General features: G+C 37.8%; 2 protein-coding genes across 4 annotated transcripts in view; one reads left to right on the plus strand and one right to left on the minus strand.

The window, feature by feature from the left end:
- LOC144702876 (uncharacterized) overlaps window positions 1-7966 on the plus strand; it is a 13158-nt gene extending 5192 nt beyond the window's left edge. For 2 of the 3 annotated variants that reach the window (XM_078574877.1, XM_078574875.1), the window contains exons 3-5: window positions 3562-3612; window positions 4529-4621; window positions 5748-5938. In XM_078574877.1, coding sequence (XP_078431003.1) covers window positions 3562-3612; window positions 4529-4621; window positions 5748-5807 — 204 coding nt within the window. In that variant the 3' untranslated portion in view covers window positions 5808-5938. Of the gene's footprint in view, window positions 1-3561; window positions 3613-4528; window positions 4622-5747; window positions 5939-7753 lie in introns of those variants that run through there. The other variant, XM_078574876.1, reaches the window with a different exon arrangement.
- A 10862-nt stretch (window positions 7967-18828) lies between these two features.
- On the minus strand, window positions 18829-53903 carry LOC144702942 (vacuolar protein sorting-associated protein 35B-like). Its single transcript, XM_078574969.1, has 22 exons — window positions 53666-53903; window positions 52768-52864; window positions 52506-52629; window positions 49528-49713; window positions 46678-46765; window positions 46454-46510; window positions 46264-46353; window positions 46072-46194; window positions 45321-45395; window positions 45127-45186; window positions 44189-44305; window positions 37109-37348; window positions 36977-37042; window positions 33117-33206; window positions 27378-27467; window positions 26632-26721; window positions 24969-25037; window positions 24794-24874; window positions 24602-24709; window positions 23872-23975; window positions 19740-19853; window positions 18829-19516 (listed from the first exon to the last, which is right to left on the minus strand). The coding sequence occupies exons 1-22, from the start codon at window positions 53759-53761 to the stop codon at window positions 19306-19308; spliced, it is 2376 nt and encodes a 791-aa protein (XP_078431095.1). The 5' UTR covers window positions 53762-53903; the 3' UTR covers window positions 18829-19305.
- Between the last annotated feature and the right edge of the window lie 18186 nt (window positions 53904-72089).

Raw genomic sequence — 72089 nt, forward strand, 5'->3', positions numbered from 1 at the left:
TCCTCCCCCGAATCCTCGCCTCCTGCTTCCGCTCCCTCCCCGTCTGCTGAGTCCTCGCCTTCCTCTCTTCCGCCAGCCATTTCCGAGTCGTCTTCTTCTCCTGCTGACGATGACTCCCCTGACTTGCCTATCGCTTTGCGTAAAGGGGTCCGCCAGTGCACCCGCACTCCCCTTTACCCCCTCTCTCACTATCGCTCCTTCGCCAGGTTGAGTACTCCCTACCGCCTGTTTTTGACCACGTCGACTCTGTCTTCGTTCACGCCGCCTAACCGATGCTATCGCTTGTCCTCATTGGAAAGCGGCGATGGATGAGGAGATGCGCGCCTTGCTCAAAAACCACACGTGGGATGTGGTTCCTCTCCCACCCGGGAAGACGGCCGTCTCTTGCAAGTGGGTTCACACCCCCAAGCACAACGCCGATGGCTCCCTGGAACGCCGCAAATCGCGGCTCGTGGCTCGTGGCTTCACTCAGTCCTCTGGCGTCGACTACTTGAGGCGTTTTCTCCGGTCGCGAAGATGGACACCGTCCGCCTCCTCCTGGCGCTGGCCGCTCATCATGAGTGGTTGATTCGCCAGTTCGACGTTATGAACGCCTTCCTTCATGGTGATCTTACCGAGGAGGTCTACATGCATCATCCTCCGGGCTACCCTCTCGGGCCTCCGGGGACCGTCTGCCGACTGCGGAAGTCCTTGTATGGACTGAAGCAGTCACCGCGGATGTGGTTCGGCCGCTTCAGCTCCGTCATGCGCGCCGAAGGGTACACCCAGAGCAATGGGGAAGCCACTCTCTTCTTCCGTCACGGCCCGGCCGGGGTCGCTATCCTGGTCGTTTATGTGGACGACATCCTGATCACCGGGTCGAGATCAAGGCCCTTGGTCAGCTCCGGTACTTCTTGGGGCTCGAGGTGGCCTACTCGGCTCGTGGTATCTTCATCAGCCAGCAGAAATATATGGTGGACCTGCTGACTTTGACGGGTATGACCGACTGTGCTCCTGTGAAGACCCCCATCGACCCCAACGTCAAGTTGGGCGCGAAGTGACTCTCCGCCGGTCAGCACCCATCAATATCAGCAGTTGGTGGAAACTTCTCTATCTGACCCACGCGTCCCGACATCAGCTATGCAGTTAGCCTTCTCAGTCAGTTCATGCATGCTCCGCGAGATTCATCGTCAGGCCGCTCACCGGGTGCTCGCGTACCTGAAGGGCTGTCCGGGAAGGTTTACTCTTCCCGGAGCTCAGAGCCGACTGTAAAGGTATATACAGACGCTGACTATGCAGGCTCGACTGTGGACTACCGGTCTACCACCGGTCTTTGCATCTTTGCCTTCGGGGGCCTTGTGAGCTGGAAAAGCAGCAAGCAGGATCGTGTCTCCCGTTCGAGTGCAGAGGCGGAATACCGGGCACTTGCGGATGGGGCCTCTGAGGCTCAGTGGATTCACGGGGTGCTCCGCGAACTTCGCGTCGAGTACACCCGTCCGATCCACTTTTATTGTGACAACAAATCGGCTATTGCCTTGGCTCAAAATCCGGGCCAGACGGGTCGCATCAAGCACATGGAGATCAACCGCTACTTCTTCAAGGAGCGGATGGACGAGGGCTTGTTCGACTTGTCTTTCGTGCCGTCATCCGACCAGGCGGCCGATGTTCTCACGAAGGGATTATCAAATCCTCTCCTTGTTCGTGCTACCTCCAAGCTTGGCATGGATGACATCCATACCTCGCTTGCGGGGGGCTGTTAGTGAGAGGACTCTCCTATTGGGTCATGTTCTATAAACCCACTAGGCTCCCTCACTTATCACTAACTCATATTCTCTCCTCTCTCTCTCCTAGGGTATATATACCCCTCCTCATGTACATTCTAGTTAAGGATTTCATTTCCTCTCCTTCCTCCAAGCCCTAGCATGGAGTTCAACAGTTTTGGTGATGTTTTTATCAGAATTATAGGTTAACTATGTGATATGCCCCCAAGGAAGATATCTATGTGTCAATAACCAAAGTGCAAGTTGTAGCTCGAGTTTCGTAGAAGAATCACGAAATTCCCAAATGAGGTAAGGCTGTCCAAGAGCTGCAGACAAGGAGAATAGATCATTATAGAAGTAGAGATAGAATATGATAGAGAGAAAGAGAGAGAGAGAGAGAGAGAGAGAGAGAGAGAGAGAGAGAGAGAGAGAGAGAGAGAGAGAGAGAGAGAGAGAGAGAGAGAGAGAGAGAGAGAGAGAGAGAGAGAGAGAGAGTAGAAATGATAGAGAGACGAGGCGCATTGCCCTCATCTTCTGCTGAGGAGGATCTCCTGCTCAGCCTGAAATGAACTAATAATTATCTCTTCTGGTGGAAGTTAGTAAGAATAGTAGAAGTTACTGTTGCAATTACCTTCCAAGAAGAGCTCTGTTATGATGATGTATCGCCTCTTATTTATAGACAGGAATCTCTGCCTATTAGTTTCCTGACCTGGCACCCGTGAGACGGCTTCTCTTCTTTTTTTTCTTCGAGTAGTTTCCAAGGGAGACCCTTTTCATTATATTTTAAGCATCCAGGGGTTTAAATGAACATGACTAAATTTAGGTAGTGCCGTTGACTAGTTTTATCTCAAATGTTTTGCTGAGTATGTAGTAGATATTATGATGTTTATATCAAAATCATTGGGCAATTCTACATGATGATGTTGTTATCAAAATAATATGCCATGTTTAAGAAGGAAATGCACTTGTTTCATGTATAAGTATCCAGAAAATTGATTTTCTAAGTCTTCTGGGATGCTTCTTGGGTGATCTTACTGTTAGTTTATCCAGTCTATTGTTCCGTTTTCCCATTTATTTTTTCTCTTTTGGTCTAAGTTGGTCCCTTGTTATAAGTGGCCTGTGTCCTCCTTTCTTTCCGTTTATGACGTGGGTCACGCGTCGATAAATTTCAAAGAACCTTTCCAGGTCACTTATTTCTCACAGAAGGATTAAGTGGCCTAAGGTGTAAGGGCCCAGGCCATATCGTATCAGCCCGTGTTAATCTGGGTGTAACAGAGTGAAATGATCTGCCATTTTGTGTTTACGGTTTCTCGTTTAACTCGAACTGATTAAGTGGAGGCCGCGACTGGAGGAGGCTCTACAAATCTACATTTATACGATGCTCATCAAACTAATTTAATATTTACAGTGAAGCATATCTCACTCCATGGATCTCTAAAGTGTTCTTTTTTACATGAAGTCAGTTGAAGCATGACATTAGTGATTATTTTTCTTATTTTTAGTTGCCATGTTCAAAATAAATGTTAAATGGATCAATTCCGTAGAAACTTCTAAAGACATGAAAATGGAAGCTTCTTATCCGTTGGTAGATGGCACCCGTCCCAAAATAAAAATTAAATTTCAATGAAAATGGGAAAGCCTATACACAAGTATGTGGGTTATATTTTTGGTTAAAAAATATAAATTTAGTTCAATGGGATGTCATTGAAGTCCCTCCATTCTGCGAACATTTCATAAATTTTTGAAATTTGTGAGAATATTTTATGCCTTTGCATGCATTTTTAATATTTTTTTCCTCCCCTGAAACCTTTAATTTTTGCAGGTTATGTACGATGCATCAGGAATCAGGTTGCATGCAGGTCGACAAGCTGAGGTATTTGTTTATATTCAGCCTAAGGAATCAACTTTTTTTCTGAAGTGAAATTACGTATTTGTTTACCAATGGCCCTATATTTTATATTAATATTGAGCTGTGGTTCTTTTGACTTAACTCAAATTACTCAGGACTCTGACGAATTTTATTCTGATAATATTTTGGAAATAATTTTAGATTTTGTGAGTTTTTTTGGAAAGATTTTAATCTAAAAGAAAATAAGCATTTTAGATTTAGTGAGTTAAACTAAGCATATCATAGATAGCTCTCTACTGCCTTCTTGTTTCTTTAGTTTATTGGATTAAAAAGAAATAAATTAATCATGCCAATTGACACGACTTCTTATCCGTTAGGATTGGGGGAAGAAATTTGGATTAGATATGTGAAATTGGCTTTACAAAAGAGCATGAGCTAATGTCTTCTTAGCTTTAAAATATTTTTTTCTGTCGAGTTAACGATTTCTTATCTCTCAGATTTATGGAAAGAAAGTTATATTAAAAGGTTCAATTAATCAAGATTTTTAGTGAAAAGAATGAATAATATTTGTCATTTTGGAACGAACCATTTCATGATTATTTTGAATAAGAAAACCCAATCATGACAGAACTAGAAACGTTTTCATACAAATGATATTTTCTGGAAATATTAATCTCCTTTTCTTGAAAGTGTGAGATAAAACTCTTTTGGCAGTTTTCATTATTCTTTGTGAAAGATGGAATGCGGAAAACTTACTCTTAACGACTCTGAACAAATCCATAACGTATTTAATTACCAAAATACCCTTCCACCTCAAAGGCTTCAAATCAATACTCAAGTGAAGAATACTAGTCAATAGGGATTTATTCTTTATTTATAAATGGTAATGACAAAAAAGGAGAGCATTAATATGTAAGAATTGTTGGACTGGTGTGAACAGATTCTGAATCAGATCGTCTGTGAGTATCCTCCCGAACACCCGCTCTCCAATGTGAGGCCTTTGAGGGAACCACTAGGCCACACTCCATTTCAGGTAATATTGTCGAAACCTCACTTGAATTCTTTCCAACGAAATCAATATTTACTTAATTAGGCAAGCTTCCCAATTATGGACATATATTTTTTTATTCCTTTTTAAGATTTCACTTGTCAAATGTTAACAAAATGTTTTTTCAAGAAAGGTAGCTGATGAAAATATTTATCCTATGGGACTATTCAGTTTGACTTTTTTTGTTTCTTTTTTTATTCTGTTGACATCTTGCACCTGAAAGATCAATAAAACTGTGGAATCAACTCACAGCTCTCTATATTTCCCTCTAAATAAATATATCAATTCTTGGTATCTACGTGAATTATTATTTATGGTTCTTTGTGGTTTAGATTCAACTTTGCGAATTCTGGTGATATCCCACATTGAAATATCTGACGTCAGCTTCCCTATCTCTCTCTTCCTCACTCTCTATTTCTTTATATTTTGCTCTCCAGATCAAAATATCAAAATGGGTTAATTTAGTTTTAACCTTGATATTTCTGATTTTCTTTTTGGCAGCATCCCACCCTGAAATATTTACCATCAGTTTGATGTCTTTTCTCTCTCTTTCTCAATCTATAAATCCATCTAATCCATCCATCCATCTCTCTCTCTATTTCTCTAGATTACCAAGGTCATCCTTGGTAATCTATGGGCTAATTTTCGTCTTTGCCTTAGGCTTCTTGTTTATGGTGATATCTCACATGTGAAATATCTTCTAACTATGTGACATCAGCTTCTCTCTGTCTTTGTGTTTGTATATATTTCTCTTTAACTAACGAGATTAAGATAACTATTTCAGCAAAATGGTTATCCATGGTCATCTGTGGGGGTAATTTCGTTTCAATGCATTGGCAAAAAATTGACTAATATAATTGGAATCCTGCAATTCTGTCGACATCCCAAACTTGAAATATCAACAAATTAAGTAGAGACAGCCTATTTATATCCATCTCCCGCTCTATGCGTCTTTTCTCTGTTTTCCTCGCCAACCAGCAGCATAATTCATTCGGAAACATGGCGTTGTTTCAAAATATCAATTTTTTGAAACTCTCAGAATATAATCATCCCTGTATTTTTTCTTATTAAAAATTATTTTCGCAGTTCAATAAAACTTTGGCTTATGCAGGTCGGCGCTGGCGCAGTTCTTGGCTGCGTCGTCTCCTTTCTTCTAAGAAGCTCTGCTTGAATATTGAGTGTCCGGTACTTTTTCTCATTTTTTACCTTTGTGCCCATTGCTTCATCTCTCCTTTTCATATGCATGTGTACGGATAAATTTGTGTTAATGTAGGAGAGATATATATATAGTTTTGTTATCTATGATCCATTATTTTTTCATTTCACAAATCTAATAAATTATATGATCTCATAAAGACCTCAGTCATTTTCCTGACACTCAAAAGTTGCATTATGAAATACACAATTGTATCTGACAAACATTTGATATATTAAATTTAATAACTCGTAATTCTGTGTTGTAGAATTGTTATTTTCAATGTCATTTATAACTTAATGTTCATGTTATTACTGAATTCTATTATTTTATATATATGAATTTTCAATGCATAATGATTCAATTCCATTTATTAAGTTGTACTTTCAACTTACCCAAGAAAAATTGAAGAGGGAGTCCGCATTTCACATCAATGGACAACAAATGAAATTTTGTCCTTTCTCGTTGAGTCGGCAAATGCCATCCAGCATAAGTCCAATTTTTTTTGAATAACATATAAATAAAACTTTATCTCCTCTGTCATTGGAAATTGCTCGAAATAGTAGTATGGCAAACATTTTCTAAAAAATAATAATAAAGAAGATAACACAAAGTTGGATCAGTTTCTTTGGGGGTGGGGGCTTCTTCACAAGCTTATTTCTTCCCAGTTTCTTATCTCAAAGTTCCATTTCACATTATGCTGATTACTTTTCTATAAAAAAATAGGTTTTTTTTTTAATTAATAATTATGAAGATTATAACTCTAATTTTCATAAACTATCCATAACTATTATTTTTTCCTTCTGGTATCCTGAGCATTTGGTTAACTTCTTGCATCTCATCCCAGTGTAATCTCATTTACCTTCTTCTATCATGAGATGCCTCTGTTCCATTTCAATCATTGATAGTGAAAGATTGGGAAGAAGATCAGTAGGATCCTAATCATCGACAATAAGAGTTTAATTTTAAGAAATATGTTTTTTTTTTCTTTAACAAAATTTATTAATCTATTTCTTAGTGAATGTGCATAATGAGCCATCTGCCTGTCCCCCCCCTTAATCATCTCATATCATTTTAAATCTTGGACCCATGGATTGGACAAAAAATTCATCCAGTTCCAAGTTGGGTAATCCTGTATGAATCTGTTTAGTTTCGTTTTTTCCCGTCCTTCGGCTTGGACTTTCATGCATCAAAACATTTGGCCACGGAAAAATGTCATTCATTTATGTTGGGGAACCCTAATAAAAAATGAATTGGGAATAGAACGCGTCACAACTTGAGGTTAGAGAAAGATGATAGCGACAATGAAAATTTCCTTAGTGGTGGACATGGTTGTGTAAGTATGTCAATAATGTCTTGTAAGGCCAAAATTTATCATTATATGCCTTTTGCCAGCCTGTTGGGTGCATAAGAGCATGTTTCAAGTCTCTCATGAAACTTTTACCTTCATTAATCATAGTGCATGTTTAATCTGTCATTTGTGTTTGACTCCCAAATGACGTAGGGTGTCATTAACCATCAAACCCTAATCAATTCTGATACTATTACTAAGGAGCTCTGGAAATTATTGAATAATACCTTCTTTAATATTTCCTATCCTCAATACGGGATTCAACTTCATTTGATTCCTTGAGTCAATCTACTCTTAGTTAATCTATAAGGTAGTATCATTATTTAATAATATTTATAAGAAAATTTATTAGTCCATTGAACTTATTAACATGACTAATTCAAAGGCCTAAAGGGTACACAGTTTCTAAACATGGGTTGCTATACTCTTATGTTTGGGGACTTTAATGAAACTGTTGCAAGGAGTAGAAATGCAAGATGTCACTCTTTTTTGATACCCATGGTATTCATTCTTTTTTTTGCGCTTCTCTCTCTTATCTTTCTCTTTTGATTGCTGCTTTGGGGGAGACTAGGTGGCGAGGAAATTCACTCAGATTTCTAGCGACACGGTTTGGGGGAACAATGAGAAAATTCAGTTCGCATACAGTTGTGTGGAGACATCTAGAGGTTGAAAATCTGTACGGTGTGAACATACTCATATGAGGAACAGAGTGATCATAGAAATTGTTTCGTAGAATGGTATATAATCATCTGTGTTTTTTGGTTATGATGTTCATCTTTCATTCTGTCTTTTGTCGTGAAATGAAGTTTTGATCTTTGATTGAAACCATGAATTCCAACAGTAGTCAACTTAAATATCTTCATTTTGAGAATATATAGTTAGAAAAGATACGCATCCTGAAATCCAATCAAACATTTGATGCCCAGTGCAATATTGATTTGTACAATATGCTCATTATAATGCATCTGATGCTTATAATTAAAGTCCTTGAATCTATAAAATGACTAAATAAATTATTTTGAGATCATACTACAATTAATATTATTCTATACACATGTTCTTAATATCCCAATTTGAAAGATATTGGAGATGGGCATCAAAATATGTAAAAAGAATAGTGCTGATCCTGAAGTTATTAATGTGGAGGCATTGAAGTACAAATACAGGGTGCTCGTTGGGGAAAAAGTTCATTAAAATTCATCCTATAAATCTGTGAATAGTGTTATACCTTGAGCCAATCAAGTTGATTCATGTGATAGTTATGTAAGTAGTCTTTACACCTCAGACACCAAAGATGCATTATCAATGGACAATAGACTTTTGATTATGACCTATGAGTCTCTAATCATGAGATTCCAAATTGTCCTTTCTTAGATATATCAACAAGTCCAATATGGTGATTTTGTGGTCAAGATGAAAACATGCACTCTAGATATAGGAGGAAATTTTCTCAAGGAAGAAGATATAGTTAAATCACTAGCCATGGTAACATAAATACTAGGGAAGGTATTCTTTGATGATTTTTCCATGCATCACTACTAACTAGTATGAGCAGTACTGGTTTGAAGATTAAACATATCCAAAGTCATTTGGCAGTGTTTCAAAAAATGAAGGATTATAAATACACGATAAATGATGAAGGTGAAGGGTTTATTGGGGAGATAACAAACTCACATGTATATTTTAAGACATGAAGTATGGCTCGGCACCCACAGGTTGAAGACTTAACCATTCAATTGGGTTGATTAACTAAGTTATATCACATATATGTAATTAAAAAAGTCGGCCAATAAATGTTATTAGGTTTTTAAAGTTCTTTACTAGACTGACACATGGGCCTAGAGGCTCACACGCACAACTATAGGGAATGGTGTATATATTATATGCTCGGGGACTTTTCATAAGCTTTCCCAACAGTAGGGAATTTTCTCAAATTTTCAGAAAAGGGTTCTTATTAAAATTTTGTGGATAATATAACTAGATTGAGGTGTCCTCATGTGATACCCTTGCGAGATAATTCAAGTGTCTCCCTTTCTTCCCTCCTCTTCACAGGTTCTGCTTTTAGTAAGATTTGATTGAGAGGAAATTGAATTATTGTCAAAAAGTTTGAGAAAAAGAAGGGGATACCCAGGGCTTTACAGATTGCATAGATACATCAAAATGTTTTATATCTGAAAGGCTCGAAGATACACACTCAAGAAATTGAGAAATCATGGTTTCAATCCATGCAAGGATGAATGTTTTGGTTTTTCTATATTTTTGGTTTGTCAGATCCATTTTCAATGTGATATTCATCTATACAATTAAGTTTGGATAATGGTAATTAAGGCCTCAAAACCCAACACACACACACACACCTATATATGTAGATATGAAAATTGAAATAAATGGTCAAAAATATTTATATACTAACTTCGTAACTGTCTTTATAATGGAAAAAAAAATGAGAAGTTTTTTTTTCTCCTAATCGTCATAGAAAAGTTTTCACTTTTATCATTAGTGTAATAAGATAGCACCTTTTAATAACAACATTCCTTTTATGAATTAAATATCTTTGATTATATTGTAGATAATTCAGTTGTTTCAATAGTATAACTTTAATATATGTATCATGTTTTAAGCTTATAAATGAATAGCAGTAAAATTAACCATTCTATATTACTATGAGAAGTAAATCATTATAATATGCATTAAATGAAGTAAATAATTGAATGGCCAAAAAATGTGAGTCGACCACATGTCACACTCACAACACCGCCACATAAACAGATGCTGCACACAATCTGACACCTATCTATAGACACTCAATTGATGGAACATGTAAACATAGTACTCACTGATGTGATGCCAAGTCACACACTCTTATCAATTAAGGATTTATTTTGCTTTTGTCTTTTTCTGTGCAGGGCTATTACGTGAGCCATCACTTGAAGAGCAACGGAAAAATCTCCATGAATTATTGGCATAATTTTGGAAATGCTAAGGACGAAACCCAAGATGCGATGCAATGATGATGACGAGGACGAGGATAGAGAAATTTTTAGATTCAATCAATGACAATGAATTGTCCAAATTTAGGCCTCAATATAATATGATTCAGAAGATTGATAGAGCTAAAACATTAAGGGTTGCTTCATCATTCTTTCCTCTATCCATAGGTATAGTTCAATCTATAAAATGAGCCTCTTATCTTTGTTGAAAACATCTTTAACTCTCTTCTTCTTTCAGAGGGGTATTGAAAATGGGTGAGGTTTTGAATATCCATCAAGTGTTATTGGCGTCTTGAATTCTTGGAGAATATTAGTAGAGAATAGGACAGGCTTTCCTACATCAAAAAATCACAGTGGGCTTGGCAAAACACAGGGACCTATGGTAGGTTCTCATGACCTACAATAGTTCATCTCCATCACATTTATTAGGTTATATTCATATCATTCCCTCTCCTCATTCCATTTCACTATCATAATGAATTCCAATTCAATCGCCTTCATCTCAGATTGTATCCTGAGATCTTAAACCCTAATTCATACGTTCATCACATTTTATTTGTTTCATCGATTAGAATCCCCATCCTAAATTGCTAGATTCACATCCTCTTATTCATTACTCTTATTGACAGACAGCTTTTTCTTTTTAAATAGTTATTATCACCTTCTCACCTCACCATTACCCTCTCATCTCTTTTGAATCTCAATTTATAAATTATTAACTTAATAATCACCATTCCTTGTGAATAAAATAGCTAAATTATTTACATGATTAATAAAATGCCAATGACATAATATAACCCTAACTTTACGAGTTTATCAAGCACCTATTTATTATTTCAGACATAACTTGTTGCTTTGTAAATAATGAAGCAATTAAAAGAAAATGAGAGTCAATATGTCTCGAATCATTCTCACTTGAAATTTTTATTCTTTAAATTGAATTGTACACTACTCCGAGAAAAATCTTACCTACTTTATCTATTAGTTTATTGAACATTACGGATATGTCCCCTGGAAAATGAGAAATACGAGGTTCCTATGACAGATGATAATATTTTCAAAGTCTAAATAACTGATCAAGTAAATTGATGGAAAAAGATTTCTAAAACATGTTTTAATTATCACTCCACCTTAAAAATATATAAGAAAGGAGACATGCCCTTGCAACCAATTCTTGAAGTTGGATTTAATATGTGCAAACTTAGGGTCTGATGCTGTCGATTTATTTTAGACTTAGGCAAAAGCATTATATATTGATTTTATACTCAAGACTCTAAACAATAGAGTAAGAAACAAGTTGATCTACAGGCAAGCCATAATTAACCTTTAGAAATTTCCTAAGCCTTAAAATGAAAAAAGTAAGCTCAAAAGTATTTTTTTGAAGTTTTACTGAATTTTCGCAAAAAGGTAAGAAATACATTAACATATTTTAAATAATTCATCCTAAAATTATTTAAATTTATCAGCTAAAATTATTTAGTTTTATAATTTTTTAGAATTAAATTAAAAATAAAAAAACTAGTAATGATGAACAGTATTATAAATTTTTTTTTCTATAAGTTATTTGAAGACTGAAATAAATATAAATAAGAATTATATTTTTGTATTAAAATTTTAGTCTAATAAATTAAAAATATAGTATTCACATCTTAGGAATGGGGCCAGGGTCAAAAGGATCCCTTAGAGAAACCTAGACTTTGCCAAAATTTGTCTAAGTCGCAAAAAGGGAACGACTTAAATTTGAATGGGATTGAACAGAGATAAAATATGATGCAAATTTGGAAAGTTGAACAGATAAATTTTCATATTAAAATTTACTTTAAGGAACTAGATATATTATTTATGCTTTAGATTAAGTTTTGTTTTTGATTTTGGAGGGATAAAATGAAGGTAAATGGGGAGATACAGGGAGAAAGTAATGTAAAATGAAGGAATAGTAGGGGAAATAAATGGGGATGATGGTGAAACATAAGATATAGGTCCATCATGTCCTGATCGCTCAATGCCTTTTCAGAAAGTTAGATCATCATATGTCACCAGTATTAGACCTTTTCCTATGCAAGAAAAGGGTGAGATAATGAAGAACACTTATAAACACTTACTTCAACTAGTTTGAACAACTAGGATCCTAGAGAGCCACTTTTTTCATGCTAGCGATTGATATAGCACGTCTAGAACCAGGTAAAGAGAGAAAAAAGAGACTATTGGTACATAGGGATTGATCTGAAGTTCTGTGTTTTCTATTTTGGTTCATTACCCTTTCTTTCTCCTTTCCCATTTGTTGAATTTGAATTTTTGGAACTCCATTCAAAATTTGTGCTCCTCATTAAAAGAGATTTGTAAAAAAACCTCTTTTAATTATATAATCTCTCTGACTGCTCCTTTGAAGCCCATAACCTAAATGGCTATAATTGAGTCCAATAGAAATAGTTCTAAAAATCACATGGTATCTTCTTGCCCATTTATCGAGATACAATTAATGACTTACACACATAGGACTTGAAATTATTTACCAGTAGTAGAATGGTTTGACATGGGAGTCCATTAAGGTTAGTTAAAAATGTCCAAAATGTTCATTAAGTGATGTCAACGCTGAAATTTAAAAATAGTGAGATAATCTAGTTAATAAAATTATATAATCTAGTTAATAAAATGATACATTCAATATTTAAATGCTTAAATTTATATATTTATGCATGAAATTTAACATGGTACGAGTGAGTCATCTAGTTTATGGGTATATTTTCCTCATTAAAGGAATATGATTTCACACTAATGATTGTTTATAAGATATCAAAGTGACTAGATATTATTCATATTAGTAAAATCACCATCAATTTGTGATTAAATTTATCGAGGTCTATATTTTCCGAGTGTAGCTACCCATATAATAGAACTATTGATGGATAAATTCAAGTAAAAAACACCCATTTTGAGGTACTGTTGAATAAATATAGGGTTCATCATCAGATGACCATGCTCTATCAGTCAAAAGTAAATGACTAACTTGCATTAAATAATTAATTTATCAATAATAGGATAATAAGAGTTATTAATTTTGATCCAAAGGATCATCAGATGACCATGTCCAGTAGCCCAAAGACATCAATAGGCATGTCTCCATATAAACTAGTCCAGAATAAATTTACCAGTTGACTTTAAGGATATTTCCGCATAAAAGTATGGAATTAATAATTTATCCCATTGAATGATATCCTATAATTCATAAAGATGATTTTTGAAAGATGTCGTTCGTGAAAAGGAATAAGGAGATAAAAAAGTTTTGAATTAAAAAATATTGGGTTATTAATAAACTCAAAAAATTAGGGTTTAATCATGACATTGAACTTTTCAGTTAAGTTGATGAATTTATATGAAACTCAGAGTCACACAAGTAAATTCAGATAGTTAGCGATGTTTACAAGTTTTCCCCACTGGGAACAATGATTAGGGATTTGTTACTTCTTTAATGGTGGTTGAATGAGATGGTGAATACATATAAAATATGAGGTAGTGATGAAATGGAAGAGATGAAGTGAGAGGGTGATAGTAACTGTTTAATAAGAATCTGATGAGTCTTATAACGAGGAGAAAATAGGAGGACATGAATATACTAAATGAAGATAAGACTATGACAGATGAAGATACGAAGGGGTGATGATGGATAAATGGAAAATATGATGAAATGGTGAATTAGGGTTTACGTCAACATGAAGATGAGATCTGAGTCTCGGATAGAAATGACAGGATAGGATATAGTAATGATAGTAAAATAGTATGAAAGAAGAAGATGGATGAGGATATAATGAAATAGAAGTGATGGAGATTAATCATTGCAAAGAAGTACATCTTATCATAGGTCCTTATTGTACCCTAGGACCACATTGATTTTTTATTAGAGGTAAGTGTCTATTATTGTCTTTTAATCTTCTCCAAGCACTCAGGACGCCAAGGGACACTTGGTGGATTTTCAAAAAGTTATTCTTCTTCAATCAGTCTCATAAAAGGAGGAAGCAAATCAAAAAGAATTTTAACAAAGATTGGGGGCTCCTTTTAAAAAATTAACTATATGGATGTATAGAGGATAGAAAGGTAAAGTTGACCTTAGACTTTCAGCTCGATCAGCCTGATCAGCCTTTTGGATCATCAAATGTGAAGCCCTAACATTGGATTCTCAACCATTGATTTAGTCTAAAGATTTCTCTCTCCTTGACATCATTCCTTCCACCACATCGCATTTAGGGTTTTGCATCCTTAAACCCTCCAAAATTCTTTTAAATGATATGCACCAATTTTTACACCTCAGTATCAATCTATGGCTCATGCCATGCCATGTGTTCCTGCCCCATATGAGACAAAAAATAATAAAAAATGGTTAAATAGATTTGCAGACCAACTGAGGTTTCAGCACGCACCAGATACTCAAACTTTTAATCATGTGTCAATCATATTTAATCACGAGCTCACCACGTATACAAGTACGCCCATGTGTATACGGGTAGCATTATCTCATAACATAATGGTGGGTGCGGCAATTGTTTACTGTTCAACATGTGAAAAAAAAATCATTAGTTGTTTGGTTAGTAATGACTGGTTGTTGTGGCATCGCAATTTGCGATGCTACAAAGGAGCTTTTGCAATAATTACCAAATGTAATCATTACGTAAAGCAGTGATTGGTTGCCATTTCATGAATTAAATGGAAAAACATGGCATAATGATTATATTAAACCAAAATACATTATAAAAGTCAAAAAAATCTTATATCATCCAATAAATAAATAAAATACATTTTGGACAACGAAAAATAATATCCTTAAAACTTTAATGCTGGAAATTTGAGAAATTCATATTCTGACTCAATCTTAATCTAAAAATTGTTCTTATAATTTGAGGCTTGATAAACATATTTCTAATCATTTAAATGTAATTAAAATTTTAAATATGGTAATATTAAACCAGTATTTGGTGACATAGATTTTCTTGGAAAGTTGAAGTTGCATTTTGATGGATGTTAGATTATGTTGAAACTCTATGGGAATGGGTATATCTTTATTTAAATACCACAAGTGAGAAGTTATAAAAAGCTCACAAATAGGTCCATGTGTACTTTGAGTGCATCTGAAAATTAAGAATCATACGAAAACATGAAGCTCATCTAAAAAGAAAAACTTTGACTGAACAGTTCAATGTTAATTTTTCTATATGGAGGATTGCTTTAGTCAAATGGTTCTTTATGGACTATTTTTAGTGGGTGAGATAATAACACTATGTTGATATAAGCAGATATTGATGAAAATTTATGAGGCTAGAAAGTCAACCACATGTTCTGCATGTCATTCAACATTCATTGATACACTCTATTGATTATTATGCACGTATGATGATTATATCAAATTCTTTGAATAGATTAATGAGTAACTGAATTATGATGAGATCTTAATTCGGAGATCATTAATCTTAAAAAAATGTATTCTAGATGTTCCTATTCAAATAGTACTCTAGAAGGATATTAAACTACTGCATAGAATAGCATGATCTAGTCTCACTCATATGATGAGTATGACCAATCCCCTCGTTATTAGTTTGAAAACATTAATGCCAGATAGTTTTTGCCCTTTAGGACAATAATTAATTGAGTTTGATTCATATGAATACCTGAATGGTCTGAGATACCAAAGACATCTTGTAAATGGACAGTTGTACTTTGAGTATGACCTATGAACTCCTATTGAGTGTTCAAGTAGGTTTCGTCTGCCCTTGGTCTTAGAGAAGACAGCTCAAAAAAGATGATACAAGAAAGTCCTGTGCCAAGGCAGTAGAATATCAGAGAAGAATTTGTCTAATAATTTCCCAAACACATCAGTAATAACTAGAAATACTAATTGACAATACCCTAAGTCATCTTAAGATTATCAAGTAGACAAGGGATACAATACCAGATGATGGTAAAGCTACATGACAGAGTCAATACAGTCCTCATTATCTTCTAGAGCATGAAGTGTAGCGTGGCACCCATGTGCTTAAAACTCAACCTATCGAATTGGTTAAATCAACCTCTGATTAATTAATCTATATGGTGGTATAGATTATTAGTTATGCTGTCTGATAAAGGTTATTCGGCCACTAGAGTTGTTAACTAGACTGATACATGGGTCTAGAAGATCACACATATATGGTCTTTTAGATATCAAGGGATCTATTAAAAGTTTAGGGTTTAATGGAAAAAATCAAACCACAAACAATATTCACCCAGGTCATAGTTCTTCAAGTTCATTACCTTCTTCCCTCTAGTCCATTTGGAACACATCCTTTTGCGATGCAATTAGAAGAGATAATTGATGACAATGGATTTGTGATGGGAATCGTCATTGTGTCTAACGGTTAAGAATCTTAATATGTTTAGAGGCTGGATATAAGAACATCTGAACATGTCTCTCGTGAAGAATCAAGAAATGGTGGATCTGATAAATGCAAAGGTAATTTGTTTATCATTTTAAAGTGTTATTACGTTTACATATCGTCCAAGTCGGCAATAATATTCTCTTGAACTTAACAGGTGTTTCCTTTATTGAACTTATTGATTCATCTTGTTATGAGATAATGTAAATAAACGCCATAGAGAAAATATATATTTTTTGAAATTTTAGAGGCTGTGCATCCCTTGATCCAATATTATTACTAAAATAGGGAGTCTCATTCAAATCCTCAAGGGATACAAAAAAATTCATGACCTAATAAGAGGCATATATCCAAAGGCAATGCATGCCTCATATTAGTTATTTTCTTCTGCCCATGTATTCTAAAAAAATCTAATCACATTTCCCATTTGAAAAAAATAAAAAATGAAAAACTAACATTAAAAGCTCACTCTCAAGATCTGCATATTAAATTTTTTGTTCTTCAAATAGATAATATTATTTCTAGTCTACTTAAGCAAGAACCTGCTTTTTGACGAGATCATATGGCCTATAAATAGAGAATGATTATGTGACTCATGAGGGGAAATATAAACATATAACATTGTAAATGATAAATGATGAAAATATATTTGATTAAATAATAAATATAATTTAGTCTATTGGGACAAAAATATTAAATTTCAATTTGGTGTCATGTTATCAAAATATCATGTTCACATTTTCTAACTCTATATTTTTTCATAAGACCATACATTAATGATGATCTTCACGAATGGTATTATTTAAAACTGATAAAAGACATAAAATATGGTGTAACTAACCCATAAATAAAATTTATCATGTTTTCATGAAGTATGAATTACATATCATTACCAATGTGGGAAATAATTACTATTACTTGATTTTTGTTCCAACATTTTTATGTAGTTTGAACACTGAAATTAAACTACATTCTTTAATTATTGATCATGCTAATTATGTGAAATGTTGCTATCTAATCAGGTTATAAAATGCAATATTTTAATTTGGTCTCACTCAAACATTTAGTGGTACTCTTTTTTGCGTCCACTGACGAGGGCATCATTTAAAATGCATTATGTTTGATGTTGGCATGATATTTAAGGACATCATGTCTCATTCATCTTATTTTTAGAAGTACAGTATGCTTTTACCCAGGAATTCTGCTAATAGAATGAAGGGACGGGGAGATAACAGACAGCTTTGTCTAAGTATGTGGGAGGCTTGGGATAATGTAGTAGAATTCTCATCAAAGTTTAGGGTGCCATTATCTAGCTCTATTAATACATCCGCATCTAAGTTTAGGGTGCCATGTTTTAATTATAATTAATTCAATGAGACGAGCACATGCCAGTCGGTCCCACACATTTGCTACATTCTAATTCAATGATCCCTGCAAATCCAATGAGTTGGATTTCATGTCTTGGAACTCCATCTTGATTCATTTAGCTAATGATTTTATGAATTTATTATTTAATGCACTCTCCACATAACTGATAGTCTAGGAATTAAAATTTGGGATTTATCCTGCCATCACTGTAATCCTAATATGATGTAACTAAACAGTACTGTCAACATAGTTTAACTACAATATATTGCAAGCAAAGGTAAAACCACGTGCGGTGAGCAGATCGACTAAGAAGTTGATTCAGCTCAAAGAAAGGGAGAGAAGGAAGAAAAGTGATGATTAGTCAGATTGAAATACATCTAATATTAAGACTTGTCTATTTGAGGGAGGGATACTTGCATAAATGGAAGATATTCAATGTACTGTTTACATAATTGGTTCTCAAACAGTTAAAAAATATGAATTTATATTGTTATCGTTGGGCCCTGAACTAAACTATTCAGATGTTTCACCGTAGATGCTATATCTACAATACAGAACAAGCAAGGGTCGAACCTCAGGGAGCGAGAAGATCGAAAGGTCAAAGAAAGGAAGATGACGTCAGGAGATGATCATGGAAAGGCGACAAAAGGTCAATCTGAAATGCATACGATATTGAGGAGTAACCGTGGCGAGCGAGATAGATGCAGAGATAATCAAGGGAAGATATGAAGGATTAATTGAAAGATATGATTGCAGTGACTTTGGAAAATTAATGTTTAGCACATCTTTATGGGCCATGGAAACTTCTATCTTAAATATTAGTATCTAATCAAATATTTACTTTGCGTATTGAGTGATGTAAATAACACAAGTGCCAGAAGGTGATAGAACCTGTGAAAATAGGTCTATGTAGTTTTCCGAAATCGATTCGAGGACTATTTGAGTTCATTCTAAAATCAAGAATCATATGAAACATGAAGCTCATGTAGAAAGAACAGCTTCGACTGAAGAGACTGGATGAAGAAATTCAATGTCCTCCCCTATTTTACACACTTCAATCAAAGCGAGATAAAGAGAGAGGGATAGAGAGAGAAAGGGAGGATAGATACATGAAAGAGAGAAAGAACAGCAGAGAAGAGAGAGAGAGGAAAGATAAATAGAAGAGAGCGAAAGAGAAAAGTAACGACAGACGGCTGAGAATTTAGAAGAGAATAGAGATTAAGCAATGGACAAATAGAAAAGAGACAAGAGGGAACAAAAATAGTGAAAGAGAAGACGAGATAGAGAAAAAGACGGAAGACATTTAAAGAGAGATAAAGAGATAGCAGAGAAAACCGATAATACGAAATAGAGAAAGAGAGTTACTAGACTTTGATGGGCTCATACTTATCTCCAAGTGGGCCGCCTTTCTGCTTCTGGAACCGAATATATCTCAAAGTGCTGTTGAAGAAGGCTGTGGCCGACGGGTCAACTGCTGCCGACTCGCTCTGGGTCTCGGTCAAGATCAGCTCAATGAGGCCTTGAATGGCTGAACTCGTAATCTGAGAATTCCCCTTCTCGTAGAAATAAAGATACCTACAAATTGCCCGAAATGTCAGAATATAAGTTTCGGTTAGTCATTGAACTGAGTTTTTTAAGGAAAATTGTCAATGCTCGAGGAACTTGTTATTTTGGGGCATGATTTTGTGCACACTTCCTAGATTTATTAATCAGGGTTTAATGGGAGAAATAAATAAGTTTCCATAAATTGAATATACAGATCAAGAAATTGAATTAGAACTATTTGTGGAAAACATACTTGTTAAGGATCTCAATGAAGAGGGTGAGGGGCCCGCTCGTGCCACGAGAGGCATTTGACATTTGTTGGGCTGCGTTCGCTATTCTGAGGGAGCGTTTGAGGCAGAGGAGAACCCTGGAATTATCCCATCAAAATAATTTCAAAAATTGGAGGAAAATAAGAGTAAACACAATTTTTACATGTAATGTGGCAGAAGAGACCACAGATTATGGATCTGACGAAAAAAGCATCCCAAGAGCTGGACTAGATTTTTTTTTGAAGAAAATAGGGAAGATAATTGATGATCAGTGACAGATTTTATACGTAATGCGGCAGAATAGACCAAGGATCATGGAACAGAAGAAAAATGAATCTCAAAAACTAGATTAGTTTTTTTTTAAAAAGAAAATAGAGGAGATCACACAAAATCCGTGACCCTCCCGGCGACAAGCCACACCATTGGCCCCCGTCTCATCCCACACAAACCAGTTTTTCCTTCTATACCCGACGAATTCGCCAAAGATATTGATAGGATCCAATGGGTAATTTCATCATGTTAGCCCATAGGGGCGTTTTAGTCATTTGCTATTATGTATTTCCCTTTAAATAGGGATGACCTCCCTTTAGGAGGGCAGCCAAGAAGTTAGAAGAAGTGTTATTGTCTTCCCTCTCCAAGTCTAAGTCTGTCCTCCCTCTCTCCCTCTACAATCCCTGTCCTCGAGATCGTCTCTACCTCACCGCATCTTCAGGCGGCTCGACCTTGGCCTCCTCTCTGATCCTTCCCGTCTCACCCTCTCTACCCCGGGAATTTCTACCTCGTCTCGTCCTCTACCGTCCTTTGGAAACGAGCTCAGATCCAGGATCCTTCATGACCGGTCTCACCATGTGCAACAGTCTAGGCGATTCAGGCTTGAGAGGCCCCTCCGTTCTAGCTCCCACACATTCGGTCAGCCCAGCGGGATGTTTGCTGTCCAAGACGACAATCTCATTCTGTACACCTGTGACCTTTCCTGTCTGTCAGACACTTGAGAAGCGAGGGTTCTGTTGAGGTCCTCTTTGTTAAGGTGACAAAGGTAAATCAAGAATCTGTTGCCAAGAAACAGTTGAATTTGGAAACTACCATGAAACAGTCAGTTGCTATAACTGAATCACAATTATTAGCAGTAAAATGGTCTGATTATGAGACTATAAATAACCCTGTAATGGTCTTTTTTCAATGAGGCTTTTCTTACTAAAATGTGTCTCCCAGGGCGGCGACTCCGCCCGTCGTCCTGTCCATCCTCTTATCCCTGTCTACCTCTTTTGCTCTCTATTGTTTCAGACTAAATGGCTTGATGATTGAAGATCATGAGATGCCCCTTTGTCTTCTTCTCCGGTTTTTCTTCTTGATTGCATCTTGGCATCTCACGTTTCTTAACACTCTTCACGTTTCTTAACACTATTTGGGTCCCCAAGTCCAACCTGTCAATATAATATTGTCCGCAGACGTCCACTTTCCTCATTTAGTTTTTTCTCTCTTCTCTAAAACTTTATAATTCTTGTTATTGTATAGTTACCCTTATGATATCGGATCCATTGTATTGGGTCTGCAAGACCCAATGAGTGTAAACCCGGTATAAATACTGGGCTCTCTCTTTGAATCAGATTAACTCTTCGTTTTGGTTGAATCCGTTTCTCCCTCTCTCTCTCTCTCTTTTCTGCGGCTAGGGTTTGAACAGGTGGAGAAGAAGCCAAGGGGAGCAAGAATCTCCCCTACTGCTTTCCTCCAAGATCAGCTAGAAGCTGACAAATATAGTGTAGTCATTCTAAGGACATAATTAGGGCTGCTCACACCATATAGAACCAGGATCCTATCGGTAGGCCACAAGCTTCAAGGGTTCACTATATGATGACCAATAAGCGGGAAGACCCTGAAACCATCTTATTATTCTGTTCCCCGCCAATCAGTTGTGGCCTCCATGGACACCCCAAATTAAGAACAGATCTCTGGAGTCCAGTCTCTAAAGTTCTGGGGGCCTCCCAATGTCGAGAATTACCTCCATAGCCTGCTCTAGACCTCTTCCAAGTTCCAGGATCCGCCCACCATCTTGCAGACTAATTGCCTGCCTTCTGTAACAGTCTCCTCCAGAGGTGTACTTTTGTTAGGCCCTTGCACTTAAACCCTGGGAGTCTCCTTTCCTGTGACATGTCGGTCAGCTCTCGTGCACTAACTGTTGGAGCCCAACTCCTCTGCAACTCCAACACGTTGGTGGATATCTGCAGCCCCAAGTGTAGTACCCCTTGGTAAGGCAGCAGAAACACTTTGTGTTACCATCTTTTGACATTCCACTGATGGGGTCCCCTGGTCTGGCCTTAGTGATGTTTTCTTGCAGGACTCTACCGTCCACCAGCCTGCTGCATTTCAGTCTTTTGCTACCCTTCCTATGTCACGGGAAGATGAGTTGATGTTGTCTCTCTCCCAATTCCATGCGATTCTTTCTCCTCTTCGCCGCGCAACATCTACCCGATTGTTCCGCATGGTCCCATTAGAGAGGGCCAAACCCAACCCCTCTCATTATGATGACCACCAGATCTGCTTCATTTGCCTCTGCCTCGTCCCTGCCCCTGCCGTGTGGCTGCTCATTTGATTGATATTGCTTAGGCTTTGCTTGTACCATGGGGGATCCCACCTCATCCGGAAGTATGATTTCCTTGTCTTCTTGGGGAACTGGTGTCAATGTTGCCATTCGCCTCGTCGAGTTCTCTTTCTCTGCCCTGATTTATAGTGATTTGGGGTGCCCTTTGTCTGTCCCTCCCCTGTAATGGGTTGTGCCCGTTTGGAAATTCCCCGAGGATTCCATGATTATTGTTTGACCATAGATCGTGGACGTGGGCCAACTCCTAAGTATTCTCCTGTTCCATCCCCACTGCTCCATACTCCTTCCATGTCTCAAAGATTGCATGCAATCAATTCGGTGTGCTCCATCGGGAGGCCGAAAGATTTTGTCCCAGCCACATAAGTGCACCTCCTGCAGTGGCCGCTGAGAGTCCTACGCATTACCCTTGCCGTTTACACCTGCCCGAGTGCTTGTTCATAGTGGAACATGGTCACACCAACAGCTAGGGGTTTTTCTTCCTTCCCAAGTTTCCTTTAAATAGCAAAGCCCTCCCTTTCGAAAGGAAGACATAAAGTAATGCCATAAGGGCCATCTACGTCCAAGTCCCATCTCTTCCCCTATGATCCTCATCCTGCTGATCGTCTTTTCTTCACAGCGTCTTCAGGCGGCTAATCTCTGGTCAACTCCTACATCCTCTGTTCGGCCTCCTCCCTGGCCTATCCCATTCTCTCCATCCCAGGAACTCTCTCGCTGGTCTCCCCTCTTGATCCGTCCATCTCTATCCAATCAAGGTTTTAAGTCATCTGAATTACAACAAAGATGCCTGGGAAATAAACTAAGGCACCTTTAGACACATCAAATTTGAAATCGATACCAAGTTTTACAAGCAACCTTGGAAATATCCAAACATAAATAATTCAAACATTGGAAGAAAGAGGGATTAAGAAAAATATTTGAACTGTGGGAAGAAATATACCAAGTATGATGAAACTCAGGAGAAAAAAAAGAATTTCGAGGGGCGGATTAATCAGGTTTTTCTTAGAGAAGATTTCATGGCCAACCAGGAGAACATTAGGTGCTAAAAAAAAAACAAATAATAGCCATATTTTAGACCAAAAAGCATGTTGAAAGCATAGAGTTTTTTAATCATTGACATGACAAATATCCTAGCATCAAACATGGATATAAATCTACCTTTGAAAAGAGGAGAGACAAGGAAAAGAAGAAATCTGATTCCACTTGTTACTTGCCTGATTTTTTTTTTGAACTAACTTGTTAATTGCCTGATATGAATTTAATGGGAGAAGATAAAGCAAATTCTAGAGATTATCAAACCCAAAAATAAAAGATTGATAAAAACTAGAAAAAACAACTTCATTGGAAAAGAGAAACCCAAAATTTTTACAGCTTACAATGGCTACAAAACCAATTTTAATTTTAATTAATAATCACCCAAATTCAGAGAGACATAAGCAAATCTTATTAGGTCATAACCATAGACATGTTTCATTTGAAGGGCAAAAACAAACACCGAAAGATTTGAGAAATGACGTTACCTCTCCCCATCTTTCTCACCATCTTGATCATCCACTGAGAACAGATGTGAGCAAGCATAGACTGCTCTACTCTGGTCTGGCTTCTTCAAAAGCTTCGCAGAATACTGAAAACGGAAGTAGAGAGGAACTGTTACATTCTGAACTGGAAATAAGATTGTAATTTTAATTCTGATTAAAACTATGAAGAAATCTAGAAAGGCATTTTTTTCAAAATTTAGAACCGTATCGTTACTTTGATTCTGATTGAAATTTGGTCTCATTTTTTATTGAAACGATAGTAATGTGGTCTAAACTTTGAAGTACCGAAAGAATTGAAACAATTTTTTCTTCGTAGAAAAAATTCATTGTTATTTTGATTTAAATAAATAGTTTCCTGTATTTTAAGAAAATATAAACTGATGTAGCCTCACTTAAAGCACTAAAATTAGTGAAAAAATACAGTTTTTTCACACAAAATGGGAATCACGTCATTTTGATTTTGATTCAAAATCTGTTCTTAGGTTTTAATTGAAACTACATTGCGTTGGTCTCAGTGGATCAAGTTGACAATTAACATTCCTAGTAGACTTCATCTGAGCTTAAAAAATAAAAGAGAGCCACAAACTGAGAACATTTTGAGTTATCATTTTTACGAATTTCTTTTTGTTCAAAAAACACATTCATGCGAATTTCTTTTCCTTAAAAAAACATTTTTGCGAATTAAGAATGAAAGGAACAGACAATGGCTTACCCCTGTAGCCTTGTGAGTCAGTGTGTCTCTATTTTCAACTCCGAAAACACTCATTCTCTGGAGCGTTCCTATTATCAAGTGTATGGCCGTGATCTGAGCCTTGGAGTCCTAGAGCGAGAAAATGGGTCCGTCATAAGGTTAACAAAGAGAAAATGCAAATCATCTGGGATAAACTTGAGTTCCCCAACTTACAGAGATTTCCTCCTCATATATAACAAATGCCTGGGTAAAAAACTCATACGCAATGGGTTCAACATCACAGTCATTTGCAGCCTGAGAAGAAATTTCCATATAAATAACCAGAGAAGCTTAAAGAAAATAATTTTGAAAATGAATATTTCAGAGGAGTGAAGAGTTGGCTGCCTACCTCTGCACATTGCAAGTATAATCTTAAAGCTAGATCCGGGCAAGGAACTGCTGATAAGGCTTCTATAGTCTGAGACAGAATGATGTTTTATGAATTATTTGGAAATAGAAAAACATGAATCCACTCCAAATTAATGCTTTTTAATAATGAGAGAGTCTGTACGTCCTCACCCATGATATTGGAGGGAAATCTAGTTTTTACGAATCATTTTAAAAGAGAAGCAGTAATTTCCAGACCAGGAGAAATCCATAAAAGAAGAAATTTGCAGTTGCGCCATATCTTTATTTTATGTTCGAATTTATTTTTCTTATTTCCTGCCAGAAAAATCCAACAAACAAGGATGATCAAGGAGAGTATAAACGCCATATTAGGCACATAGAATCACCATTTATGTCCATTCTGGACCGACACCTGGTCCAATCAAGGAGTCCTGAAGTTGAAATATCCAAGACTTTTTGCTCTAGCAGGGAATCCAAACGCCACGGTCGATGAATGCTGTTCGGAGCTTGGGTCCCTATCAGAGTCACGGTTTGAGGAACTGATGGAGATGCAAGAGAACCTCTAGCATATCAGACCGTCTAATGTATATTGAGATGGCTGGGTATGGCAAGGGCCATCTTTCTCGGTGAAGGATGCATATTTGAAGATCCGAGGGGAAGCGGGGGGAGACTTGACAACCATCAATTCATGCTCCACGCTGATGATGAAAAAAGTTCCTCTAAAGGTGCGGTTCTTCGGCTGGTTATTGAGACTTCGAAGATTGGTCACGTGGGTCTTTCGGAGGAGGTTGATAGGATCCTAGGGGTAATTCCGTCATGTTAGCCCACATGGCGTTTTGTCATTTGCTATTCTGTATTTCCCTTTAAATAGGGATGCCCTCCCTTTAGGAGGGCAGCCAATAAGAAGTTGATTGAAGTATGGTGTTCTTGTCTCCCCTCCCCTCATCTAGGTCTGTCCTCCCTCTCTCCCTCTACGATCCCCGTCCTTGTGATCGTCTCTACCTCACCGCATCTCCAGGCGGCTCGTCCCCGGCCGATCCCTACCCCCTCTGTTCAGCCTCCTCTCCAATCCTTCCCGTTTCTCCTCTCTACCCCCGGAACTTCTACCTCTCCTCGTCCTCTACCGTCCTTCCCGATACGAGCCTAGATCAAGGTTTGTATCAGAGGTGGGATCCGACTGCTTCAATCGAGTGTCTCCTGTGTGCCCAGGGCAACAAAGACTGCTCCCACCTATTCTTCATGTGTCAGTTCGCCTAAGAAGTATGGGCAGCGCAACAGATACCAGGGGAGATTATTTCCTCCAACGAGGTACCAGAGCAGACTGGAATGGAGGAGGCTACTTGCGGTGCTATGGGCATTATGGCTGCACCGGAATGAGATGGTGTTCAAGGGGAGGCGGGCGTCAGTGGAGAGCATCATTCACAACATTGAGACACTTGTGTCTTTTTGGGTTGGAGGGAAATGATTGGTGGACCATTTCAGTCATATATGTGTTTTGAATGTACATATTTTCTATTGTTAATGGTAGCAGGTTGACTACCAATTAAGGGTGGTCTTCCTTATTTTCTTCCAAAAAAAAAAGAATCACCATTTAAAACTCAGTTCAAAATGCAACAGGAACATCCTCACTCGCTGTATTAGAATCAAAAGAAAATTTGTTTCACCTGGTTTAGAATCTGAAATATTTTCTTTGGTGCTGTAGGAACATCCTCACTCACTGTATCTCCATTCTGATTTTGGAGCCGTCGGACCAACTGTTCACCACAATCATCATTCAAACGATTAGAAAGGAATAATATCAATGCATAAAAAAAAATCTTGACTACAAAAATTAGAAAACTACTATGATGATATCATAGTTCAGAAAGAGAGTTCATTATTGTGAGCCTTGGCTTGAATAACTTGAAGATACCCCAATGAAACTCTTGCATTAAGACTAAAGTGAACGATTTGAAAAATGGAGATGTTGAAAAAAATGTGAGGAAGGCCATGGTGCATGGTGATAGATTCCCCCCCCCCCCACGTGGCGGTTCCCTCCGCCGTGCGAACCCGACCACACACACACACCCCACACGATGGGCCACTTGTGAATAGAAACATAATTAAGAAAAAGAAAGTTGGATGCACACAAAAGGATGAGAGACAAAAGATACTTGCATATGGTAACAAGATAATGTGAACAAATACATAGTTAGTCACGTTTGGAAGAGTTTACACTTGTGAGATTTACTCCAAGAGATGTAACTATGACTATTAAAAGACATACTCAGAGCATCAAATCCAGCATAAGACAACAGCTAGAAATTGCAAATACATTAAAGAAATACATCAAATAAGGGCTTAACCTTAGTAGCTTATTTTCATGTATCAGTATACTAATCCAACTCAAGATTAATATTAAAAACCAAACCTTCAGTGCTGAGAATATTAATGGGGGCACGGTGAATGGAAGTCGTTTGGACCCACCAAGAAGAATATGTTTCCTTACTGTACATATAATCTGAAAATTCAGAAAGAGTGAACATATAAGATGGGGGGGGGCTCTAGAAATATAGAGCATAGTAAAAAAATGAAGAGACGAAGAAAGTAGATATTAAATGGATAATCATCATTCTAGAAATTGAACTCTGCAACAGTTTACATGATGAATTTTGTAACTTTGGAAAATAAGAAACATCAAACAAATTAAGAAGATAAGGAAAAAAGATGATCAAACAGAAGAAGAAATAACTCAAACGAGCGGGGAAGCTGAAAGTTTTGATGATAATAAATGTGGCAAGACGAAAAAGAGAGGGATGGCTGACACCAAACATGCATAGCAGGACCTTTGAACCTTACTTCTATGCTTCCCCATCCTTGGCCGCCAACTTTGTCAGTTAAACCTCGAACAACATTCTTAAAAGAATTCACTGAATATTGTGAGGAAGTAGTTGGGATTGCCCGCTTATTCTGTGCTCCGTTGTGCCACAATTCAAGTGGATTCCAAGTACTGAACGAAGGGATTATTTGTGTTCTATTCAACTCTTATTGTGCTCTCAAGTTTACGGTCCTACAGGAGTATGGCACTAGCAAGTGAGGCCAGATGCTGACCATCTCCTCTAATTTCCTTTTGTCTTGTTATGGGAGGAGATAGGGTTTGCCAACAATGATGAGGCCTCTGCCAGTCTCCTTGTGTGCAGCCAGGATGACAAGGACGAAGTCACCATCATCCTAGCCCCCAAAAATGACGAGGATGATGGAGAGTGGACGTATGAAAGCGTAACAAGAGAGAAAGTGAAGAGAGGACGATGATAAGTCACCATCACCATCCATAAACAATTTGCGGACAAATGACAATGCAAATGATGAACTTGTCACCGTCCTCCTCCACAGTGATGGCAAACCCAAGGAAAAAATGTCATAAAAATAAAACAGTTAGTAATAAAAATTAAATACCGAGTGGAATTGAGAACGAAGAACTTCCAAATCAGATCAAGAGACGAAATGATTTTAACATTCTTTATGCTCACTCGCAATAAAAGAAATCTCATTGGTTTACTAACACTAGAGGTCCCTCTCTCTGTAAGTATAAACACATTCTTTGATGAATCCTGGATCAAGGCTATCGACAAAGCGATGGGAGAAGACAGTCTAAACCTAGCCAACAGGTGGAGAGGTGGTGACACAGACTCAAAAAAAACAACGGTACACCTTCTTACTGTTCTGTTCCCTCGTCTAATGGGATATGGAACAGGGCTAGACATCACAGGCACCAAAAAAGGCCGGCCATATACAAGGAAAATAACAAACCTGAAGAATCTGTGGGACTTCTTGTCTGTGGTATTCTCATCGACTCCTATCTTCTGAAATATGACGTCCAGTACTTCAAGTACATCTTCAGCTATCCCTCTGGTGACTCCTACTGCTCCATCCAGTCTTGACCTCAGCAGTTGGATTTCTCTGCTGCCTCGTATCCCACCAGAATTCCGTTTCAATGGCTTCAATCTCCTCCAGTGGTGCCAATATGGTCAAGTGGCCTTGAAAGGAAAGCTCATGAGACACCTGTTGGAAGAGGCACCATCATTGACTGCACCAGGATATGATCATTGGTTGGATGTAGAAGGCGTTATCCACCGTTGGCTACTTGATAGTATCAGTCCTTCTATTGCTCCAGTCTTCCTGCCTCTTGCATCTGCCAAAGATATATGGGAGACAGCCCAAGAGGCTGATTCAAAGAAAAACAATCTTGCTATTATCTATGACCTCGTTAGTCGATCAACTAACTTGGTTCAGGGACCTAGAAGTGTTCTTGAGTATAGCACTGAACTCGCTGCATTATGGGCCGAATTGGATCATTACATGCCACCTGATCCAAAGTCTGTTGACCGTATTTATGTACTCCAACTTCGAGTATTCAAATTCCTCATGGGTCTTAACCCCGAGCATGAGCCTCTTCGCAGTCAACTTATTCATCAGGAGAATGTACCTACTTATAAGGAGGCCCTTAACAGTATTCAGACAGAGGAGTCACGCCTCCGCATTCTTCACTCTGAACCTATTTCTGCTATGGCCACTTATCGTAAAGGTACTTCCCGATCAGCTGCAAGTCTTCAAGGGTCACCACCTTTATCTCCTTCTCTCGTTATGAAACCAGCATCCTCTTCTCAAGGATCCAAGGGTGACCCATCTCTCTTCTGCAATTACTGCAAGAAGCGGGGCCACAGTAAAGAGATGTGCTACAAATTACAACGCAAGACACACCAAAGCCATCTTGTTACGTCTCAATCCAGCCTATTTCTTCCAAGTGGCTCTTCTCCGGTGATGAGACCACCTGTTCCCTCCGTTTCAGCTCCACCACCACCAACCTTGTCTCCTATGGGTGATCTTCGGCAAGATGAAATTGCCCAACTCCGTCGTCTTATTCAGACAACCGTGGTTGGCTCCACGTCCTTGGCTAACAGTGGTATGCCTTCTCCTTTTCCATCATTGTCTTCATCATCATCATGGATTATTGATTTTGGAGCTACAGCTCACATGACACCGAATGCCTATACTCCTTCGCCCAGTAATCATAAGGTTCTCACCGTTGCCGGTGTGGGCTGTCTTCACTTGTCCTCTCTTCTTACTCTCGCTAATGTCCTCCATGTCCCACACCTCACTGTTCATCTTCTTTCTCTTCGTCATCTTGTTATGGATCTTGGGCAGGATCTCCTCTTCACTCCTAATAAATGTCTTTATTATGATAAGGTGATGAGGCAGATGATTTCACTTGCTGAGGACCATGGGGGTCTCTACCTCCTTCGTTGACCATCTTCCACTCCTGTTGCGGCCTCTGCTCTCTACTCAATGTCACATGACCAACTTTGGCTTCTTCATCGCCGCTTGGGACATCCGTCCTTCTCTACCCTTAAAAATCTTATTTCCTCGTCTTTTTCATAGACGTCCAGTGGAAAACTTTGTATGTGACTCTTGTCGTTTAGCTAAGCATATGCGTGCTACCTATTCCTCTGATTTATCTTCACGCCCCTTTGTTCCCTTCTCTCTCATCCATATGATATCTGGGGACCGGCTCCAGTCACCAGTCTCTCAGGTGCACGGTGGTTGGTTACTTTTATTGATGATTGTACTCATGTTACATGGGCCTTTCTCCTCAAGCATAAGTCAGACCTTCCTCAAGTCCTCATCTCTTTTCATGCCCTCATTCACACTCAATTTGGGACATCTTTTCAACGCTTCCGCTCAGACAATGCACGTGATTATCTCAACACCTCCATTTCTTCTTTTTTTGATTCCCACGGCATTGTTCATGAAACCTCTTGTGCCTACACACCCCAACAGAATGGTCTGGCTGAACGGAAATTCCGTCATATCTTTGATACTGCCCGAAGTCTTCTTCACGTGAACATGCCAAAACACTTCTGGGGTGAAGTTGCTCTCACTGCCATTCACTTGATTAATCGTCGTCCTTCTCGGGTTCTTTCTCAAAGTACCCCGTTGGCATCCTGTTGAGACCCACTGATACTCGTAATGAAAACTCCAAAACGCTGTCCTCAACAAAGTTCGAACACAGAACAATTGGGAAAAGGTGGAAAGGATAGAGGGAAAACAGAAAGGAACGGAGTGGAGCACGCTCACTCCCCTTGTCGGCAGGAGGCTCGGTTGCTGGGTTTAAGGTCGCTGTAGGAACAAGAAGGAGAGGAGTTAGGGTCAGGGTAAAAGGGTGAGAGAGAGAGAGAGGAGGGGACTCACGATAGGATTTTCTCTATCTCTCCCAGCTCCATGGTCTCCTTTCTTAAATAGAGGGTCGGTTGGGAGCCAAAACGTCCCCCGGGGAAGTCGAAGCGTCCCCCGGGGAAGTTGAAACATTAGAGGGCCTTTTTGACTTCTGTCTCTGGTAAAACCCCGGGGAAGTCAAAGCATCCCCCCGGGGAAGTTGAAAGGTCAGGGGGCCTTTTCAACTTCCGTCTCTGGTAAACCCTTAGCGGGGTCTTAACACATCCCTTCAGCATTTCTTTCCTTCGGTTAAATTACACACGCACCTCAAACCTCAAATATTTGGATGTGTCTGTTATGTCTCTCTTCATCCTCCTCATCGTGATAAACTTGAAGCCAAAGCCATCAGCTGTGTCTTCGTGGGGTATTCATCCCGTCAAAAGGGGTACAAGTGTTACCATCCGTCTACTCATCGGTTCTATGTGAGTAAGGATGTTACATTTGACGAGCCTACTCCCTTCGACACAATGTTTCCCGCATCTTCTCCTCCCATCGACCCTTTGGACATGTCTCTTGACTTCCTTGTTCCGCTGTCCCCTTCCGTTTGTGTCTCTCCTCCTTCCATACCACTGGCCCCTCCTCTATCTCCTCTCCCCTCTTCGCCAGATCCTCTTCTTCCTGCTCCGGATCCTTCTCTTCCGTCTTCCCTTGCCTCTCGACGGTTTACCAGTCCCACTTACGTTCGACGTGCCCGTCTCCTCTCTAATGCACCGCCTTCCAGTGAACCCAACCCTTCTCTTCTTCCTGCCCAACTGGCTTCCTCTTCACCCTCTCCTTACCCCTTAGCCAATTACCTCTCTTCTCATCGTCTTTCACCTTCTTATCATGCCTTCCTCACTAGCCTTGACTCCATTGCTCTCCCAAAAACCGTCGCCGAAGCTCTTTCACATCCTCAGTGGCATCATGCCATGGAAGATGAACTTTCCGCTCTGGCTAAGAACCACACTTGGGATCTTGTTCCCTTACCTCTGGTAAACGTGTGGTTGGTTGTCGTTGGGTGTATACCGTCAAATACAAATCAGATGGCTCTCTAGAACCCTATAAAGCTTGTCTGGTCGCCAAAGGATACACCCAGCAATTTGGTGTTGACTATCAAGACACATTTGCTCCTGTTGCTAAGATGAACACTGTTCGTATTCTCATCAGTCTAAGATGAACCCATTACAGGCCATATAAAAGAAAGACATCTATGATGAGGAAAAATCTTTGGGACCTGAGGGCTGTGGATTGAATATCGATCCCAGCCAGGTAAAGTCTTTACAAGCAATTTTTTAGCAAAAAAAAACATAAATCAAAAACAATGATGCTCCCTGGCAAATAGTTACAAACTCATAAAAACATTCCAAAAAATGATATTAACAGACCACATCAGTCAAAATGATGTGAACTAATTTGAACCCCTCGACCTCTAAAATACTTTATTTAGTGAGGCAAATCATGTCACGTCAAATAAGAGTAGAAGATAAAAGCTTTTACTGACATTGAACTAGGGCTCTTCAAGATCAATTGTCACAGTTGATAGGAGAAACCATTTATTGGTGAGATGATATAACAGCCAAAATAAAGTGATTTAATTGTTAACAATATTGTTTCAATGGAAAAAGCATTACCCAATTTTTATGTCATATCGTAGCAAGGCCAAATTATTACGTCTAAATTTCACAAACCATCAAAATATTATCATTTTCCTAGGGCTCGGGTAGATCACCGATTTTGGGTGATCTTCCCTCCTTTTCTTCGAGAAAACCATTTTCCTGACGCTAAATTTTCAGACAGGAGGGCCCTGTAAATTCCACACACAAAAGATTACGAACAAGTGTATCTACATGAATACATGTCCGCCCAAGGCTTCTCACTTAGGTGCTAAAAAGTACAAAACAAAAGTAGAGACTTCTACCTGTAACATCTCGTCTGTGTCATCACTGTGTAGCATATGAATTAGACGAGCAACAGAGTTTTGTTCCTCCTTGAAGTCCTCCTCGTCAAGCTACAAATAAAAATTCAGGGAAGATTCAAGACTAGCATACACCCATCTGTTTAAGAATAATCTATTAGGAAAATTTTTAAGTTCTTTGTAGATTATTCTTACTGAACAACGAAATTCAAAAACCAATGCTACATATGGAATGGAAGAACTTGTTAAACCCTCATTAGATCCAGGGGAAGTAAAAAGATTTAAAACTGATATCACTTATAGCTGTAATCGGAGGCCACACATTGTTCAAGACAAATGTAGCTGTTGAACATAAATATAGTAGTTTTTTTTATATGTTCATCACAAGATATGTAATACAAACTATTCTGTTTTTATGTTGTAGAAACAAAAACAACTATACATCTATCTGTTTTAGAAAGACCCACATAGAAATTCTAATAATTTTCACTGAGCCAGGGAGGTTTCATAGGGAATTGTTAAGAGTCATAGGTTTTGTTTCCTTGTAGCTGATTTTGTCTTTTTTAAAAAATGATTTAAGGCGGACACCCGACAAAGTGGTAACCACCCATCTTTGTAGCTGACTGTATTTTTTCAACTTGATGTATTCAGGGTTATATCCTTTTCAATGTTATTGTTAAATTTATCCATGAATACTGAAGAGAGAATACCATCCAAAAAATGTGATGAGCCCGAATGTTTAATAACATATATGGACGTGAAATACATGACAGGCCAGAGTGCTTCTCTTTCTATCTTTCACTCTCCCCAAAACGATTATGAAATAAAACCCTCCACTTCATGTAAGATAGTGTCCATCACAAAAGCCCCCCCCCTCCCCCCCTTTAAAGAGAACCTTGTTGCTCTGCAACCATATCGCCCATAACTCCACGAGGAGCCCATCCACCCGGGAGAGAGTCTTTGAGGTCAATATCATCCAAGAGACCAAACAATGAAGAACAAATGAGAGCTAGCTTCCTTGCCCTGGCACACATGGGTCACTCTGCCAATGTGTCTAAAAGAAAGAGTTTCAGGAGGACTCTTGCCATAACTCACCTCCTGAAGAGAAGCCATCCAAAAATCCACACTTTTTATGGAATCTTCAATTTCATAAAAGCCTCCATGTAAGAATGACTGACTCATCTTCCACTGGCCCTCTCAGATATTCTTGTTACTTCCCTAACTGAAAAAGATAGGACTCTCCGCAACCAACCGTCTCATATCTTGTTTACATGCTTCAAGTGTAATATACACAGCAACATGCTCAGCAATTTATCCACCCTCTGGTCACAACCATCCATACACCAAGCCTGGGATCCTTTGACCACCTACCCTATCAAGCATCCCTTAAGCAGAGTGTTGCCTGGCTCTGCCTCCCCAACACTGCTGGCCTCCCCAACCATTCTTCCAAGGATCCCAGATTTGCCGTCTCCTGCTCATGATCCTTGCTTTCCTTTACCATTCTTTCTTCTTGTCAATGCTCCTGTCATCTACATCTCTGGCAAATCATTTCATGTTTGATGTCTCCGATCATTTTGTGTGTAATGTCTTCTCAATAAACATCTGAAACATCTGCTCTCCCCCTCTGTAGTCAACTGTCTCTTCCCCATGGGCATTTTGTGCTGCCCTGGCTCGACGAGGTCCCCCCATCACCCAGCCCTCATCATTACCCACAGCCTCACGCCAATGTGTTTCACCTCTAGGCCACTAGCCCCCTCTGATGGCCCCTTGGTGACGATGGCCTATGGCTGCTTCATGCCCCTGCCTAACTTCTCATTGTCCAATGTCGGTTCACGTACTCATTGGGAACAGGTGAGTTAGTCCAATACCTGTATGATACTCCTATCATCTATTGGCTTTGCCTGCCTGCTGCCTCCCACCGGCAGTGTTATGCGTACTAACCCTCCAGCTACTGTACCCTCCTGTGTTTCGTCTTTTGTGTGTGCATACATCTCATCTCCATTGAGGTGCTCATTGTTTTTCCAATGCGTCCGACCTCCACTGCTCTCTGTTGTCGCCTCTTGGCTCAACCCCCAGAACCCAGGTGGGGCCCCAAGGCTTTTCGCTGCTCACCTCTGCAGATAATGGCCAGAGGCAACCTCCCAGACCTATCATTTCAAGATGGCCTCCTCTCCTACCTATTTCTCTCCTGTTATAATCAAATTGGCTTCTGTCACCAAAATATTACCTACCGCCTCTAAACCTGTCTTGCTGAACCTGGATGTGTCGTTGCTCTTGCTCTGCCGAAGGACCACCTTGACTTCCCTCTTCCTCTGCACTGTCTAGCTGTATGTCTCTGAATTGGATGCCGGCTCGAGTTTTCCATCAACTCCAGCTGTATTTCTGACCTACACAGTCAACCTCTGTCGCCTCTGACTGTCCCCTTCAACCACCTCCTTGCGGACCCCTGCTGTTGACTGTCCCCTTCTCCCCTTCGCTGTGTGGACCACTGGGATCGCTGTTGACGTTACTAACTCTTGCCTCAACCTCCACCGCCGGCGGTCCCTACCGCCACTGCTTCCGACTGCCGCAGCTTCGACTCTTCCCCTGTTGCCTCTTCACCACCACCAACTGTGGGGAGCTATTAGATCTATTATGGTCAATCTTCTCCGCTACCACTCTGCTGTTGACTCTTCTGCGGGCAGCCTTGCAGCTCCACATCTGCTCATCCCCACTGTCTCGATCCAATGTCTTTCCTCTTTGCAGTCAATGTCTCTTAACTCCATTATCAATAAGGTTAATGAATGATAATAAATCTCCTTTGCAGATCACACGGAATCGAGTACACCATGGTAGAGGCAAACATGTTGAAATAGACTGACATTTAATCAAAGAAATATTGGAATGTTCAATACTTAACATGACCAATGTAAGGAATGAAGCCCTGAGAGGACAGTTTGCTCCTCCGGAATGTGCAACACTCACAAAATGAGTTCATAGCTTAAAGCTTCACAGGCTTGTAGGCAAACTGGTAATGAAGAACATCCATTCCCAGAGTAATATGTTTGAAGAGTCAAAGGTTTTGTTTCATTGTAACAGATTTATGGTTAAGTCCTTTTTCTTGTAACAGTTCAAATTTAAGACCGTTATACTACATATCGGTCAGGATCTAGAACTTGTTTTACGACACAATAATATAGCTTAAATCAGGGAACCGGTGCTCCCAATTCAAGGCATCGGATTTTACTTCATCTTCTCCTCTTCTCAAATCATCTATGAGAATATTATGCATTCAACCAGGCCTCTGTTGTTGCTGTGTCTTTGCTGGCCTTTGCAGAGTCTTGGTTGCTCAAGGTGCTGTTCACAATCTCTCAACTTGCAAATAGAATAGGAAGAGAACTTGATAAAACCTTGGTAGATCAGGTAATAAGGGTCCGAGGAGGAAAAGAGATTCAAAACAAGGATACACCTAAATGATTTAGAATGATCTACAAGTGTTGGATATATGGACTAAATAAGGATATGAAGACAAGTATTAACAGGCCAAAAAGCAATCAGGAGGATATCGGGCCTTTAAGCCCATTATCCGATCTGGTTAGGTACCAGATCGGACCAGTAACAGCTAGTCAAACTAGCCGTTACAAAACTAGCCGTCAGGAGACTAGCCATTAGAAGGCTATTATAAATGTACCTGATGGACTTGTGTATTTTTTGATTTTTTTAAGAAGTTCAATAGTTTTTCTCTTGCTCTCCTCTGGTCCATTCTTCTCAAAGATCATCAGTCTAAATCGACATGGTAGGAAAATGCGAACTTCTTTTAATGAAGCAGGAAAGTAAAAAAGAAGTGATTTCTAGGGAATAGAACGAGTAGAACTGGGTAAAACCTCATCAGATATACTCCCATCTGTGTCCCGTATAAGCCCCTTTATCAACTCGAACAATGCTTCAACCTAAAGAAAGGCAGTTTATTAAAATTGACAAAAATATCAAAAAAGCTGATAAAGAGAATTTTCTACTTTGTCAGATGTCGATATACAGGTGTTGTTCTTCATGATACTTTGAATAACAACGACTGCCATGATCTTGTTTGTTTCATTATCAAGGTGATCCATCATGCGGGGATAGTTTGGAAGTTTCAGGGCTGTAACAATGTCATTATATTTCTCCAGAGGAGCGCTTAAGAGAGCAACAATTTGCTTCGTAGCTTTGCTGTCCTCCAGTTTTGCTTTACCAGAAAGTTTTTTGACACATGCACCCTTCAAATACAGAGATGAAAATCATCAGTTCAACAAAGGACCAAACCTTTTTTCTCTATATGTGATATGAAATAATTTGACATAAACCATTGATGAGTAGATATTGATATGTTCCTTAATCGACAGCATATCAAATCTAAATGACAGATATAACCCATCGATCTGATCTATTAATAAAATTAGATCAGGCTGAGTCTATATAGGATGTGATTTACTCTTACATAGATAGTTAATTTAATTTTTTATGAATAATAAAGAGACGAATCAACATGCATTGTAACTTTTGTAGCTGGATTTGCAGGAATTGAAAAATAGGGAAGAGAATCATTAAATAAAATATCAGACTGTTTCCACCATCGACCCGTAACAGGCGTCCCAGTTCCAACCCTCTATTTTAATCACTCAAATCAGACCATAATATTGTGTAGCAAAAGATATTCAGTGAATAGGATTTTCTCATTTTCTGAGTAATAAGGCAACTATCGCATAACATTCTAGGTTATAATGCGTAGGGATTTCCCTACATGTTGTAGGGATTTAAGTGCTAATGTTTTTTGTGCTTATGGGATTCAGGCTTTTAAAAGTTTACCGTTTATGGATCTCAAATTTCTGTTTCTTAGGCTGAAAACAAGAAAAACACAATACTTAATGATAAAACAAAGAGACTACAAGTGTTCTTATAGTTAGCCCTAATGGGCTAATTAGAAATAGGGCCCTTAATGGGCTAAGAAGGGAAGGAATAGAAAAGAAGAGTAAATAATGTCAACACTCCCCCTCAAGCTGGAGCGTGGATGTTTTCCACACCCAGCTTGACACAGAGCTCCTCAAACCTAGGGGCATGAAGCCCTTTGGTGAAGATGTCTGCAAGCTGATCAGCTGACGGAACATATGGCGTACAGAAATTTCCCGACTCAAGCTTCTCTTTAATAAAATGGCGATCAATCTCAATGTGCTTCGTGCGATCATGCTGGACGGGATCATGAGCAATAATGATAGCCGATTTGTTGTCACAGAACAGTTGAACAGGGGAAGGAACCGGACACTGCAGCTCACGAAGGAGCTTGGTAATCCAAAGTGCTTCACAAAGACCATGCGCAAGGGCACGAAACTTAGCTTCAGCACTGGATCAGGATACCACCTTCTGTTTCTTACTCCTCCAAGTAATAAGGTTACCTCCCAAGAAGGTACAATACCCGGAGGTAGACCGGTGATCAACCACAGACCCTGCATAATCTGCATCGGTGTAGACTTCTAGGCGAAGACCACTGTGACGACGGAACAACAGTCCATGGCCGATCGTGCCCTTCAGAAAACGAAGAAGGCGATGGGCAGCATGAAGATGGCTCATTCGAGGATTTTGCATAAACTGACTAAGAACACCCACAGAATATGCAATGTCGGGACGTGTGTGGGTGAGATAAATCAATTTTCCCACAAGTCTTCGATACTGCCCAGGCTCAGCAAGATCTTCATTCTCATCAGCACCAAGTCGATGATTTGCATCAATCGGCGTCGAAATGGGCTTGGAGTCCTCCTTTCCAAGCTCACAAAGAAGGTCCACCGTATATTTCCGCTGACAGATGAAAATCCCACTCGAAGAATAAGCCACCTCAATACCAAGAAAATACCGTAACGGGCCAAGATGACGAATAGCAAACTCCGAAGATAGATAAGTAGCCAGCTGAGCAATGGTCTCCGTATCATCACCCGTGATAATAATGTCACCCACGTATACAAGGAGAATGGCAACTCCCCCTGACGTGGAATGACGGTAGAAGAGGGTGTGATCTCCATTACACTGGCGATATCTGCGGTGCTTCATGGCCATGGTGAAACGGCCAAACCAAGCACGAGGAGATTGCTTCAAGCCATACAACACTTTCTTCAGGCGACACACAACGGAACTCGGTGTAGACGGGACTAAGGAGGCATACCCAGGAGGTAAGGCCATATAGATCTCCTCAGTCAAGTCACCATGAAGAAAAGCGTTCTTGACGTCATACTGCTGCAATGTCCAGCCACGGTCTGCAGCCAACGCCAAGAGGATCCGGACAGTATTCATTTTGGCTACAGGAGCAAACGTTTCCTGATAATCAATGCCATACTGCTGTGTGAACCCCTGCGCCACAACACGTGCCTTGTGCTGTTCAATAGAGCCATCGGAATTTTGCTTTACAGCATAAACCCAACGGCTGCCAACTAAGTGCTTGCCCGGTGGTAGAGGAACCAGATCCCATGTATCATTCAGAGCAAGTGCTTGGAGCTCCTCCTCCATAGCCCAACGCCAATGAGAGAGCGATAGGGCAACGTCCACCGTCTTCGGAAGTGAGATAGAGTCAAGGGAGGTAAGAAGAGCATGGTAGGATGTGGAGAGGCGATGAGATGATATAGAAGCTGCTAATGGATATAATGGTGACCGGTGAGGACAGGACACCAGGGCTAATGAAGAATTGTCTGGAGGATTGTTTGAGGAGGATGAGGGGACTGTGGAAGTGGAAGTAACACGAGGTTTTCGACGAGCGAGGGTGAGACCATACCGTTTTTCTGGAGGACAGCGGCGGATAGGTAAAGGAACACCAGAGGGAGGAATAGATGAATCCGATGGAGTAGCTTCGGGATGAGTCAATGGAGCAAGAGATGAATCCTCGGTAAGGACAGGTGGAGAATCCAAGGAAGGAACAGGAGGATCTGAGACTGGTGTTGGCAGAGGAACGGAGGATGAGATATCCTTGGGGAGAGGACGTGATGACGCTTCGGGGAAAGCCGGCGGAGAAGGAATAGACGCTGGTGGAGACGTAGATGATGGAGGGAGAATAAGGAATTCAAGAGGATCTGGTTGCGGAGGTAAAGAGGATGAGATTGGAGAAGAGGAAGGATAATAAGGGGTGGATTCATCAAAGGTGGCATCCTTTGTAACGATAAATCGACGAGAGGACGATGATAACACCGATAGCCCTTTTGGGTGGGAGAATAGCCGACGAATATGCATTGAAGAGCACGAGGGTCAAGCTTGTCACGGCCAAGATGATGGTTAGGTACAAAGCAAACACACCCAAAAACACGCGGAGAAGATTGGTTCGGAGAGAAAGGTTTGGGAAGAAATGCTGGAGACGATCAATAGGAGTAGAAAAATCAAGGACACGAGATGGAAGGCGGTTGAGGAGATGAATGGCGGTAAGAACGGCTTCGCCCCAAAAATACTTCGGCACATGCATGTGAAACAAGAGGCTCCGAGTCGTATCAAAAATGTGACGAAACTTTCTTTCAGCAACACCATTCTGCTGGGGTGTGTATGGACAAGTGGTTTCATGGATAATGCCTTTTTGTTGAAAGAAATTGGTTAACGTGGAGTTGACATAATCTCTGGCATTGTCGGAGCGGAAGCGACGAATGGAGGTAGAGAATTGGGTTTGAATGAGATAATAGAACTGGGGAATAACGAGAGATATATCTGATTTACTCTTTAACAGATAGGCCCACGTGAAACGAGTAGCGTCATCAATGAAAATACATAACCACCGAGCGCCGGAAGTGCTATGAACAGGGGCTGGGCCCCACACGTCGGTGTGAATAAGGGAAAAAGGGTTCGTCGAATGAGAAGAGCAAATAGGATACGCAGTACGATGATGTTTAGAAACTCGACATGCGTCACACACAAAGCGGTCAACAGCATGACCTTGAAATAGTTTTCGAAATAAATGATAAAGGGTATCAAAAGACGGGTGGCCGAGACGTCGATGGAGAAGCCACAAACGCTCATGAGATGCCGACAAGGAAACAGCAGCCGCAGCAACAGCAAGAGAGGACGAAGAAAATCAAACAAGGTAGAGGCCATCATGCTCCTCAGCAATGGAAATCTTCTTCCCCGATACCTTATCACGATAAAAACAGGTAGTAGGAGTGAAGGTAAGATCCTGGTTTAGATCACGGACAAGGCTGGATAAAGAAAGAAGATGATGAGCAAGACGAGGAACATGGAGAACTTTTGAAAGATGTATAGAAGAGGAAAGAGCAACATGACCAATGCCGGCAACAGTAAGAAGATCACCGGAGGCAGTTTTCACTTTGGAAGAGCCAGAAACTGGTTTATAGGTCACAAAAGCTCGTGGATTAGGTGTCATGTGAGCAGTGGCACCGGAATCAAGAAGCCAAGTGGAGGATGAAGTAGGATTCCCAGAATTGGATGGAGGTGTAGGAAGAACGGTGGACATACCTGCGTGGGCTAAGGAGCAAGAGCCCACGACTGGGGGGTCAAGCAATCGCCGGAGACGTTCCATTTCCTCAGGAGTGAAGCTGGCAGGCGAAGCATTTGTTGGAAGAAGACCATGCGGCATAGGCACTTGACCGACAGACGGTGCGACAGTAGCAAGATTACTTTGTTGCATGCGTTTCTGTTGAAGCTTAAAGCAAGTCTCCTTGGAGTGACCGCGCTTCTTGCAGTAGTTGCAGAAAAGCGAAGGATCAACCTTAGGAGAATCCTCTGTCCGAGTGGAGGCCCCACGAGGCAAAGCACCAGTCGACGTAGTCATCATCGGAGGACGAGTGGAGGCTGACGACTGTACGACCAAAGCCGAAGCCGGCATCTGAGTCTGCTGGAAACGAGCTTCTTCAATCCGAGCACTATGAAGCGAGTCCTTGAACGTAAGTTCCTTCTCCCGGTGAATAAGTTGAGCCTGTAGAGATTCATACTCCGGGTTAAGCCCCATAAGGAACTGAAAAACCCGAAGTTGAAGAGTGTACTTTCGATCCACCGAGTGAGGGTCTGGAGGCATGTAGTGATCGATCTCATTCCAGAGAGAAATGAGTTCCGTGCTGTACTCCATGACAGATCTGTCCCCTTGACGCAAATTGACGGCCCGATGTACTAGCTAATTTAGTGTGGCAATATTATGCTTCTTGGAGTGACTGTCAAGGGCCGCTTCCCACACAGCCCGGGCAGACTCGAGAGACAGAAATTCACCCTTGATGTTGGGTGAAATGCTGTCTAAGAGCCAGCGGTGAACCACCCCTTCAACATCAAGCCAGTCGTAATACTTGGGATCTGTTCTAGGCGGTCCGTCTTCCAGCAAATGGCGCATCAGGCGACCCTTAAGGGTGATCTGAACATACTGGCGCCATTGGAGCAAGTTGAAGCCAGTGAACATTCCATCCGGAGGCATCTTAGGCAAGGAGAAAGGTCCAGGCAAAGTGGACCAATTTCCTGGCTCAAGAGAAGACTCTGGTGTCGGAGGCGATCGATCAAGACTGGATGGAGAAGATCCCGGCGTCACCTCAGGGGCCTGGGTTTCTGGACGAACACCAGCCTCAGGATTCTCCATAGACATCGTGAATTCACTCAAATAGAGAATCCAAAGACGGCCTTCACAACGACGACTTCTGCACACAGACAGGATAATCGCACAGACAGGAAAACTGTCTGCAGAGGATCTGCCTCACGAAGAAGAAACACCCGGCGCACAGAGTTCTTCGCACACAGGGTCTGCCGCACGAAGGAGATACACCAAGCGCACAGAGTTCTTCGCACACAGAGACAGCCACGCGAAGAGATTGCCGCGCGAAGAAGTTGCCGCGTGAAGAATCTGCCGCGTGAAGGATCTGTCGCATGAAGGTGAATGTCCGCGCAGAAGGAGGCTCTGCGAAGAAGTCTCGGACGGCAGAATCGGCCGCGCGTGCAGAAGACTCTGCACACAGAAGTGCAGTGCGAAGAAGAGCCTTCGTGTGACGCAGGAGGCTGGAGAAACACCGCCGTGAAGAGCCACGACCAATCCGAGATTAGGGATAGGGATTAGGGTTATGCTCTGATACCATGAAAACAAGAAAAACACAATACTTAATGATAAAACAAAGAGACTACAAGAGTTCTTATAGTTAGCCCTAATGGGCTAATTAGAGATAGGGCCCTTAATGGGCTAAGAAGGGAAGGAATAGAAAAGAAGAGTAAATAATGTCAACATAGGCTTTTCGGGTTCATTGGATAGGATTTAGAGTTTCTAGTTTAGTGTTTAGGTATTTCAGGATTTTAGGATATAGGGTTTTAGGGATTTAGGTCAAACTAGAAGAAGTGCAAAAAGTGATAGGGGCTCAAATTCTCAACAGCGCTACCGATCATTCATTACATTCTTTAATAATTTCAAAACAAAGAATGTGATACGAGTCTTCCGCGCACTTGTATGGATCCGCGCACGAGAAACAATTAGCAACGATGGTCGACATTATAAATAAGAAGAGGGATGAAGCAGAGAAAAAGGGACTGATAACAGACTTTCTTGGAGAGGAGCTCCAGGACATTCCTATGCTTCTGTTTGGCTGGCTTAGGATATCTGGTCCCTCGTATCAATCTTTTCAGCACTGTATTCTTCATTCAAGAACTCTATTCCAGAGTACATTGATTCGAGTTGTTACCATTTGGAGTAATATCTTGAAGTCATAGTTCAAGATTCATTCCATCTCTTCTCACATCCTTCAGGAGCGTATCAGAATGCTAGAATAAGTTGTTTCAAAACAACATAGAATAAGTACTTCAACAATGTATATGGGATCATGTTCAAATCTCCCAACTTTATTCATCTCAGAATCGCTAATAAACCTTAATAATGGAACAACGTAGCCTTAATCCAGTTCTTTAGATAAAAGACGTGGCATAATCTATGGCAATCCATAAGTATCAACGAGTTTAGGTCATAAATTGCTAAAATAAAGTATAAAGCATTTAATATCCTCTAAACGTGCATGAAATGAACTACAACCTTCAGCACAACACACCAAATGTCTTTAGTGGCATTAATATTTACCACAGTTGCAGAATAAATACAAAACTTCATGATACCAAATTCCCCTTACCAACACTTGATCCACATAGTCGAGCCTATCGGAGTGAACACGGAGAGTAAATGTGAGGAGAGAGACATATAAAGTTATGGCCCCAACAGCAGGCATGTCTGCTTGCGCCTCAATGACCTGTAAGATGTCAGAGGCAAATATTGGCGTCATGACTTAAAAATATCCAGACTCATCTGCCTACTTAGGCTGATTAAACCATCAATAGTCAATCACAAGTGTGGTTAGCTTTAAATACAGATCGGAGAAAATGAATCTTCAGAATGGAAAACCACTCAATCTATTCACCAAAACTCCACAAAAATAAGGGAATCATTAAACTTGAAATTCTGGGAATCAGGTAAATATTTTGGCATCATTAAACTTGAAATTCTTTTACTCTGACAGGAATGTAAAGAAATGTTTGACGGATAAGTCAAAAAATTAAAAGGATCTTTAAGGAAGTATGAGTATATTGATTACAGGATAGGATACCCATTACCCAAAAATCTTGTGGATATTGAAAAGATTATCCAACAGAATTCCTGATCACTAAAATGAGAAAAGGGAAAAATTTTAAGGCTCACTGATACCCATAGACAATCTTTTCATTGTATAAAATTGTTCAAGAATCAGTTATTTTTCCCACCCAAGGTTCAGTAATTGACCGACCCCTGTTGACTGGGTCTTCTGTCATCGGTCCTTCCCAGGAGTCTATCATCTTATCACTATTTTTAAACATAACTTCATACTTACCTGAAAGGCTTGGCATTCTGCCTCATCGAGAGCAGAAACCGGTTCATAGTTCATAAAGTTTGTTTATTGTCTATAACTTTAAAAAGTGAATAAAAGAAAATATGAGAGGTTTGAAATTTAGTAACAACAGTGCGAACGAAAGATGAACTTGTCACTTTATGTCTATATATCAGACAAAGTCATTAAGATAAAACTAAAATAACTACCTTCCCTATTGTGGTGCTCAACTTGGAAAAAGCTTCTACTTGCAAGAATTCTGGCAAAACCTGTAATTTCCACAGTTAAAAAACCCACCATTAATTATGTTTTCAGATCTTAATTTTCTATGACAACATTAGAAAAAGAGAATGAACTACAATCTCCATCAAATTTGATTGCTAGATATTAGAAAAAGACTTACTTCAGCACTTGAGGCAGCATAATTCGAAAGCCTATCCATAAGGCAAGAAAGGACTGTCTTGATGTCAACTGTTGGCTATTAAGAGAAAAGAAGCAAAATTAAATACTGTGCATGGTCAAACAGGCAAGCGCAGACACCCCCTTTCACACCACCGGTATTTCTAGAATAATAAGGTTAATGAACCAACACATAGGACTAGATTAAGAAATCACCCATGATATCTCGAGTTTCTTCTCGTAGTTTAAACACATAAAAAACACATAGATGATTCTGGCACTGCTATACAGGGCGCCATTGAGTCCAGCAGCTCTTGGCACTGCTATACAGGGTGACAGAAATATTGAGAGGATAGTAATATCCTGGACATGGAGATTTCTTTTCAACCAAATGATATCCCCATCAGGAAAAGATCTTGAAAGGTAGAAAAAGAGAGAGAAAGAAGGAAGTTACGGGCCTCAATCAGAGCCTGACCCCATCCCTTCTGGGAGGATCTACCGGTCAGTGCCACCACAACAACTTGTTGGCCCTCCTTAGAGGGGGGCGGTACCCATTTAATAGCAAAAGACTTAAAACACCCTTGATAGGGTTTGGGAATTCTTTCCTGTAAATTTTTTGAGAATTGACCAACTATCTGGATTGTAATACATAGTGTCCCACAATGCCCTTTTTTATTACATCACTATACATATCAATAATGAAAGAAATAAAAAAAGCATCCCCAACATACACTTAGACAGAACCAAATGGCTACCTGCAGTTGGGGGCAAGCAGACAACAATGTTTCAAGCGTCTGTAGATGGTACTCATCGGGGAATACTTGGATTATACAATCCATTAAATAATATTGGGCTAAATCATCTTTACAGTTGACAACCTGTTGAACAAGCTCAATCCATTAATTCATCCGGCCGTTCATAATAATCCAGAAGAAGAAAATCCCTACCTGCTCCAAGATCCTAGGTAGAACAGTTTCTTTGTACAAACCCAAATCCACAGATTCTAACTGACTAAGAACATGTAGATTCTTGCCAACCTGAGACAGAAATTTTTAAAAAAAGTCCTCAGAAAAATGTGGAATTCCTGTAAGTTTTATTAAGCAAAGAGAGATGATTTTCGTAATGCGAAGAGAGTACCAGATCTCGGAGTTCATTCCTTTCCTTTTCCCTTTTTTCTTTATCCCGGGGATGTCCCTGTGGATGGCAAAGCCGTAATGGATAAAAATCAAACCATTACATAATTCAACAAATAAATCAAGTATCTTTCAGGAAAACCAGTGGTAATCATAATCAACATAATTCTCTTAACTTTCTAAATACAATCATAATCAAGAATAATAATCTGGATGCAAATAATAAACCTGATATTGCATCCTAACCCATAACTTGTTCATTTCTGTGAAGTTTTGGAGAACGAAATCCACAGCATCAAGCACACTGTCTGCATCCCTACAACATTGAATATGTTTTGGAATTAATAATGTGATAAATAGAACATGCAGTCACTTCATGAAATATCAATATCTCAAATAAAAAAACTCGTGGAATATAATGTTGCAAGAAAAGAGGTGAATGATGCTGTGCAGCCCCTAGCATTGGCACCAGGTAATCACATAAAGAACTCCAATAATCTCATTTTTTTAACTTTTGTCACAGCAAGATTGAGACCCTATTATTCCTATCTGTCAGCTGAAGAAGACTTTTCACCTTTCATCTCTGTTTTTTACTGTACATCTTGTACTAGTCTTTTTTCTATAATGAACCATGTGTAGGAGCCATATTATAGGGCACAATAAGAGCAACATATATCGCGGCCCAAATAGTACACCTACAAAATTATTGTAGGGTACTTTTTCAAAATGGTACATTTTGTTAGTCTTGCTTCGCCAAGTAGGTTTTGCAGGTGGTGCCGTCATAAGTACACCTGATTTTTCTTTTGAAGAAAGATACAAGAGATTGCACAAAATCGGTGACCTTCCAATTGTATATATAAATATGAATGTTAAGTAAATAAATCGCCAAGATAATCCCCGATATTTTCAACACTTCCACCCAGATCACGCCGAGATTACTTCAATTCTACCCTTTCCTACTTTGACTCTCACAACATTGTTCATGAAACATCTTCCGCCTACATTAATCAGCAGAACAGCGAAGCTGAATGCAAATGCTGGCGTGTCTTTCATTCTGCGCGGAGCTCTCTTCTTCACTGCAGTTCATTTGATTAACAATTTCCCCTCTCACGTCCTTTCTCCTCGTACTCTCTTGGCAGTCCTCAATCATTCCTACCCCTCACTTATTTGGGTCTGTCTGCTATGTCACCCTCTATCTTCATCATGATAAACTTGACGCTAAAGTGGTCTGTATAATGAGGCATTGCAATTCTGGCAAGGGCTTAGATAGACCTTTTCATGAGTACGAGGATTCTTTTCTGCCAAGCTAGGCAATTGGGCGACGTTTCAATACTGGAGGGATGCATGGTCGGCACGAGGCAGCTTGAATGAAACTTTTCCTCGTCTGTATGCGCTCGCACAAAATCAAAATTCCCATGTTCCGGACTGTGAGGTTGGAGCGTGGATCCTGATCATACAGGGTGCCTTATCCGACCAACGGGTGCCTCAACTCATGGTCATGCAACAATCCCTAATCCACTCAAGACCGAATGATGGAGAGCGGGATGATTGGTTATGGGCAAATGGCCCCGTCTCGGTCCAAAAGGCCTACGCAAGGATCCGGGAAAGGCAAGAGGAAGACAGGTCACTTATCTGGGCATGCAGATTCATATGACGACAAAGAGTCCCACTGAAAGTGAGGATCTTTGGTTGGCTGCTAGCACAAAGAAGACTAATGACAAGAGTCTTTCACAAAAGGCTATATCCAAACACATTGTCACAATATGCTCTTATGGGGAACAAGACTGCAATCATCTCTTCTTTGAGTGCTCATTTGCTCACACAATTTGGACCAGCACAAGAGACTTTCTAAGACTCAATCCAAAACTGCAGAGGCAGAAGAAATGAAGGAGGTGACCGTGTGGGCCATCTAGTTGCATCGAAACAAGGTGCTGTTCAGGGGAAGAACGTCTTCTACAGATGGAGCCATACACGAAGCCGAGGGATTAAAGGCGAAATGGCTTCAACGGGCGACAGGCGGAGAGGGGAGGTTTGAATATGATTGGAATTATGGTGAAGGGACTCTAAGGTCCTAATGGGGGGGGGTTCACTGATTCATCGGGTGTTCAACCCTTTTATATTTAAAAAAAAAATCATTTTTCCTTGACATGCATGCCCTTTGAAATAAATTTAGCCCTCAATGTTGGAGGGCAGTCAAGAAGTAATTGAAAATTTGAAGCCTGGTTTCTTGTCTTCTCCCCCTCCTTCAGTTGTATCTTCTTCCCTTGTCCATGGCAGACGCTTGTCTTTCTTTTAGATTGAAAATTCTCTGTTATTCCTTCCTCTCTCTCTATCTCTGCAGGAACCACTACACCCCCGTCGTAAGATTCATACACACAAGGATTGTACCTTCATCACGTGCAAAAATGTTTGCCCTAAACAAGTTTCCATTCTCCGACTTGGTTGATATGTTCAACTGAAATTGATCACAATACAAGTCCATGAATGAATGAAGAAAAATAAACATGGGCTCTAAACGCCAGAAACTTTAACGTCCATTACTATGACATAAATTTAAAGACAAGGATCCAATCCCGATTAGGGGTCCTATGGGATGTACTTTGACTGGTTGATAAACGAGTCACCTGATCCCTGAATAAGAACCGAACGAGGGACAGGAAGTCTCATGATTGGACGGGTGTAAGAGTGGACGTCACTACAAGAAAGAGAAAGAGAGAGAGAGCATGCACGAGAGAGAGAGAGAGAGACACCAACAACAGAGTGGACGTCACAGGGAAAATGGTCAAGCAGGTTGGATACTGCTTGAGAGAACACTTTTAACAAAGATTCACACTGCCCACCTAAAGGGAGGTTCCAAGTATTTAAAATGGAAACAATAGGGAAGAGAGAAAAGTACAATAATACCACAAATGAGTGTTGGGGTTTGTATCCACAGCAAAAAGCAAAATCTCAAATGCCACGCGTCACAAAATTTTAGGATAAATGAAACGGGGAAAATAAGAATAAAACAAAATTTAGAGAGTTAGGAATTCTCTGGGAAGGCAAGTCTGCACATGCATAATTGTAGAGAGAACATACCCTTCGTATTCAGAACTGATGTCCGGCAACTTATCCCTGCTAATTTGAGAAAGATAGCTCCTCAGAAAAAGCCCAGAAATGGGGTTTTGTATACCGCGTGACATTTCCACAAGGTCTTTAAGCACATCCTTTGCTGGAGCTTCTTTGGATGTAATGTACACTGATCCAACGGTGCACAACAGGTACCTGGAAATCCAAACATGACAATCTTTAGACATGGTCAGACTCAGATTTAAGGAAACTTCATTTCATATTAAAAATACTTAATAAACTGTCAGCTGATACTGATTTGTTTCATTGTATTTTATTATAATATAATTTAATCAAAAAATATTTTTTGAAGAAAATTTTATAAAAAAATAATTAATCATGTTAGATAAAATTAAACCACCGAAATTTCAAAATATAGAAATTATCTCCAGGAAGAAGAAATTATTCTGGCCAAAGAAAATCCATATTAGAGTAGCATACTATAGCCATGTCTATTTGATTACCAAGCACCAGAGAAAGAAACAAAACATTTTTGTGTATTAGAGATAAGAGAAATATGATAGGATCCTGCAGGGGAACCCTAACCAGAGAGAGATCGAGAGGGGGAAGGAAGGAAGATGTTTTGAGTCTTTCACAAACCTACACAAGGTTAAATAAGTGCCAATCAAGTTAAGCAACACATGTGCTTTCCTCTACTATATAAGGAGGGAAGAACTTAGATATGGCCATTCGAAATCTTGGAAGACGGGTTGCCAGTGACAGGCTGGAGTGCGGAGCATCTGGATCCAGATTGGTGACAGGGCCGATCCAGCTTCTTGATGGGTTCTTTTCCTAATCTCTCTTATCCTCTGCTGGTAGAAGAAAGTTTTTATGTTTTTTTGCCGTTTTATCACTGTACCCAAAACTCTTTGTGTTTGCGTTTATGTCCTCACAGCATTTGACCTAACAGCTTTCTCAAGTAATAAAGTAAATTAGTTTTGGTGTTTTTTCCCATTTTCCTCTCCTTGGACTGCTATGCCATAACAAGCGCTTCTGCATCTCTATTGTGGACAACTCCTGTGCTCAACTTGGCTTGAGTACCCATCAACCTTCAGATGGGCCCTGGCTCACTCTTCTGGCCTCTTTATGATGAGTCTTTCAAAGGACCTTATCAAAATGTTATCTTTCATCCTGATTCTCATAATTGTACATGCAAAATATAAAAGATAATTAACAATATTTGTGTTCAAAGCTCCACAAAATTAGCAGAGCTCTACAAGTACTACAGCTGTTACGGAGTTCTTGGCCATGCAACAAGCTCTGAATCAGAACCGTCCACGACCTGGAGAACAAGATGAATGGATTTGGACCACTGCTATATTTTCTGGATGAAGGGCCTACGCGAGGATCCATGAGGGAATTGAGGAAGAACAGTCAACTATCAGAGCATGTCAAGCCATTGGTGCCTAAAGGTTTTGCTGAAGCTAATGCGAAAAAGACTGGTGACTTGCGTCATTAGCAAAAGGATGTACCCAGCATCAGCATGCATTTTATGCACAAGAAACAATGATGACTGCAACCATCTATTTTTTGAGTGCCCCTTCACCCGTACGATCTGGGCCACCCAAGCACAATTGTCATTGAATGTGACATTAGAGGAGGGGCTAGGAGGAGGGAAGATGGGGGCTGAGCGTTGACAGTGCTCTGGACAATTTTGCTTCACCAAAATGAGGTGGTATTTAGGCGGCGGACTGCTTCTACAGACAGCTCACACACAAAGTCAAGGACCTCATGGCGTCATGGTTTCCTATGAGCGGTACATACATAGGGGAGGGGAGGATCATGTATAGGTAGAGCTTTAGGGGTATACATGATTACTTTGAGTGGTTACTGCTTTGTCAGGTGACCACCCTCCTTCAATCATCTTTCAAAAGAAAAACTACTACAGGTTTTTTTAAAGGATCTTCAACCACTTCAACCTCTTATTTATAGACGATAATCCCCACCTATTTGTTTCCTCCCACGTCGCCTGATGTGGCATGTGTGAGATGATTCCTCTTCTTCCTTTCCGCCAAGTAGGACTTAGGGAGACCAGTATAAGAACTTTATTCTGTGGGTACCTTATCTCTACGAGATAAAGATTCTAACAGGAAAACTATGAGCACAAACCATCCAGGAGGCTGGGGCCCAAACAAATGATGCCAATCTCTTCGTTTACCTATTAGGCAAAATATTTTTATTCATGCATAGTTTATGTGTCATATACCATTCGTAGCTACGTCAAAAAAAAAGATAGCATCAATACTTGATTCTTTGAGTCTTCGCGCGGAATATGAAGCTAATGGTATTCAGGGAGATGACAGCAAACGATTGGACAAAAAAAGGAAATAAGAACAGAGAAGTAACTAAGCAGCCTTCATTCAAACATAAGTTTCAGGTAAAGGAACACTTCTTTAATCTCTCTATTTTTTCGAAGAATCCATCTCTTTAAATTTTCTTTTTTAATTATCTTAAAGTTTGAAAAAAAGCATTTTTGATTGCCATGGAATAAAGCAATAACCAGCAAACACAGAGAAATTCTTTGACAACACGATATTTCATCATTGGTTCTTGAAAGAGCGATGATATATTAACCTATTATCAAAGCTATATGTTGTTTACACATCTAGTTAGAAGAAAATTTATATTCGTTTGGGGTCGCCCTCTAGTTAGTTTAAATTAGGGACGCCAGTAAGAAATCAAAATAGATCAAGAAAGAAAATAATTAATTGGATTCCAGAAATTCAATTTTCAAATAATGTGAACACGAGAAATATCTGAACCCCTAGAGAAGAAATTTTTGAACATGATTTCGAAGTCGAATTCCTAAGAGGAAATGAATTTTATTTACTGATGAATGAGCAACTGTACTGTTTTGATCAACATGTTTCACGAATTTTATTCCCTCCGATCAAAATTGAACCGGAATTTCCATTCGGAAGAACAAGGGGGGAAATTTTCAATCTTACAGTCGAGGAAGAACATTCCCTGCATGTTGCACGAGCTCATAAAGATCAGTGACCGAGAAACCACGCCGAATCTCCTCCTTGAAATACATTTCCAGCATCCGCAGCTCATCGAAAGCCCTCATATCTACCAAAATTCAACTCAATAAGCACATCATCCGAGTCAATAACGGCGAGATAAAGCACGAAACGAGAAATTCCTAAAAATCCAATCTCTGACAAACAATGCAGGAAAGAAAATCATTCGAATGGAGGTTTCACTCACAGAGTTCGTAGTATTTGTGCGGGGAGAGCTTCGATGTCCGCAGCTCGGAGAGCATCTGCGCGGAGTACTTGAGCGCGTCCCTCAAATTGTTCGAGTCCTTTTCAAATTCCAGACAATTTAACAATCAAACATACAACAACAAACATAGCTAAAAGCATAGAAACAGAGACAGAGATCCATACTTCCAAATTCCAGATAATTTCAAAATCGAACATACAACATAGAACATCGATATTTGTACAGAAAGAGAGATAAAGAGAGATTCGTACTTCCAAATTCCAGATAATTTCAAAATCGAACATACAACATAGAACATCGATATATGTACAGAACGAGAGGCAGAGCGAGATCCGTATTTTCAAATCCCAGATAATTCCAGAATCGAACATTCAACATAGAACATCGATATACGTACAGAGAGAGAGATAGAGAGATCCGTACAATCGAATTCCAGATAATTTCAAAATCGAACATGCGACATAGAACATAGATATATGTACAGAAAAAGAGTGAGAAAGAGATCCTTACCTTCAAATTCCAGATAATTTCGGAATCGAACATGCAACATAGCACATCGACATATGTACAGAAACAAAGAGAGAAAGCGATCCTTACCTTCAAATTCTTGATAATTCCAAAATCGAACATACAACGCAGAACACCGATATACGTACAGAAAGAGAGGTAGAGAGATCCGTATTTTCAATTCCAGATAATTTAAAATTGAACACACAACACAGAACATCGATATACGTACAGAAACAGAGAGAGAAAGAGATCCTTACCTTCAAATTTAATATAATTTCAGAATCGAACACAGAACATAGAACATAGAACAAAGATCACAGATAAATAGGTATAGACAGAAAGCGAGAGAGAGGTGTAAAGAGATCCCTACCATGGCGCGGCGCATGTAGAATGCGTTCTGCTGCAGACCGCCGATTCCTTCGGCCAGCCATTTCTCCTCGTCCTCCTTCCCTACTTCTCCCTGCATTCTCGATCTCCCTCCTCTCCTGCTTCGATCTCCTCTTCTTCTTCTTCGATCTCCTCTTCTTCTTCTTCGATCGCTTCTTCTTCTTCTTCTTCCTCTTCTTCTTCTTCTTCTTCCTCTTCTTCTTGTTGTGTCCGTCAATGGCGTCATCCTTTGGACGGCCAAAGGATACCGAGTACAGTTTGTCGTCATCCTGATGACGACGGTGACATGTGTCCGTCATTCGATGCGTCCTGGATGACGAATCATAGTAGACTATCCATATCGTTAGAAATGATGACGATGACGACTTTTTCTCTCTCACAATCTGTCTGTCTCTCGCTATCTGTCTCTCTCTCTCTCTCTCTCTCTCTCTCTCTCTCTCTCCTCTCTTTCTTTCTCTATCTATCTATATATATCTCTCTCTATCTGTCTATCTCTACCTATCTCTCTTTATCTATCTATCTCTACCTATCTCTACCTATCTCTCTCTATCTCTACCTATCTCTCTCCATCTATCTATCTATCTATCTATCTCTACCTATATCTCTCTCTATCTATCTATCTCTACCTATATCTCTCTCTCTATCTATCTATCTATCTCTACCTATATCTCTCTCTCTATCTATCTCTATATCTATCTATCTCTACATCTCTATCTCTATCTATCTGTCTATATCTCTCTCTAACTTGTTATCTCTCTATATCTATATCTATGTCTCTCTACTTCTTTATCTTTCTCCATCTCTTTAACTCTCTTTATCTCTCTCTATCTCGTTATCTCTCTATATCTATCTCTCTCTACTTCTTTAACTCTATCTCTTTAACGTTCTATAGTTCTCTCTATCTCTTCAACGCTCTTAATCTCTATGTTTCTCATTATCTCTCTATATATATCTCTCTATCTATATCTATCTCTCTCTACTTCTTTATCTCTGTCTATCTCTTTAAATCTCTTAATCTATATATATCCACATATATATTTCTCTGTACTTCTTGATCTCTCTCCTGCTCTTTAACTCTCTTTATCTCTCTCTATCTCGTCATCTCTCGATATCTATCTCTCTCTATCTATATCTACCTCACTCTACTTCTTAATCTCTCTCTATCTCTTTGAATCTCTTTATCTCTATTTGTCTCTCTCTCTCTATATATCTATTTATCTCTACTTTTTTGTCTCTCTCTATTTCTTTAACTCTCTTTATCTCTCTGTATCTCATTATCTCTAGATATCTATCTCTCTCTAACTATATCTATGTCTTTCTACTTTGTTATCTCTATCTATCTACATATACATATATTTATTTCTATCTACTTCTTTATCTCTCTATATCTCATTATCTCCTATATCTCTCTCTATCTATATCTATTTCTCTCTACTTCGTTATCTATCTCTATCTCATTATCTCATTATCTACCTATATCTGTCTCTCTATCTATATCTATTTCTCTCTACTCTTCTATCTCTATCTATCTCTCTCTATATATATATCTATGTCTCTCTATTTCTTTATCTCTCTCTATCTCATTATCTCCCTATATCTATCTCTCTATACTTCTTTATCTCTCTCTCTATCTCTTTCTATCTCTATCAATCTCTCTATATCTCATTATCTCCCTACATCTATCTCTCTTTATCTATATCTATATCTATCTACTTCTTTTTCTCTCTCTATCTCTTTATCTCTATCTCTCTCTATCTATATCTATCTCTCTCTACTGCTTTATCTCTTTCTATCTCTTTAATTCTCTTTATCTCTATCTATATCTATCTCTCTCTACTTGTTTATCTTTCTATATCTCTTCATCTCTCTCTCTCTCTCTATCTCCATATATCTCTCTCTATCTTCCTATCTCTCTCTCTTAAGCATTAGTTTGTTGGTGATAGCCACAGAATATGAGAGTGGTAGGTTGCACCGTTCTGTTCCATTGACCATGCTTATTTCTCTTGAGTGTCATTGGAAAAAGGCTTTTACCAAAAGACCCCTCAATGCTCTCACACATTTCTCATCTCTCACTCACGATTTGACCAACATCTAATGTTGTATGAGAGAGAGAGATAAACAGATAAATATACAGATAGAGAGAGAGAGATAAACAGATAAATATAGAGATAGAGAGAGATATATATATATATAAAGAGTGAGACAAGCGTGGAGATTATAGTGCAGGGACACGGACGGGATTATTTTTTGGTCCCAGGACAAAACCGTCCCGTTTAGAGGTCTTGGATGAAAAAACCAGCCCGTTCGTGTCCCTGCACTAATTCTAGACGTCGGACGGGATGATCTTCGTCCCCTCCCATCCATCGTCCATGTCCCAGAGGATCCAGAACTATTACTGCTGGGAAGCGGACAGGATGGTTTTTTCATCCCAGGATGAAAGAATCGTCCGGTCCGCGAGGTCAGACAAAAACTGGGACGCAAATTCATCCCGAGACGAACGGATGGGACGGTTTTCGTCCACTCAGACAAAAAAACCGTTCCGTCCGGAGGTCTCGAACAAAAAAACCGTCCCGTCTTCCCTGCACTGATTCTAGACGTCAGACGGTACGATCTTCGTCCCATCCATCGTCCACGTCGCGAACGATCCGGAACTATAGTGGAGATGTAACCTACATCCTGTTCTGCCTATAAACTTTTTTCCCATAAGGTCTTTTTAATTCTCTTTCCAGAGTTTATAAATATTCTCTGAAATTGGCACTACGGTAGGATTTATTTATTCATCTCTATTTTAAAAACGGCTGAATATCATTTAGAAGAGATCATATGCATATTTAGATAATTTAACCTCTCCACCTAGTCTCTTGGAAAGTTAGACTTAGTTCACACTTTAAAGTTCAAGGTTTGATCTCAATGATTAAATATTCCCTGATCAAGAAACTTCATTGATCAAAGTGATCATACTGTGATCTGATCATGCCTCTTCCATGCTATCACATGACATCCCAATTTGATCATACATCAATCAGATCGATCATTCCAACCCAACTAATGATTAACAAAAAACATTAATAATTGTAAGGCCTACGATTTCTCTAGTCTCTTACTGCATAAGTAGTTATTTGTGATTTGAATGATTTGAATTTGTAATTTGTGATTTGTGATTTGAATTTATATTTGATGCGTTAAGAAAACACACACTTTAAAATTAGTGGCTTGTGATTTATTTCAATCACACATCATAAATTTAGTGATAAAATTATGAGCTAGCTTGTAATTATATAAATTCTTAATTCATAAATTTATTGTATTGGTATTATAGTAAAGTTGTGAAGTCATGAAGTATTCAAATTTTAATTAAAATTTAAATTTATTAAATGTATTTATATATGTTGATTATAAGTTAGTAATTTTATGATTGGAAATGGATTTTTATTGTCAATTAAACTATGATGATGAAATATATTTGGTGTGGATCAGAGCCATGATTTCTCAGTTCCTTGAGTGACATGTATATAATTTTTTGTGTGTCATGCCTCTTGGGACATAAATGTGATCCCTAGTGCGTGAAATCTCCTTCATCATGAGGATCCCCATAATTGCTCCACCATTCATCATTAAGGCTTCCTATTTGCGTCATGAGTGGATATGAGCCAAGGAAAAACAGGAGAAGGGTTGGACACTTGAAAACTTCTTCCTATGTGAATTTCTTTTAGGGTTATCCCCTTTATATACAAAATGGGATTTTTTCATGAAAACACTAAACTTTTGTGGTCCAAAGAAAATTTTCAAGTGCCTCTAAGCCCATGTATCAGTCAACTAATCTAGTGGCCTCATAACATTAATTGGCGTTCCAAATTAAATTATCTATGGGAACATCTTAGTGCACCCAAGTTAGGACTGTTTGATATCCTGTGACCTATGAACTCATAGGTCATAGTCAAAGCTTAATTGTTCATTCACAAGACATGTTTGGTGTCCAAAGTCTAAGGACCACTTAAAAAACTATGATGTAAACCAAACTAATTGAAATTTTGGTATAATGGATTTCTGATATTCGTACGAATCAATTCTATGAACTTGTTTGTCTAAAAAGCACCCATTATTTATCCTTAGTGTCTCAATATTAATGGACATGGGAATGGACATACGCATCATATGAGTGAGAGTAGATATCGATATTATATCTGGATACATCAATGTCCTTATAGAGTATCCATCGAAGATGAATATTCAGAACTCATGAACTCGTGAACATAATCATAAGTTAAGAACTTGGATCATGTATTCATATACGTCATTATTAGAAAACCTCAGGTAATATAACGGATGCATAATATTAATCGACACTGAATGAGATATAGAATGTGAGATTAGCTTGTCAGTCAAATTTATTCCCATTAGCTGGGAATCCATGATGGAAGAGAAAAAATGGGCCAGATTGCTCCAACTTCAAAATTTATCCCTAACAGTATTGAATGAGTTTTGGGGTCAACTTTAAAGATAGATCTGTCCATAGCTCTTTCATTCATCCATGTTATCTGATTTATCAATAGATCCTCATACCTGTTTAAAATGTACCGCTGGATTTGCTCATTCTAAATATTTTATGGTATCTTCTTGAGTTTTGAGGGTGAATGACCACTTGATTAAGACTGATTAAGAGAGCACCACTTGGCCATAAGGGAAAAGGGATTACTGACTTAGGGTGATGCTCGCCAGCACTTTTGTGCCTCCATATTTGTTTCTAGTTGCAGAAGTACATATCACCCGTCCACTCTACCACTCTCAGCTTATGTCTGTCACCATCTCTTCATAGTTCTTGGTGGTATTTCATTCATCCGTTACTCTCCACGCATGCCACCTCCATAAATCATCACCCAGTGCTTCGTAAGCACACACTAAGTTATTTACTTTTAACTAATTATTATTTCTTCTTCTAAGATTCCAAAGAAATTAAAAAATTATTATATCAAGTAGCAACTTTATTTATTTATTATTTGAATTACTATTAATATTTTGATATTATTAGATTTAATTCTTTGAAAATCTATAAAAATTCTTTAAAAATATTGAATAAATTTTCATTATTTTTAATAATTAGTTGTTGCATATGCATTCAGCCCTTACTAACCTTCAACGTGTCAGGAAAATTATTAATATTTATGTACAAATAAGAAGCCATTAATGACACTATTAAAAAAACTTATATGGAGGCATTGCATACTTTCATTATTTTTCCCTATTGGCTAATATAATTAAAGATTCAGATATAGATGTATTACATATTAACATGTTTTATATTTTATACATATTAAAAAAACTTATGGCATTCTTACACATTATGAATAATTATATCTACTATGAATAAATTTGGCAATAACTTCAAGCAATCTATTTCAGGGTCCTTCAGGAATAATACTTTTCTAATCTAAATCCATATGATATCATGAAATTTATATTAAGTGGTATTGCCCACTGTTCTAAAAAGATCACAAATTTAAACATAAAAAATCATAAAATTATCTATGTTATTTTGTAGAAAAAGCATGAGCCAGGTTCACATAATGAACTCTTAAAACTAAGTATTGTACAACTCCGCCATTAGAGTGGAGGTGTTTTCATTTCGAACAAGCCATCATTCTAATGTTAAAAATTTTTCAATAAACTTGTCTATAAATAATTAGAAAATTTTAAATGATAAAAAATATAGCCCATTAAAGTCTCAAATCCTTTCAATTGGAATGCAAGTATAATGGTTCCATTATGTCTCATTCTAGATTTTAAGAAACTGATTAATTTGAAGGAAAACCAATTTTATTTTGAATGTGATATTTGTATTTACCTTTTGGAGTTTCCTTTGTACCTTAGAGTGGTGAAAGATGTTAAAGTACATGCCTCAACCCTAGTGGCATCTTTTTTGGATTTCGTATTCAATGATACAAAATTTTTGGCACCACACACATATTTTATCTTCATATAATGGGATATTAATTTAAATTTGGTTAGGAAAATGGAATTTAAAGTATCATGGCTAAGCAATAATCCAACATACATTTTGAAACTGGGCACCTATTTAAAATATTGTAATTAATCAGTAAATATTAATGTCAAGAAAGCTGAGAGTTTGACCAATCTTCTATGTTTAAGCCTTGGAATACACCACAAGGTAATTGATAACATGGTAAATGCATGGTTATTTGCATACAATTAAGATGATTTTTTTTATCATTAATTGGGAATTTATCATGTTATTATTTGAATAAAATGAATATTCATGCATTAGCTATAAATTCCAATTTCTACACATTATGGTTATTTTTCACTAACTTGCTTGACTTCTATGAATTCAAGAATTTTGATTACTGATGAGTATTTTATATTTCCAAATGTCCAGAAATTTATAGGAATGAGAAGATAAAATTCTTGGGGAATCGGAGGATTTTTGGGAGCTTAGTGATTCCACAAAGGGGCTTGAAAGGATCGAGTGGAGTTGTGGATCTTCAAAAGAAAAATCAGAGTTATATGGGTCATGACCTGACCTGCCCATTGGGCTATGAAAAGCCTTAGAAAGAAAGAACCTGATGATCACAAGGGGAAGCTCTCAACCCATGGAGAAAAAGAGGCAAAATGGCAAGAAAAGTTAATAAAAAACGCCCAAAGGGGTATTTTAGTAATTCTTCCTATGTATAAACACTCCTTTTATCCCTCATTTCCCCTCATTCTGGAGGTGATATAGAAAGTGGATGGCCTGGAAGACAAGGCATATTTCAGAATCCAGGTTGTTCAACCTGCTTAAGGTAAGTTTGTTGAAGTTTTCATTCAATCTCGTCTCTTGTTTGCACTGAAAAATGCCTGATACTGGAAAAATATAAGGATACACTTAGAGGAAGAATTTAGGGTTCACCAGACTTGCATTGAAGTTTTAGGAACCTAGATTTACATTTTCCCCACCATTATCCACCCACTTACCCTTAAAATCCATCACTTTCTCATTCTAAACACTCATTTCCCCTAATTTATCTCTCTAGAATTGGAAATTCCTCTCTCTAGGCCTTCATCCATATCCCTAGTTCATCCCCTAAAAATTTCATAAAAAATCTCCTTAGTGTAAACCTGTAAATTCCATCTCAAACTCCCTCTACACCATTTCTTCATTTTCTCTCTCTATCTCCTCATTTCAACTTTTTTTCTCTCTCTAGATCAGTCTTGTCTCTCTCTAAAATCTCTTCCTATCTCTATATAGATCTTTCCTCATGTACCTTGCCCAATCCCAAAAACAATTGCGTTGAAAAATATGTTTTGTCTTAAAAAAGTTCGATTTTCTCCCAACGCTGCTGAACTGTGCACTGGTGTGCGCTGCATGGAAGTGTTAAGGGCGGCGGGAGCACCGTCCACCCACCGGTCATGCGCACGCACAGTGGCATGAATGCTGGGCAGAAGGGTCCCCTTCAGGATTTAGCAGATTTTTTTGCTAAATCCGGAATCGCCCTGAAATGCCCCAACCCAGTTTGAACCGGGTAGGACAGGGTCGAACCTGAGTCATAGAAAAAATAAAAATTTGTTTTTTAGTTGGGCCAGGCCCAATTGGGCTAACCCAATTGTTGTATTTTTAAAATTTAAATTATCTGAACAAAATCTTCGAAAAATTAGGAAAAATTAGGAAAAAATATTTTCTGCATTTAAAAAATCCAAAATAAATCAGGAAAAATATTCATATAATCAATCTAGTAATTTTAACACCTAAAAAAATTCTAAACAAATATCTAACCCTCGCTTTTAATATTTCTAGTAGTTTTTAGTGTAAATTAAATTCCAGAAAATTATAAAAATACTTATTTTTTATTTCTGGTGTTATTTAAGGTTATCTAAATTTTTTTTAGTGTTTTTTCTTGTATTTATGCTTTAATTTAGATTATATAAAATTATAAAAATTATCAAAAAATCCATAAATATCCCATAAATCATGGCTCTCATATTTAAATTCATTTACTTCATTTCACGCTTAAGAAGAGTTCTGCAATTAGGTTTCTACCTCTATATGGATCGACCCCTTACTTGCCCTCTATTAAGTGTAGAATATTTAAGTGGATCATTTTCATAAATATTGTTAGTTATGTCTGAATTAAAACAACAACATTAAAACCCAAAATTTGGACTAAGAAACAAAATAACAACATTAAAGGCATAGATAAAATAATAAATAGGGTACAAATTCATCGTTGGTATTTTGAGATTAATCAAAAAATATATAAACATGTACTCACATGGTAAATTTAGCAAGTGATGAGTATGGATTGTCTCCAGAAGGAATGATAATTAAGGATTTAATATTCTTAAAATAGTGTTTAGAGCGATGAGATGAGATGCGTATATAATAAAGAGTCAAGTGATGAGAAAATGCAAGGCAAGATAATGATAATTGTTACTGTAATTAAGATGATAATATTAGATAGTAGATACTAATAATTTAGATTTGAGAGATTGAGGGAAATGAGGATGAAGTGAGGATAATGAGAAGAAAGCATGGAATCAAGGTTAAGAGTGACGGGTATAAGGTGAATTTCGAGTAAGATTATGATAATATGATGACTTGAAGTTGGTAAGACATGATTATACAGTGTACGGATGCGATGCAATAGCATGATATCACGGTGAAATCAATCTAGGCTAATGATGATGTGGAGAAGGAACAACCTAAGTGGATGATACTTAGACTGCATCCTTACATTCTGCAAGAATCACGGTGAGTTGCGAGTGCAGGTAAGCTCCCCCTCTTCTTTGTTGCCTATTCTCACACACCCATTACACCAAGAACAAACTTGATGGATTTCAGAAACTTAATAGCTTTTAATTAGCTAGCATGAGTAGGAAGCAAGTTTAAGGATGAATTTGACAATGATCCACACTATATTTATGGACCAGAGGGTATGTTGGAAAAAGGGGGGTGAAGAGGAAGCCTCCCTCAAAATTTCAGCTAAATGGTTCTTTTGGATTGTCAGATATCAAGCTTTGAAGTTAAATCAATCTTGTTCGTTCATTTTTCTCTCTCCTCATCATCGACGATGGCACTTCCTCATTTTCTATTGGCATTTAAAGTCTCAAAACATTTATCCTTTTCTGTTGTTAGAATATCCTGGTCTTTCAGAAACATCAACTACAAGGATTTCAGATGTACCTAAGAAAGGAAAGGATAAAGATCATTATTCAATCCTTGTGACATGGCCGTGCGTCGCGATTAACCATGCCACAATATTCCGCTTTTTCCCCATTTCAAGTGAATCAATTCATGTAAGAAAAGGGGAAATGTTCCCCAATGATTGCTTGATGTGTCAAAATTTAGCGTGCCACGTGAGGATCTGTATCTGTTTTAATCGATTTAGATGGCACACATGCATGCCACATGTACCATCCCAATTTTTGTCTTCTCCCTTTTTATTAGTTTTCAGTTTTATCTACAAATCCCATTTATTGAAATTTAAATCCATCCTTTTTCTATTGGTCCATGTCTTCCCTACAAATATAATATTCAAAACTGTTAGTTAATGAGTGCATAATTATGGCATTGCAATCACAATGCCATAATTGCACCATTTAGTAATCATTGTGAACACTTTTAATTGGTTGCCATCCGATCAAATTGAATGGTGACATGTGGCGGGGTGCATTTTTAAGGAAAAAAATCATTCCTAATTATATGATGAATACTAACTCAGAATAATATAAAAAATATATACATGTTGACTTAAAAAATTCATATCTCCATGAATATAAGGATTTAGATATATATGCATGTTATGAAGAAGTCAATGAATATGAATATAATGAAGTCAATGAAGATACATCTGAAAGCATGTTACAAAGTCAATGAAGATGCATCTGAATGTATATTATAAAGTCAATGAAGATTCATCTGAATGTTATGAATTCAATGGGAATGAAGATCGAAAAGGAAGTCAAAGAGGTTTTATGTTTTAATACATGACATTATCAAATAAAGAAAATAAATCACTCGTAAACTCAAACCTACAGTAACGCACCTGACTTGAGAACCAAACGACATTGGAATTTATAGAGCCCTGCCCATTGTTTGAGTCTAAGCAAGCTGGAAAGAACGTATAAAAGAAAGTGCACTGGCATTAAATAAATCCCAAAAAAGTCCTAAAAACCATTAAATAAATCCCAAAAAATAACGTGTCAAACAATTGTAGAAAATATTGACTCCAACTTTGAAAAATAATGTATCCATTATGACGTTGAATAATCATACATTTACATTTCAACATAAAGAATTAACTTCTTTATAAGAATAGTGTCCACAACATTCTAAAAAATACAGATAAATATACATAAATGTGAATATTAGTCCAAAAATATATTTCAATCTTTGCCTTGACAACATACATATTTTTTAAGGCACGTAAACATGTAAATTTGATAATCTTAACCTCATAATTAGTGTGTTATTAAAAACCCTTTCCGAATAAACAAGAGTTCATAAAATCAATGATTAGATTTTACTTATGCCATTATTAGATTAGAGTTTAATGAATAAAACTTATAAGCTGGTGCTCATATAATAATTCTGGATAGTGAATGAGAATAGATAATCTACACTGGGAACAGATATTATGGATTCGACACAATATATGTAGTGTTAAATCCCTAAGAAAAAGGACATTTTTGTGACGAAAATAGTGATGTGATGCAAATGTGGTTATAATATGACTAAGAATAAGAGGGAAGACGTAGATAGATCAAATGAGAACAATGGAGAAAATAGATAGAGGAAGATATGTGAGAAGGTGATAGTAGGATAAGGTAGTGGAAAAGGGAAGATGGGTAAATGGATGGTTTTGGGTTTTATGTTTTGAATGGAGAATTGAAGGGGATGTGATAGAGATAATGAAGGATGTGGGGTAATGATGTTGGATTGTAATAGAAGTATGGAATGATGTGGATATATCTAAATGATTTGTGGTAGACTGATCAATATGAAGCAAGAGACTAACATTAGATCCTTATATTGTACAATGATCAAGGTGATTTCCTGATCATGCTCCCACTTCTATGTTGACCTTCTCCATTTAGGCACCAAGAAAATTTTAATAGATCTTCACTTTCTTTCAATCAGCCTCTCATGGAGAAAGCCTTTTGAAAGATGTTTTTTACAAAGATTGGAGACTCTCATATATATGAAACCATATGGATGGATAAAGGAGAAAAAGATGAAGTTCTCCACTGAATTTTAGCTCAATGTGACTAATGGATCATTAGATATCAAGCCCTGAAGTTGGAAGATTCATAGAAGTTGATTTAATCCAAATATTATCTATCTCCATCACTGGCACTGATATTATATTACAGGCACTGTTTGTTTCCATAATATTTATGAAACTCACCACTGATCGGAAATGATTTATCATTTTTCTCCTCCATTGAGGGTGCATGGCAAAAGACCAGAAATATATAATCTACTAATAATAATATGTGAAGTGGTCATAAATTTGTGTGCACCATATCCATGCTTAATATTCTTCCACCAATGAAATATTGACACAAGGGGCCCACATCAGCTCCATGTGTGTATCTGGGATTGCGTATCTGTCTCCACGTCTTTGCTGCCTTATATGTTGACTAGTTCATGAATAATTATTGTAAGAAAAATTATCACTATTTAGTACCCTTTCTAATAGTTTTTTCAAAGAGCATTTACTCCAAAAAAAAGCCAAATTTCTTATGGTTCAGCCAAGTCAAATCCTATGATTATAAAGATAAATTGTGTCAGTAACGGTTGGCCATTAAGAAATTGTGTCATAATGGCCCTTTTCACTATTATTACCCATACTAATCACTGCGGAAAGTGCTAAATGGCTGTCATTTAATGAAGGGAATGGCGACATTGGGGATGGCAAAATATTTACCCCAAAACTGCTGTAGAAATCCATAGGAATTCAAAAATGAGTTAGACGAATATGAATATATTATATCTCTGACATATGAAAATAATATATCCTCAAATTTAATTTCATAAAATTATGTCTAATCACATCATGACTCAATATTTTATTTTCTTTTAAAATATGAAGAAAAACATCCATTGAAATACCATAAAATTTTCAAAATATAAAACATCATTCTAAAATCATTTTTCACCTAAATATTCTTGATAATATATATATAATCATGTTTAGGCAAATAAAATGTAAAAACCATCATCTGACATATCAAAATAATATCTTTTCAAATTTAATTTCATATAATTACATAAAATCATATTGTGACTCAATATTTTATTTTCTCTTAGAAAATGAAGAAATAAAATCCTTTAAAATACCTTAAACTTTCAAAATATAAAACATCAATGAAAAAAATAAATTTAACCAAATTATTCTTGATAGCATATAAATCATATTAATGCAAATAACATGTAAAGACACCAGCTGATCAATCAAAATGTCTGTTATCACAACTGAAATTAAAAATGAAACAATAACTCTGCCTTTATCAAACTTCTTATTAAGATGTGTCCACCAATGCACAAAGAAAGTTTTCTAATTCTAGAAATGTCCAACCATAAAGCTCTTCTAGAAGAAGGTATCAACATTTGATATTTAATATTTCAATAAATATAAATTTAGTCGAGTAAAAATTTAAATTCTTTAATACATTTTGAGTGGTTGAATTCATAGATGCTTGCAATGTTTACTAATATTAATTTAAACCACATTATCTTTCCATAAAAAGAGGTCAATTAGACAAAATGATCATTCTTAATAAATTCAAAATATTTTTGATAAATTATGAATTTTCTTCTATCGTTCTGAATTTCTTTGTCTTAAATATCTCATACTTCAGAAATATACACTATGCCTTTGACTATTTCAAAAAAATTAATTCCAATAACTCTGTCAACCTCTTTTATTCAAATTATATCTACATGAGGTCAACTCGAATACACTAATTTTGAATCCATTTACCAATCATAATATGGATTCAAATAATAAGTTTACAAACATTTGTAATTGATTTTATTTTTCATTATTTATTCAATATTCTAATATTTTATTTCATTCCAATCTTAAATTTACATGTTACATTTCCTAATCTATTGATGGCTGCCAATGTGTTCCCTGAATTTTAAATTTGTACATAAAGCTCAGTAGTTGTACATTTTCCAATAATTATGAGTTAGCAGAAGTTTTTTTCTCCTTTTTTCAGTGCTTATACTGTATTACGTGCAGTTTAAGCCCTTTACTCATTTATCCCCTGACCATTTGATGCATGTAGGATGTGCCTTTGACATAGGAGGAATATTAGCACTAACCTTAAAAAATAATCAAACAACATGGTATATAAACTTGAGTGAAATAATTCTGACGACCCTATCATTTCATCAGATTCTGGACCTCTCCTGCTGACATGTATTTTTGTATGAACTAAGTAGAGAGATATGTGAATCAGTATTGATAATAGTATGTATGAAAAAGTCTGTGATACATTGTACTAATTTTAGTCATTTCTTTCTGGTAAAGAATCTTATTTTTTGGTGAATCTGGTAAATTAACTATGGTATGTGTATTTTAATCTCTCTGTAAATTATTCCATTAAGGTTAAAACAATGAGCATATTTACATGTTTCATATTGGTCACTGCATGGAAGATTATGAGTTGATTGTTACATATTTGTTTATTTTACAATGTGTGATGTAAAATTTTGTGGCCAATATAACTCATTTAAATCAAGTCACGACTTTGTATTCTCCTTACCCTCTTTCTACATCTGTTTTGCACCAAATTCTACAAGTCGTCTTGTGTCGCACCATATTGTGCATCAATTTCTACTAACTCATTTACCTGCTGGCCCACTTTATGACCAGATACATGGATCCCATAAGACAAACCTTCTTGAAAAAAAAAACATGTAAAATTATACAATCTTACTTAATTATTATTTTTAAAACAATATGTAAAGAAATCTAAAAATTTATTTTAAAACTGGAAAATTTATAATATCTTAGATAAGTTATAGAAAAATACATGGGCTCGTCTTCATGATTCATATTTTTAGCTATGTGTATGCACGAATTCTAAATCCTCGTGCATACACATAGCTAAAATTATGAATCATGAAGATGATTGAGAACACCTCGGTGAGGCTTCGCCAATTGAGAACACCTTGGAGGCTTCGCCGATTGAGAACACCTCGAGCTCATTTACTCGGGGTTGTAAATAAAATAAAAACTTAAAAATAATGAAAAATAAAAAAACTGATAAAAAAATTAAAAATAAAAAATAAAAAAGAGTAATTTTTTTCATAAGAGTTTAGACTATAATTAAATATATCATAAAATTTAAAATTATAATTAAAATAAATTATAAAATTTTAATTATATTGAAATAAAATGAGCTAGCAAGTCTTTGGTGTGAGGTTTCGCCGATTGAGAAATCCTAAGCTCAGTCCTTGGAGGCTTCGCCGATTGAGAACACCGTGGAGGTTTCGCCGATTGAGAACACCTTGGAGGCTTCGCCGATTAAGAACACCTAGGAGGCTTCACCGATTGAGAACACCTCAGTCTTTAGAGGCTTCGCCGATTGAGAACACCTTAGTGAGGCTTCGCCGATTGAGAACACCCTGGAGGCTTCGCCGATTGAGAACACCTCGAGCTTGTTTACTCAGGGTTAAGCAAAACCCTTATTTTTACAAGGGCAAGTTGCGAAGGTAGGCTCAAATGTTGATTCTGCTCGTGAGCGTAATGGTATAAGCCTGCCTGACTATGAGACCGACTGGTCGAACGAAGACGAAAGTCGTCCATAGTGATCTGGGAGTCCTGTCTGGAAGGGCTCTTGCTCAACGGATCAAAGGTATGCCATTGACTGAATATGGCTTATGAAATCTGGTATGTCAGATCAAGAGGTGATAATGACCTCATACTTTTAATTCCTCTTGTGAACCTAACTTATAGTAAATCAAACGTGGCTCGATAATTCAACACCAGTCTTCTGTCAGCTTTCACATTGGAAAGGCCTCCATGATTATACAATTTTTGGCCTATCCCTTTGCGGAGGATGACATACAGATGACATGGCATTAATAGAATGATGGTTATTGATAATGACATGTCTTCAATTTAGTCACCATGGAAATGTGTGCACTAAGTGGTTATGAAAAAGTGACCACTTTAAGGTTAATATATCAATCACCATTGTAAAAGATATGATTGATCCCCCATTTCACTAAGATGCCTACCCATAGACACAAGGATTTCACATAAATGTCTCTTTACAAGCTTAAGATTCATACAACATTTATGAAAAATGCAGTATGAAAATAGGGAACATAGTTATCTTGTGATTTAAGACTGATGAAGAATTTTTTACTACTTACTTCCAATACTCTTCCTTTATTCGCAATGAATCATTCCTATGATACTAGAATTTGATTAATACATCCTCCCATTCAAGAATATCTACTTCATTTTACTTTTCAGCCTTTTTGAGGAATGAAGGTTTTGGTATAAATTAGGGAAATTTTGAAAATATGTATCTAACCATAAATTTAGGGGTCTAATGATTTGGTGACATATCATGTTTGAAAAGTTAAATCTGATAAGTTAGGGAAAGGCAAACCTGTAATTTAATGTCAAAATAACCTGTGTACGTTCACCATACATTTATCAAGTGTACTTCAAAATAAAAACTATGGATACATCTAACATCCACTCAAAAACAAAAATTATGAAAAAATATAAAAATTAAAATTATTTATATATTGGTAACTTTTGATATTCAATAGTTAAATGTGAAGATAAAGTTTTAGTCTTCAACATCATAATGGGTTTGTCTCGGCCTCTATTGACCATTTACATGATAAATGCAATGAAATCAATGTAAGCCACATCAGATTGAACTAGAAATACAAAGATAATGATCTCACCTTGGGTGGTATTGTTTCATTCTCACTTTTCTCCTTGGAAGTGTCTCTTCAAACCATTCATGTGCCTAACCTTTAGAAGTATCCACCAGATGGATGAAATGTTGGGTACCTTAAACTCTCCTTGAAAATAATGGATACTTTTTCATCGTGAATTCTTACTATTAAGTGCAGTAGTTTGAGAAGAAGCATAGACAGGAAGGTGCCCAGGCTAGGCTGGCATAGGAACCTAAAATGGGTATTCATTGTATTAATACTTCTAACGTATGTATAGGTCCATGTATCCATCAAGTTAATGGATTTAATGGGGCAAATTCATACATTAGCTAACCTTATCACTTAAATATATTGACACTTAAATGTTCAACTTAACCAATTGATATTTTAAATTTCCAGTTCTTGGATCCCAAGCTATACCTCTTTCTCTGAAAGAGACAAAGAAATAATTGAACACATCATTAAAATTTTACAGTCATCGGCTATCGTATACGTATAATCTTTCACCATGAAAAACTCACAAATAACTTGGTGTATGGTTAACTGCCAAACCCTACTGATTTATTGAAATAAGTACTGATGTGCGATGATGATCATTGGAGAGCTTCTTCTCCAACAAATCCACCACCCTGGTCAGGAATTTTATACATGTTCTTCCTTAAGTCAATCTCCTTTTATACTAATGGCATACAGTCCCATTCCCATTCAATTTTCTTCGTGTAATTCTTGCTACATACGTGCCATACTGATCATATAATTCTATTGTTTCTAGATAAATTTATGTCCTTTTCTAGTATCCATCAAATAAGAATGTTTAAGTACATATTTTCACTGTCATTTTACTTATTCAAGGACTTCATTTTACATAAATAAATATGTGTTTCAATTAAATTTACAATAACATAGAAACATTATAGTGTTTACAGGCCCATATATCCATCACATCCTATCCTTCAAAGACCTACTCTTTAAATCAACATAATCTCCATGATAGACATTGCTTTGACTAGTGAGATTATCCTGAAATTGTCCTCATACTTGGAAGATACCAGGAGGTACTGCTGGCTGCATACACAGGGTTCCAAATATGGTCAACCACTACAATGCATCATCCAAAAACAATGGTTCATATATTAACATAATACATTTGCATTGAATATTTTGTTGTACAAAGGTGTTCATCAACTTGTGCCTCGCCAATCATATCTGTGATTTGTAACACTTATAATTATGAGGTTACACTTCATTATATGGGCAAGTTTTGAAGCATCCCACATATTTTCTAAGTCAGGAAATTAAATAATTCATTTATGAAAAAATTGAGTTTATGAAGTAGGAAAAAAATTTTAAGCCTGTTTTCTAATTTTAAGGATTTTTTGCATTCTCAAATTCGGATATCAGGCCAACAGAAGCCAGTGTACGTTTTTACATTAGGTCCTTCTTTGTTGTTCTAAGTATTATTTAATATTTATGGGTCTGGTTCAAGAACAAGAATGGAGAAATTATCGTTAGTTGTTTAAGGCTACTCCATCCATAACTAAGTTATTAAACAATGATATAGGTAATTTCTTCAAAAATGTCATTGATTAACTTGAAATGAATAAAAAAATATTTATTAAAAAGATTGGCATTTTAACTAGTCCAATGTCAATGTGGTTGCTCTCAACAAGCCTATTTATTCGCTCATGTTTTGAATTATTTTCAGATAATGTTCAAATTTGCTTCTAATCAAGATCTAGAAAGCACTCAATATTTTCATCAAATGAAGTAAATTGAGAATCAAAACATAAAATTTCTGAATATCCTAAATACAAATTAATAAAAATAATGTGTTTCAATTACAATGACATAACTAAGGTAACTAATGTGAGAAATGAGTCATCCTTCATGATTTTAAACAATATAAATTGTATATTATAAAAAATATAAAGGGGAGAATGATATGAAGGATAAAGAACGAAACCAGATACAATAAACGAAAATAAACAAATAGGTAAATTCTAATATTAAAATGAATAAAATGGTAATAAATGTATCTTAACAACTATTCTATAGTATTATTATAAATAATAATACAAAATAAATTTAACACTATGGTTTTCTAATTAATAAATACTTTACAGTTGGTAAAATAAAACAGTAATATCCATAAAAAAATTGTGGATCAGCCATTACCAACATCAGCCACCTCAAATAGAATATTAACATTAAAATAAATGAAATGTATAACAGAACTATATTCCCAGAAACCCTTTTCGGGAATATATTGATAATGGTATGATACCTTTCATATCTAGGTATTCTTCAAGTATGCACAACCTTGCTGCTCTAGATAAGCATAAATTTTATTGAAATTTTAAGAAAAATGTTACCTATAGTTCATAATGACTTTTCATCCACACTGAAATATTGTGAGGAGGCAAAACAAAATTATTTATGTATGATAGGTACGATGGATATAACACATGAAACATTCAAT

The sequence above is a fragment of the Wolffia australiana genome, chromosome 5 (genome assembly GCF_029677425.1).
Source record: "Wolffia australiana isolate 7733 chromosome 5, ASM2967742v1".
NCBI lineage: Eukaryota > Viridiplantae > Streptophyta > Magnoliopsida > Alismatales > Araceae > Wolffia > Wolffia australiana.

Excerpts from the sequence above, each read along its gene's own strand:
- LOC144702942 (XM_078574969.1), bottom strand. The coding sequence starts at position 53,761 with ATGCAGGGAGAAGTAGGGAAGGAGGACGAGGAGAAATGGCTGGCCGAA. Across the intron at positions 33,207-36,976 it reads ATGGGAGTATATCTGATGAG|CTTGACGAGGAGGACTTCAA; the intron begins GTTTTACCCAGT and ends TTTTATTTGTAG. Across the intron at positions 23,976-24,601 it reads TGACTCACAAGGCTACAGGG|TATTCTGCGAAGCTTTTGAA; the intron begins GTAAGCCATTGT and ends TTCCGTTTTCAG.